The following is a 72,089-nucleotide window of genomic DNA, read 5'->3' on the forward strand; positions in this document are numbered from 1 at the left end:
CCTTATATCTCACTGCACAATGCTTGTGGAGTTAGTCCAAATGCATCTTGAATATCCCAGGTCAACTTCACAAACATATTATTTTGCAAAAAAAGGAAAATATAAAAATAGATTAAAATGTTAAGCCTTAATCAAAATGACGAGAAGCATCTCACATAAATTGCAGACCTAGACACCCCAACTTTACCTAGTGATTGTACATTTCCCATGCACTCTTAGAAAGGATGAACTGTTTATTTAACATTCTCCTTTGAAACTACCATTGTAAAGATATAATATTAAAATGTTAAATAATTTTGTTGTGCATTTAATATTTCATTAATATTTGAGTAATCTTGTATATATATTGTTTTGTTAAGCGTCTTTGTCCGTTTAAGTAATTTATTACAAGTTGTTTGTAAAGAATATGTGAATTGCCTACATCATCACACTACAATGTGATACATGCAAAAAGTAATGCACGAAGTTAGACCTGCATCTTGGACTCCTGGGTCTTCCTTTGAATTAGTTTAAGGTTTTGAAGTTATAGAACATAACAAATTTCATTTAAAAAGGAACCATCAAACAATTCACCTTTAATGAAACATGGCAAATAAGGCATGTTTTATTAAATACAAGTTCGGAAATGAAAGGAAAACCTCAGACAAAGTTAATGTCTCCCCAGTCAGGAGCAGAAATTAGAGTACACTCTACAGTGGCAAGGGCAATACCAAGGGAGAATATTTTGTTGCCATTTTAATGATTTTATCATAGTTCTCAATTGTTATAGTTTTAGGCAATATTATTTTAGATATACAGTTGGCCCTCCTTATCCGCAGATTTTGCATGCACAGATTCAACCAACCATGGATTGGGAAAACCTGAAAGTTCACTCTCCAACACTCATTGTTTGAGCATGTATAGACTACTTTTCTTGTCATTATTCCCTAAACAATACAGTATAACAACTATTTACATAGAATTTACATTGTATCAGGTATTATAAGTAATCTAGAGATGATTTAGAAGTACAGGCAGTCCCCAGGTTATGAACGAGTACCATTCCTGAGTCTATCTTTAAGTCGGATTTGAAGTCAGAACAGGTACATCCGGTATTATTTAGCGTCAGTTAGTCAAACGTTTGTCTTTGTATATAGTATATATTTTACCTTTCTATGCAAATAAAACACTTAAGAAACATATGTATTTCAGTAATTAAACCACTGTGTTGCTTAGTAATAATTGTAGCTTACATCGGGGCAGGGCCTTTCACATGCTCCAATAAAATTGTTCTGATCGTTGATCGACTGTAGCCTAACGCTTTTCCAATGACTGATAGCGTTTCACCTCTTTCTGATCGCTTCATTACTTGCACTTTATTTTTAATCGTGATCATGATTATTTATGTGAACAGAAACACTGCAGATTCAGAGCTGCGCTGGGTCCTAAAATCCACCGGACTGAGACAGGTTAAATAAGGTCCGGGGTTCCGCTGGGTCCTGAAGACCACCGCACTGAGACAGATTAAATAAGGGACTTGAGCATCCGTATTTTTTGGTATCCGCGGAGGGGGGGTCCCGGAACTAATTGCTCGCGGATAAGGAGGGCTGACTGTAATAGTTATGTGATTCTGGTATCACTTTTTTATATTCTCTCGTGGCTCCACATCCTTTCAGCTATTTGGAGACCAGACCATTTCACAATATTCTTGAGTGAACACAAGCTAAGATTCTTTCAATACTCCATTAGGGCCGCACAGTAATGTAGCGGTTAGCGCCGTATTGGAATTCAGAGTTCAATTCCAGCACCGTCTGTATGGAGTTTGGACGTTCTGCCCACAACTGTATGGGTTTCTTCCAGATGCTCCCATTTCTTCCCACAATCCTAAGATGTACTGGTCCTAGTAGATTGTCCTGTGATTAGGTGAGGGTTAAATAAGTGTGTTGATGGGTGGCATAGCTCATTGGCCAGAATGGCCTATTCTGTGCGCAATCTGCAAGTAAGATATATAAAAATAAAGTAAGTTAAAACTATTTCATGCATGCAAATTTAGCCTTAAGTTCCTTTATTAAAGCAATCACAGTATACCTACTTCAGCTCCAATGTGCAATCTCATATTAAGAATAGTTAAAACAAAGGAATTTTATTAATCAGAATTATCCAGGAGTATATATTAAATGCTACATATATTTTGTAATAATTGCTTTCAATTTTAGGCTAGGCATCAATGAAATAATTGCATAATAAACCGGGATCACTACAACTCATTGTAATTTGTCCCATGATTAGACTAGGATTAAATCAGGGGATTGCTGGGCAGTGTTCGGTTTAGGGTTAAGACCGGAAGGGCCTACTCCACACTGTATCTCAATGAATACATATAAAAGTTATTTTATAAGAATTATTTTTAGAGACCTCCTTTGAAGGGGGCCATGGTTTAGATTTCTGAATGATTGGGACCTCTTCTAGGGATGGTATGACCTACAAAACGGATGGGTTACACCCAAACCTGAGGAGGACCAATATCCTTGTCGTCAGGTTTGCTAGAGCTATTGGAGAGGGTTTAAACTAAGTTGGCAGGCATATGGGAACAGGAGTGATAGGACTGAGGATGGGACAGTAGGTATACAAATAAATGCAGTATGTAGTGAGACTGAGAGGATGGACAGGCAGACGATAGGGCAAAATTGCAGTCACAATTATCTTAGGGTAAGGTGAATTGTAACATGGGGCAAAATCAACAAGGGTGATTAATAAAGGACTGAATTGTTATATTTGAATGCACACAATATACAGAATAAGGTAGATGATCTTGTAGCACAGTTAGAAATTAGCAGGTATGGCACTGTGGGCACCACTGAGTCGTGGCTGAAAAAAAGATCATTACTGGGAGCCTAAAATCCAATACAATGCACCTTGTATTGAAAGGACAAGGAAATAGGCAGAGGCAGTGGGGTGGCTCTGCTGGTAAATAATGAAATCAAATCCTTAGAATGAGGTGACATAAGAAAGAAAGATGTAAAATCCTCTGGGTAGAGCTAAGAAAGTACAATGGTAAAATGGCCACGATAAAAGTTATACAGAGTCCCCCAAACAGAAGCAAGAACGTGGAATATAAAGTTCAACAGAAAATAGAAAAGACATGTAATTAGGGCAATGTTATGATAATCATGGGGCAATTCAATATGCAGGTAAATTGGGAAAATCAAGTTAGTGCTGGATCCAAAGAGAAAGAGTTTGTAAAATGTTGTTTAGAGCAGCTTGTGGTTGAGTGCATTAGGGGAAAGACAATTCTGAACTGGGTGTTTTGTAATGAAACAGATTTGATTAGGGATCTTAAGGAAAAGAACCTTTGGGAGGCAGTGAACACAGTATGATAGAATTCATCCTGCAATTTGAGAGGGAGAAGCTGAAGTCAGATGTATCAGTATTTCATTGGAGTAAAGGGAATTACAGAGGCATGAGAGAGAAGGTGTCCAAACTTGATTGAAAGGCGACACTAACAGAGATGACAGCAGAGCATCAGTGGTTGGAGTTTCTGGAGGAAATTCAGAAAGCGCAGGATAGATACATCCCAAATATGAAGATGTATTCTGAAGGGAAGATGAGGCAAACATGGCTGACATGGGAAGTCAATGACAGCATGAAAGGAAAAGAGAGGGCATATACAATAATGTGGCAAAAATTAATGGGAAATTAGAGGATCAGAAAGCTTTTGAAAGCCAACAGTAAGCAACTAAAAAGCCATAAGGAGTGAAAAGATTAAATATGAAGGTAAGCTAGTCAATAATATCAAAGAGAACACCAAAAGTTTTTTTTAACATATATAAGGAGTAAATTAGAGGAGAAAGTGTATTTTAGACCGCTAGAAAACGACACTAGAAAGAATTCTACTTGACAAATTTCAAATCATGGTCAGGAAATTCATCCAGGCTTGGCTGAAGAAATCCCTACCCAATTACCATCAGCATACTGTATAACCTGTAGCACGAGAGGTCCCAACATACTAGACCTCTTGGTATACCAAGGAATGCCTACTGTTCCATGCCCAAACTGCATTTCAATAAATTGGATCATTTGGCTGAACTTCTGCTACCTGCATACAGCCAGAGGTTAAAGAGCAAAGTTCCAGAGATTAGGACAACAAAGAGGTAGTCATGGAGGTCAGAGGAACAATTATGGAATTACTTGGAGATGGTAGACTGGGCCGTGTTCAAGGACTCATCTGTGGATCTGAATGTATACACCATGTTTGTCACACTCTGTATTAAAACAGTTGTAGATGAGTGTGTCCCCACAAATCATTGTCTTCCACAACTAGAAGCGCTGGATGAACCATGAAATCTGAAATCTGCTGAGGGCCAGATCTGAGGTATTCAAGTCAGATGACCAAGAAAGTTACAAGAAGTCCAGGTACAATCTCTGGAAAGCTATTTCATGGGAGAAGTGGCAATTCTGTACTAAATCCAGTGATCCAACACAGCCTTGCCTTACACCTCATTTAACACATACCCATGGTGATAGCTCATTTTCTACCCTGAATCCCAGATCATACTTGTTCAGCACCTCTATTATTTTCTCATGTCTTACATTATCAAAAGTCTTTTCATAGTCAATAAAGCATAAGTAGATGGTCTTTTGTGCCTCAGTGCACCTCTCCATGATGTTTCTCATCGCAAATATTACTTCCCTTGTCTCTGAGCCTTTATGAAAGCCAAACTGTGTATCTCCAATTTCATCGCTGATTGTACCTTTCATTCTGCTGACCATTATTTTCAACAGTAGCTTGATGCAATGAGACATTATACTTATCGTCTTGTGTTTGTTACATTTTATCGTCCTTGGCTTTTTTGGTAAGGTGATAAATACCAATTTGAGAAAGTCCTCCAGAAGATTTCCTGTCATATAACTGTTGTTTAATATCGCTAAAAGGTTTGTTTTTCCCTTTGGACCAAGTGATTTCAGAACTTCAGTGGAAGTCATATCTTTCCCCAATGGCAGACCCAGCAGGAGACTGGTGGGGAAGGAGGATGAGCTACGACCTTGGAAGACAATGGTTGCTTTACAAACAGATGATCTACCAAGAAGAGAGGTGGTGATCTCTTTAAACTCACCCGGCAGAAGGCAAAGGCAAACCACTGATGTAACCTGCCGAGTACATGATTTCCCAATACATCAGTCTTAATAAAGGATCAAAACAATGACGTTAACAGAGCCACGAATAACAGTAGTGGAGTCGTGTCCAGGTATATGCCAACCACGGACTATGACGATGATGAAGTCGATATGGTCTGTGGAGAAGTTGAAAAACTAATGAAAAAGACTAAAAACAACAAAATAACTGTGATTCTTGGTGATTTTAATGCCAAAGTTGGCAGCGCAAGAGAAGTTTTGACTGTAGGACCCTTCGGGCTTGGGGAAAGAAATGAATGTGGAGAAAGACTGGTTGAATTTGCAAAAACAAACTAATGATTGCGAACACCTGGTCCAGTCTGTCAAAACGGAGACTGTTCATGTGGACCAGTCCTGATGGTTCAGTAAAAAACCAAATTGACTATATTTTAGTACCCAATCAGTTCAGGAATGGAGTGAAGCAGGTGAAAACATGCCCTGGTGCTACTGTTATACAGATCACTACCCTGACATGAGTGTGCATTTGAAGAAGATGAGAAAGGCCAAACCCTCAAATAAGATTGAGTTTGAATTACTCATTACAGATGAAGCAAAAAAGATCAAATATTTGCTCAGAACAGGGAATAGATTTTCAGTCTTAGATGACGAGGGTAGAAACATGGCAGTGGAGAACATTTGGGGCAGACATTGCGGAAAAGACTTTGGGTTTTCGGAAAAAGAGCAAAAGACATAACCCTTGGTTCACCGATGAATTGAGAAAGTTAACTGAAGAAAGAAGAAAGGTAAAACATTGGGATAATGAACGATACAAAGCCCTACATTGCTTGATTTAAAGAAAATGCAAGGAAGCGACAGAGAATTGGATGAATGAACAGTGCAAAGAAATTGAGCAGTATGAATGAAGTTATGATTATAGAGGCCTTCACCAAAAGGTAAAGGTGATGATGAAATTAAGAAGGACTGTGCCATCGGTTAGGTGTATTGAAGATGGTAGTGGTAATCCATGCTATGAACATGGACAGATGTGTTGAGTACATCTCGGAATTATTTGAAGATAACAGGATTGAAGATTTACCAGAATTACTCAAATGATTAATCAACCTGAAATATTGATGTCAGAGATGGAAAGTGCGATTTGGAGTCTAAAAGTTAGAAAGGCGGCTGGTGAAGATAAGATTTCCACTGAAATTCTAAGATCACTTGGTCCGAAGGGAAAAACGAACCTTTTAGCAATGGGGTTGAGAGGGACAATAAATAAGTCATGTTGGAATGGCGGCACAGACTCGATGGGCCGGGTGGCCTAATTCTATTTCTAATTGTTTAACATTCTAATGTTATATTATTCTGATCAGAATAATATGACATTAGAATGCTAAACAATTTAACTTTAAAAGAAACATCAAACAACGCACCTTTAATTAAACAAATAAAGCATGTCTTATAAATTTTCCATAGCCTGCAGGAATGTAATCTTGCTCGCCTGTCTTTGCTGCACAGGTATTAATGCAATTTTCAGTTGATTTCAGAAGTAAGTTTATTGAAGGATACAGGTGCCTCATAAAAACACTTATTAATCACTCCATCCCCTTTGCTTCACCATGGATTATAATAATTACAACTCAACTATTGGAGCCACATTAAAACTGGCAGTGAACCCTGAAGAGGTTTTTTAATTATGTAATAAATCCTTATGGAGAAGAACAAGCTTTCTCAAAACCTTTAAAGCATTTAATCTTTAGATTGTTTATGTGCATTATCAATTTCTAAATTATGGCATTATTATTCCCATTTCTGAGTGAGATGCACAGCATTTTCCAAATGTTTGTGGGGCAGATGGTCTGGTAAATATAATATTAAGGCAGTAGGACATTGTTGTAGACATCCTCCGAGAGCAATCCACAAGCATAGTTAAACAAGTAAATCAGAAAACAGAAGAATTGTATTGAGTGAACATAATTGAAATATTATAGTCTCTTGGTTAGGCCACAGAAAAATGGTCTGGCCTCTAAATAATAAAAAAAAGGATATGGAGCCAGGAGGAAATTTTTTTTAAAAAAAGCTACTGGAATTACAATGTTTCAACTATCATGAAAGATATAAACTAGATTGAAGAATGATTTAATGGATATCTTTAAGATAACAAAGTAGTTTGAAAGAGTGTAATTGGAGAAGATAGTTCTGCTTGTAAGATGACCAAAAATATGGGATGGCAACCAATCAATCCAGAAGGAAAATTATAAGAAGCCACTTTATCTGACAAATGGGTAATGTGGAGATGAACAACACAGATACATTTTAAGGGAAACTAAATTAGAAGATGTATTGATAAGGTTAACTGAAGGACAGAAGTAGACTTATCAGAGTATAAATAGTAGCATGGACTGATTGACTTTTTGGGTACTATAATAAATATGTAATACTGTGCAATAGTGGGTAAGGAGACAGCTGCTTAAGATGCTTACCCTGAAAAGGCTGCTGTATTTTCTCATCTTCCATTGCAAAACCACTTTGGAGTTCGCTGAATGAAGACAGCTGTAGCAAATGATTGGCATCATTTATAAACAACCGAGTTTGAGACAAAGACAAGAAAGCTAATGGCATGCTGGCCTTTATAACAAGAGGAATTGAGTATAGGAGTAAAGAGGTCCTTCTGCAGCTGTACAGGGCCCTAGTGAGACCCCACCTGGAGTATTGTGTGCAGTTTTAGTCTCCAAATTTGAGGAAGGACATTCTTGCTATTGAGGGAGTGCAGCGTAGGTTCACAAGGTTAATTCCCGGAATGGCGGGACTGTCATATGTTGAAAGATTGGAGCGACTGGGCTTGTATACACTGGAATTTAGAAGGATGAGAGGGGATCTGATTGAAACATATAAGATTATTAAGGGATTGGACACGCTGGAGGCAGGAAGCATGTTCCCGCTGATGGGTGAGTCCAGAACTAGAGGCCACAGTTTAAGAATAAGGGGTAGGCCATTTAGAACAGAGATGCGGAAAATCTTTTTCACTCAGAGAGTGGTGGATATGTGGAATGCTCTGCCCCAGAAGGCAGTGGAAGCCAAGTCTCTGGATGCATTCAAGAGAGAGTTAGATAGAGCTCTTATAGATAGCGGGGTCAAGCGATATAGGGAGAGGGCAGGAACGGGGTACTGATTGTGTATGATCAGCCATGATCACAGTGAATGGCGGTGCTGGCTAGAAGGGCCGAATGGCCTACTCCTGCACCTACTGTCTATTGTCTATTGTCTATTAAAGATAAAATAAAAAATGGAGAATCTGAAAATGGTAAATGACTACCAGTTGGATGAAAACAGATATAAACAACTCTTGAAGATATTGTCTTGCATGCCATTTTACCATTTTAAAATTATGTGATACAATCCTATCAGAGATTCTGCTACCGCGAGGAGGTAGAAAAACTCGAGGCCTAGTGCCAGACAGATAATCTCTTCCTCAATGTCAACAAGACAAAGGAGATAGTTATCAACTTCAGGAGAACTTGCACCACTCACACTCCTCGTTACCTTGCTGGCTCAGTGGTGGATCCTGAACAACTCCTGGTGGTGCATGAACTCTCATTGTTCCAGAACACATTTTACACAATCAGAAAAGCTCACTAACACCTCTACTTTCTGAAGAGGCTGAAGAGACATAGACTATACACACTTATACTCACATCATTCTGCAGATGTGCAGTAGAGAGCATCCTAACAAACTGAACTGCATCAGTGCAGGTTATGGAAACTGCACTGCAGGGGGCAGGAAGCACTACAAAGGGGGTCAAAACTGCCCAACACATCACCAGCAACAGCCTGTCTGTCATCAAAGACAGATGTACAGAAAGGTGCTGGAAAAAGGCCAGTAACATCATGATGAATCCCGCCCACCCTGTTAACTCATGTGCTGTTTGTCCCACTCTTATCAGGGAGGAGGCTACATAGTTTCCACACCAGGACTGCAAGACTAAAAAATAGTCCCCACTAACCCACCCCTCCACGCTCCCGCAAGCCACTACTTTACATTTCCTGTTAGTCACCTTAAGTATAGACAGTCCTATGCCAAGCATTACTTTATGGATATGCAATGAATCTATGTATCTAAGCTATCTTACTCATTTGTATTTATTGTGTTTTTATTATTACAATTGTGTTCTTATTGTGCTTCTTTTTGCATTCCATTGGATCCAGAGTAACAATCATTTTGTTCTCCTTTACATTTCTGTCCTGAAAACGAAATGAAACAATCTTGAAGAAGAACACACACAAAATGCTGGTGGAACACAGCAGGCCAGGCAGCATCTATAGGGAGAAGCGCTGTCGACATTTCGGGCCGAGACCCTTCGTCAGGACTAACCGAAAGGAAAGATAGTAAGAGATTTGAAAGTAGTGGGGGGAGGGGGAAAAACACCCTGAAACGTCGACAGTGCTTCTCCCTATAGATCTCGGCCCGAAACGTCGACAGCGCTTCTCCCTATAGATCTCGGCCCGAAACGTCGACAGCGCTTCTCCCTATAGATGCTGCCTGGCCTGCTGTGTTCCACCAGCATTTTGTGTGTGTTGTTGTTTGAATTTCCAGCATCTGCAGATTTCTTCGTGAAGAAAAATTGAGTGGAAACTGAAAGAAATGCCTGAGTGATTTAACTTCCCTCAGTGTTGGTACAATAGTTGTGGGGTGCATTGGGAGGAACTAATAAAGCTATTTGGAGATCATTAACAGATGAATCTGTAATGCTATTAAAATCTAACCATTTTGTTATATCAATTTTATGGTAAGAGTTTCTGAGCAATTATTTCAATTATTTCTTGACTGCAGTTGTGTGCTAGCAGCTCTTCCACATTTTGTTATAATATATGATAAGCAACAATTTTGTTGGTAAGATGCTTCAATGAGGTACTTTATGCAGCTTCAATAAATGCAACAGCACTGTTATGGTTTGATTTATTTTCATAATTGCTAAAAGGATTATAAGCTGACACAGGTTTAAAAGTGGATCCATTGGGAATAATAACTATACCAACACTTTATTATAAGACTTTCTTGTAAGGGGGTACTTGGTATAATTATCCATTGAAATTTTTTTTTAAAATGCTGCCATAATTTCTGGATAACTAGAAAGCAACTAAACAATTTAAATCTATTGAATAATAATTTCTGTAAGTATCTTGTCTATGGCAAGATAATGTGTTAATTGTGGTGCTCAAAATGTATTAACAACATATTAAAATGGTTAAATAAAATATCCTAATGATATTGAATATTACCTTCACAGCCCTGTTATTGAAATTTACAGCTGATATGCAGTTGGAAAGGAGGATGCGAAGGGGCTCACTGGGAACTTATTGGCCATTGACACCTTTGGTGGTTACCTGCATGCCTGAATATACCAACATCCCAGATGGTTCCAACATATGGACTCTCTGTCCCTGTGGTCCAGAGGAGCTTGTGTTCATTGAACCAGGTAGAAGAATCACAGACCTGTTGTTTTGCATAGCCCTATGGAATTTCACTGAAGGTAATTAGAGTTTTTTTTTAACCTTTTATTGGATACGTTGCTTACAATGTTGTTAGTACTGTGTACACTGCACCAAGTAACACATCCTAACAGACACCTGTCAAAACTAGACCGCATACGTAAAGAATATTTGAGATCAATCTTTATTCCTATAAAATTAGTATTGGCAATTACTATAAATAAACTCTGTGAGTGATGAAACTAACCAGATTGTACTTCAAAGCAAGAAATAAAAATCAAATTAGCCAACACTTGAGATGATTATTTGGTCTATGTCACTTTGCTGATTGTATGAGCTTGCATTGGACAAAGTGGTTTGCATGCCTGACATTATAATAGTAGCTAAATTTCAAGGGTATTTCATTTCAGCATAAAGGCATTGAGCCATAAGTTTATGAAAGAAACTACCTTAAGACGCTCCTTGATTTCATTATAATTACGTTCTTTTATTATAGAAGTAAATATAATTCTTCATACCAAAAGTTTATTTTATCAGGGTTTGATTCCTTCTATTATCTGGAATGTCCGCTTTATTATAAGAACAGTTTATATTGTTGGAGTTTATCATGACTTCAGAAACTAAACAGTATCGTTGATTGGAAAGATTATGTATTCTTTGCTTAGAATGACTTATTTTACTGAAAGCATCACCAGGACAACAACCCACATCAATCATGGCTTTAAAAATGGAAACACAAGGGACTGCAAATGCTGGAATCTAGAACAACAAGGAATCTTCTGGAAGAACTCAAGGAGTTGAGCAGATTCAGAGAGAGGAAAATAACTGCTGACATTTCAGGTTGAAAGCCTCCATCAGGACTGAGAGTGGATAAGTGAGAGAGCCCATGCAAAGAGGAGGAAGAGAGTAGAGAGAAAGGATTCAGAAGAAGTTGTTGGACTGAGGCAGATAGTGCTAGGTAGACGAGTGGGTGGGAGGAGGGCGTTGGAAGACTGAGGTAGGTGAATGATAAATATAGGCAGACAAAGAAAAAGGGGTTAAGAAAACAGGCAGAGCTTGGTGGGAGTGTGAAGATAGGAGATCAGCAAGAGCACAAAACACTACCAGTGCTGGATTCTAATAAGTAAAGCAGGTGAGAAGGGGCATGGATACCTCTTCTGATCTTTATACTGTTCTTCTCTGTCCTGATGCAAGGTTTCGACCTAAAACATCGACAATTTTTTTCCTCCCACAGATGCTGCTCAGCCTGCTGGGTTTTTCCAGCAGATTCTTTGTAGCTTTAAAAATATTATTTTGGTTGTATAAAACTTCATTCAAATAATATAATCACACATTGTTGCTGAAGTCTCCGTTAACAAACTTTAGTAGCATTGCAATTTAACTGAGGAAAAATTGGCTAGACCGATTGCCAAAACAAGAAATCATTTTTGAAAGCAGATAATAAAAGCATAATCATTGATCAGAGATGTTTTAGAAAGAGGAACAGAGAATAAACATACTTCAATTATCTTTTAAAAAACACTGAGAAAATTCAGAATAATCTAAAGCAAGTGGAAATGCATTTAAGATAGCTTTGTAGATTAACTATTGAAAGTGATAAATAAATAGAGTAAAGGGAATTCTGAACAATGTAGTATGGGTTTGAGGGTGTTTTCATTGCCCAAAGTCAGTGCCCAAGCCTGAATAAAGCAATCTGTTGGAGTAACCAGGATACGTGGTATATGTGGACTAGAACCATAGACTCTTTAAAAAATTAAAGTGATTAACAATCAGAAACAGTGAAATTTCAGCAGCAGTCCTTAAAGCATGTGGAATCATACACTAACCTTTGAAGAACTGAAGCGAGATTTCCTACAATGATGACCAGAATCCCAAGGATATGATATTAGGTACTTAATCAGGAATACCATTTTTCCTGAGGTAACAAGATTACGGTGGTTTGATTGAAGCTTTCAAATTAATGAGGAAGCAATAGGGCACAGAGGTTAGGGAGTCATTGCTTAAAATTCAGAAGCAGATATTTTAGAACTAAGTAGGAAACATAACTACATGCAAATAATTGTGGAAATTTGGAACTCTATACCACAAATAATAATGATTAGTACTGAATTATTAGCAGAATTCATGTTTGTGTTCATCAAAGTGTTTTGAAGGATATTTTAAAAAGTTTTTGTTTCCATAATATCATAATGTATTTTGTATTTAATATTTATAAATATTATAAATATTGAAAAAGAGAAAAGTAAGTAAATGGAGACACAGATCTCATTTTTGATTCCAGTCTGAGGGCTAAACAGCTTATTTCTGATCCCAAGATCTGAATAAATATGAGTTTAGGAAACAAAATTTCATCTGGAAAAGTATGCCCGGGAATATCAAAATTCAATGAAGATTGAACATGAAGCTGTTGAAGAGAATTATATTAGCAATATGTGGAAAGGAAGAAATCAACAAATGTAACAAATATGAGTCATTTACTGCAGAGTAGGGAGAAAAGAGAAAGGAAATGGCAAAAACATTAGAAACAGCTTGCATCTGGCTTCATGGCAGAAGACACAAGAACAATTCGTATATAGTAGGAAACTGGTAATTAATGAAAATGAGTAACTCAAAGAAATTGGAACTGGTTAAAAAAAAAGTGTAGAAATTAATGAAACCAAAGCTGAAAAACTCTGGATCAAAAAAGCTTGCTTCTTAGAGACTTGTAATAAGTGAGAGTGACTTTCCAAAATGACACTATCCTAGGAAGCTTTCACAGACCAGAAAAACATGAGTCATCCCAATATCAGCTAAAAAACAGCGACAAAAAGAAAACGAGGAAATTTAGGCAAGTATGGATAGCATCAGTGGTAGAAAAAGTTGTTGAACCTATTATTAGATAATATCATAAACAAGAGATTCTGCAGATGCAGTAAATGCAGAGCAACATACACAAAATGCTGGAGGAAAAAGCTGCATCTCTGGAGATGAATGAACAGCCTACATTTCAGGCCAACGTCCTTGATCAGGACTGGAAAGGGGGGGAGGGGTGTTGCCAGAATAAGAAGATGGGGAGAGCAGAAGGAAATGATAGATGAAGCCAGCTGGGTGGGAGAGAGGTGATGAAGTAAGAAGCTGGGAGGTGATAGGTGGTAAAGGTATGAGGAATGTCTGGTAGCTCTTGGGTTGTATTCCCTGGAATTCAGGAGAATGAGAGGGGATCTTATAGAAACATTTCAAATGTTAAAAGGCCTGAACAGACTAGACATGGCAAAGTTATTTCCCATAATAGGGGAGTCTAGGGCAAGATGGCATGACTTCAGGATTGAAGGACGTCCATTTAGAACAGAGATGCGGAGAAATTGCTTTAGTCAGAGGGTGGTAAATCTGTGAAATTTGTTGCCACGAGCAGCTATGGATGCCAAGTCACTGGGTGTATTTAAGGCAGAGATAAATAGGTTCTTAATTAGCCAGGGCATCAAAGGGTATGGGAAGAAGGCAGGGAGTGGGGATGACTGAAAGAATTGGATCAGTCCATGATTGAATGGCAGAGCAGACTAGATGGGCCAAATGGCTGACTTCTGCTCCTGCATCTTATGGTAAAGGTAAAGGGCTGAAGAAGAAAGAAAGGAGAGGGGACCATGTGAAAAAGGGAAGGGAGTGCACCAGGAGGACATGATAGGCAGGTGAGGAGCAGAGCTAAGAGAGAAGCCAGAATGAGGGAATAAAACAGAGGGAAGGGGAGGCAGAAAATTTCTGGAATTTGGAGAAACTGATGTTAATGCAAAAAAATTGGAGGCTGCCCAGGTGAAATATAGGATGCTACTCCTCCAACCTGATAGTGATCACATTGTGGAAGAAGGGGAGGCCATGGACTGAAATGCTCGAATCAGAATGGGGATTGGAATTGAAATGGTTGGCCATTGAGAAATCCTGCTTTTTGCAGATGGAGCAAGGGTGCTCAGCAAAGCGGTCCCCAGTCTACATCAGGTTTCAGCGATGTACAGGAGACCACATCGGGGGGCACCGGATACAGTAGACAACCTAAGCAGATTCACAAGTGAAATGTTGCCTTAGCTGGAATAATTGTTTGAAGACCTGGATGGAGATAAGCAAGGAGGTGAATGGGCAGATGTAGCATCTGCTGCTTGCTGGGATACAGTATGTGCCAGGAGGGAGATTAACAGGGAATGACAAATGGACAAGGAAATCGTGGAGGGAGCAAACACTGTGGAAAGCAGGGAGTGGCAGAGTGATAAAGATGTATTTGATGGTAGAGTTCCTTTGAAGATGGTGGAAGTTGTGGAGAATAACGTGTTAGATATGGAAGCTCATAGGGTGGTTGGTGAGGACAAGGGGAACTCTATTCCTGTTAAGGCAGAGGGAAACATGTGAACGCAAATGTCTGGGAGATGGAGGAGATGCGAGTGAAGGCAGAATCAATGGTGATGGAAGGAAAATGCTGTTCTTTGAAGGAGGACATCTCTAATGTCCTAGAAATGAAAGCCTCAACCTGGGAACTGACCCTGTGGAGATGAAGGAAATGAATAAAGGGAACAGCATTTTTTCAAGAGACAGGGTGGGTAAAGGTATATTCAAGATAGCAGTGGGAATTGGTAGGTTTCTAAAAGGTATTGATAAGCAGTTCGTCCCCAGAAATGGAGAAAGCAAGATCAAGAAAGGGGAGAGAAGTATCAGAAACGGACCAAGTGAATTTAAGGGTTGGGTGGAAGGTGGAGGCAAAGTTGATGAAAATGACAAGCTCAGCATGAGTGCATGAAAGGGCACTAATGTAGTTGTTAATGTGTGCAGAACATTACCATTGGAAGACTTTGAACATAACTGTTCCACGTAGCCAATGAAAAGAAATATTGGCTAATATCACTGAGCCAAATCAGCTTGGTGTTGCAAAATGCTGATTTTTACAATGTTGAGCCAATCAACATTTTCAAGAAAATTGTTTTATTACACAATAATTAACCAGGACAAATAGTTTGCAATATTCAAGTAAGCACAGTCCCAGATCGCATTCTGCCGTTCCTGGCAAATGTATAAATATGACTTCTGAATACTTCTTGACTGTAGTCAACTACTATCTACTCAATCAATCCAGGAAACCAAACTATTCTTTCACATCTCTTTTCCTATTTGAAATACCTGCCAACAGTATACTTTCTCAATAATCACAATGTTCTACCAATATGCAATTGAGAGCACCTTTTAACATGCAGCATCAATGTGTGGTACAGAAAATACACTATGGTGGATAGGAGGGCTCTACAATAGTTATTAAAACTGCCCGATGCATTACCAGAATAACTCTAGCCACAATCAAGGACATATAATCAGAAAGATGCCAGAAAAAGGCCAGCAATATCATGAAACATCCCACCCACCCTACACACGGACTGCTTGTCCCACTCCTACCAAGGAAGGGTCAATGAGCATCCATGCCAGGATCTCAAATCTCTAATATTGAATCTCCAATCTAGGATCTTGAATCAATTTGGGGTTTAACTTTAACTCAAAACTGTTCATTCCATCAATGATAAAACTCCATTTTTATTCCCACAACATCCTGCCATATGGCAAGCCCTTCCTGTCACATGAGAAATCACTGCAGCAAGCAAATTTTAAGCTGTTGCTTCCCATGTTGATCATTACTACACACACTGTATTTTCAAAAGAGTTAAAACTTCAACACTGGAAATATTGCAAAATGTTATTAACTCTGTAGAATATATATTATCAGTATTCTAAACTGATCACAAATTCCTTACTGTCTCCTGTAATATGGAACACAGCACAGGAAGAACTCTTTGGCCTTCGATGTCTGTGTTGATCATGATGCCGATTTAAACTGCACACAGTCTATACCCTTCCATTTCCAGCTTGGATTTATGTTTGGCATAACAATTGGATGTTCTTCAAATTGTAAATATCAGAATTGTTATGGAATACCTGATGCACCATCAATAACTCACGCTGAGAGGTAGGAAGCGAGATATCGGCTATTATTGACTGGAAGAATAAACAACACTACATCCTGGGGAAAAGAGGGAGAGCAGCAGCCCACAGTTGCCTTTATACAGGGGTCTGTGGGAGGAGCCAACAGGAGCAGTCAGCAGGGTCTGTGGGAGGAGCCACAGGAGCAGTCAGACAGGTATATCTAGTTCACCACATTCACCCCCCCCCCTTTGTTTTAAAAGAGTCCCCAAGTATATTTACAGGTTAAGTCTATCAGGTGGTCGAATCGTCCGCTGCGATCTACGTAGCTCCGGCTACAATTGCACAGGTGCCGGAGGTGGTGTTTGCACCGGAGGCGGAGAGTGGGTTGGTTCTGTCCCAACTGGAGGTGTCAGGGATCCCTCGCGTGTGTGCGAGGTCCCCGGAATAGACGCATACGAGATGCCCGGTACATGAGCGTCGTGAGGAGTCTGGGTGTGGCACGGTGTGTGTGGTGTCACCTCGGGTACAGGGTTCATAGTTACCGTGGAGTGTACGGGGTAGTGGTCTGCTGCTCCGGCGGGTGCCAGGTCGCGGACAGAGATCGTGTCCTCCCGCCCATCAGGCAAGACCACGTAGGCATACTGGGGATTAGCATGCAGGAGGTGAACCCTCTCGACCAGCGGGGAGTACTTATTACTCCTCGCATGTTTACGTAGCAGCACTGGCCCCGGGGACGTCAGCCAAGCTGGTAGGGTGGTCCCAGTGACAGACTTCCTGGGAAAAGAGAATATGCGTTCGTGAGGGGTGGCATTAGTGGACGTACACAACAGGGAGCGGATAGAGTGGAGTGCCTCAGGGAGGACCTCCTGCCATCGGGAGATCGGCAACCCTTTCGACTTAAGGGCTAAAAGTGTGGCCTTCCACACTGTGGCATTCTCCCTCTCCACCTGGCCATTCCCCCAGGGATTATAACTCGTGGTTCGACTAGTAGCAATGCCCCTAGCTAGCAGGAACCGGCGCAACTCATCACTCATAAAGGCGGACCCTCTATCACTGTGGACATAGCAGGGATATCCGAACAGAGTGAAGAGCTGGCGCAGGGCTTTTATGACCGACGTGGTAGTAGTGTCGGGGCAGGGAACGGCAAAGGGGAATCGCGAGTACTCGTCAATAATACTGAGAAAATAGACATTGCGGTCGGTGGAGGGAAGGGGGCCCTTAAAGTCAACACTCAGTCGCTCAAAAGGGCGGGTGGCCTTGACAAGCTGCGCAGTGTCAGGACGGTAGAAGTGCGGTTTGCACTCAGCGCAGATCTGGCAGTCACAAGTCCGCACGAGTGCCTGTAGAGCTCGGAGAAATTCAGCAGTCAACTCCATAGGCCGCTGTTTTCGGGTTGCCAAGCGGTGCCTGGCGTAGACTGCATTCACTGGCCGCAAGTACTGTCTTTTGAGGGCGTCAAGCGCCCCCTCGTAGGTCGAGAGGTCCCTGATGAATGAATAAACTTTTGGGGCGACCCTCGAGAGGAGAAGTCTGTGCCTAACAGCAGGGTCGGTTGCACGAACCTCCTCCAAGTATGAGTGGAAGCACACAAGCCAGTGTTCAAAGGCAAGAGCTGCGTCAGGGTCCTGGGGGTCCAAATCTAAACGTTCTGGGCGTAAAAAGGTTGCCATGTTTTAACTTCCAGTCAATAAAATTGATGCACCATCAATAACTCACGCTGAGAGGTAGGAAACGAGATATCGGCTATTATTGACTGGAAGAATAAACAACACTACATCCTGGGGAAAAGAGGGAGAGCAGCAGCCCACAGTTGCCTTTATACAGGGGTCTGTGGGAGGAGCCAACAGGAGCAGTCAGCAGGGTCTGTGGGAGGAGCCACAGGAGCAGTCAGACAGGTATATCTAGTTCACCACAATACCGAGAGGGCAGAGCTACAATGGCGCTAGGCAGCGATTTCCTCAAGCTCAATTGCAGAAAAAGTGAAACAGCGATGTCTCTCTGTTTCCTTTTCAAGGTGGGTGGGGTTCTGTCAAAGAACCTGACCTACAGCTACACTCAAACTTTGCTCTTTATGATGTTGGTTCCCGCTCTCAGGGCTCACAGACTGGAGGATGAGCACACCCTAGGGGTACTGAGGCTTTATGGCCCTGGGAATGAGGCACTTTTAAGCCGGTGCTACCAACTGAAGTGCCTTGGGAGATAAACAGAACATCGGAGACAACGGATTGCTTTTGGGGACTCTGAGTTGGATTGCTTTCTCTCCCTCTCTTTCTCTAGTTGGTGAGGGAGAGTTTGTTACCAGTTGAGTTGGAGAACACAGAAAAAAAAGCAACAAGGCAGACTTCAGCTCTGTAAAACAGCAAGTAGTTTTGTTTATGTCTCCGCTCTCACTCAGTGACACCTCTCAGTCCCTTTATTAGGGAAAGAGACAGCCTGTGTTATGCCGAATTGTCAGGTGAATGATTAGTTTTTGTTGTGTTACAGATCATGGTCTTTCTTGGGGGCTTTGCTATTGCTTGCTTGGGGGGGGGGGGGCGGTAGGTGGAGGGTGCCGATGCTTTTTTTTGCTGAAGTATGTGGGGGAGGGGGATGGTCAAGTTTTGCTGCTGCTTGTGTGTGGGAAGGGGAAGTAAGGGTTTTTTGGGGTTCTAAGATTTCTATTGTCACATTCTTTGGGGCACCCTTCGGTTTTGTGGATGTCTGTGAAGAACAAGAGTTTCACATTGTATATTGTATGCATTCATTGATACTAAATGGAACTAATGAACACGAGCTATCGAAGAATGACTGAACAAGATGTATGTGTAGCACCTGTGTAGCACCACTCTTATCATGTGTGACTAGTCGCCACACTCTGAGAAAATCGAATTACGCTAGGTGCTAGTGGGCCATCAGAAGAATGCAGGTATCAGAAGGAGGCAGTGAACAGAAACCACATACTTCTGAAAATAAAGTTTTGTTTATAAGAAAAAAAACAATATGTACAAAATATTTACATGAGCAAGAACAATTCAAAATACAAACATTCAGTTTATGTTCCAAATCTTCGATATCAACAAAAGCCAAATTCCTGTTTAGTAGGATCAGTGATATTCCTTTGTTACTCCAATTTCTCTAACTAATTAGGTCTAGTGTTATTCCTTACTTAAAAGTTTGCAGATTAAACTTTTCTTTTTACATATCCCTAGCTAGTTAGAAAACAAAATATAATTCCTATTCTCAAGTATTATAGTTAACTTCAGTTTCAGTTCCAGGCAATATAATCTACATGTTTAAAATTATATATACACATTTTAACACCTTTCACGGCAATTCTCCAATATCACAACTTACAAACAAAGTAAATTTCATTCAGTAACTTATCAAAGTCTTTGCAAAAATAATCAGTTCTTGCAGAAAATCAAATTTGGATTTTTCGAATGAAAATATACTTATACATCCAAATATATTAAATCCTCTGTGTCATTACACATTTCGTTCCTGCACTGGTTCTTCATCTCTTGGGTGGCTCACCATCTTGTTTCTTGCATCATTGGAATTAAATAGTTTATCATCCACAGAAAGTCAATTCAGAAACTTGTGCAAAAACTTGACCAAATGCCTTGGTATGATTTTGCAGAATTAATTCCCGACTACACAGTAGGGATTTTGGACGATATTGTCTCGTTAAAGTGGCTGCATGTTATAGCTGTAGCTTCAATAAATCTTTTATTGCTATAGCCTCTCCTACAGGGGTTTCACCCTGAGGGTTTCAAGTTAGTAGGGTAAAGATACTCACTACTAATTCCACTCTTAACAGTTTATGTCTTCAGCTTCTAATCGTTGCTGCGTTTCTCTCCTTGCCCATCCTGTGTCCACCGCACCCTGCCCTTGAATAGCTTTTATTTCAAATTCTCCTTTTTAAAAAAAAATCAGAAAACCTCATTTTTATCCCTCCGCAGATAGAACTTTCTAACATTACCACTTTGGGTTTAATTAGCCTAGGTTATATATGTATATAGACTCTCAATATGCACTTAGTGTGGTGCAATGCAAGAAGTCATTGTACAAATTGGAGCTCATGGTAATATATTGCCTTAGATTGAGAATATGATAAATATTTGGTTGTCAAACTTCACTAAGTGCTTGATTCTGGACAAGGTTGCAGTGTACAAAATCTAGATGGATTTATGTAACTGAGATGTACATCCTTTAGTCTTAACCTTTTGTTGCCAAGCTTAGAGAGAGACTTTATTGAATGTAAATATTTGATTATGATGAATTATGCAAAATTGAATATCTGCATTAAGCTGATGCTTCTCATAACTTTACAGCCCCATAAATAACTGAGTGTGCAATATCAAAAATGGAGGAGGTCGGGGGGAAATGAACGAGAAGAGATTAGATCACAAAAGAAGATCCTCACTACAACGGTATCTTAGAGCAGCCATGGCTGAACTTTTACCTCAGTAATTAGTGACAGGACATTTAGAAAGTGATTTTTATTTATTGGTTATTTCTTCAACTGAGCAGGAAACTGATATTTTTTAGAGTTTGTTAATGTTGTAGAAGTATACAGAGGTCCCGTATGAGGTCCTGAAGATGTTTAAAATGACTTGATAATACCAATGTGAATTGAATAAAAGTTACTGTTTAGTATCAATGGCATGATTCTAACTCTAACGTATATGAAGTGCAAAATGCATTTGTCTATTTTTGTCATTTAAAATGGATGATTGTTCTCTGCCTTATAATAGTGAAATTTCCCATCTCTTTATTTTGGCTTTATGAAAAGTGCAATCTTTGGGGTCCTTCTGGAATTTGGAGTTTTGAAACCGAAGGAAAAGCATATAGATTGCTGCAATTCAAACTACTATTTATATTCTTAATATATTAAAATATATTAAGTTTTATTTTTTGATTAAACTTTTCTTTATAGAAGTGCAATGTGAAGACTTTAAATAGAGATTGTAGTAAAAGTATTACCATTGTTTCATCATTTAGTGGTGGAATCAGGGCAAAAGAACTACAAGAATTTTCCCTAAAGACACACATACTTATTCAAGTACAAAGATTATTTGCATCATTGGCATTCAGGGAATATCTGAGCCTTTAAATTAAAATACAATTAGGTGTGTCTTCAGGCTCCTGTACCTCATTGGTAGCAATGAGAAGAGGGCATGTCCTGTGTGATAGGGGTCATAGATATCGCAATTTGATGTCCATGATGCTAGAGAGGCTAGTGTCCATGATGGAGCTGGCTGAGTTTGCAATTTTCTACATTTTCCCATCCTGTGCAGTGGCCCCTCCATACCAGACAATGATGCAACCGGTTAGAATGCTCCCCACAGTACATCTGTAGAAATCTGCAGGAGTCTTTGGAGACATACCAATATATACTTAAATGGCAGTTCTGACATCAATTCAATGCACTTCTAGGATACACACACACACACACACACACACACACACACACACACACACACACACACACACACACACACACACACACACACACACACACACACACACACACACACACACACACACACACACACACACACACACACACACACTGGTTTTCTGCCTGAATCAGCAGCAAGTGCATGCTACTGTGTCAGATGTTTTACCAGAATATCATATTTTTAAAATGTTATACAATTTATAATAAAGATCTTATCCTTCCTTTCCTCCCTTATCAGTTGAGTAGCTCCTGCACATAAAATTGTGCTGTTAAGATTACAACGCAGTCAAAAACATTTGTCTTCTTAAATTAGATCATGGTTGCTGACATTTATGAATCATAACTCAAATTGCTACATTACATGCAGCATGATCATTTGTGTTTGTGAACTTCTTTCGTGCAAGGTCAGTTGTAATTATAATTTTCAACCTGAGAGACCTTCATTTCAAACTCGTTCATCTCCAGCTGATTTGACAATAGTTATATCCAAGGTATGTAAAGTTCACATCAATAAACTTATGGCAGTGTGAATTAGTGTGCCAACAGGATTGAAATTAAAGTTTAGAAGCAGGTTTAATGACATTTCTTAGTAGAGCTAGTGTGATGCTCAGGCATAGGGACTGATACGTATGCTTTGCACTGATATTTCTTATGAATAAAAATATCTCAGTCTTGACCTCCTATGTGTCTGCTTATCATCCTCTGGCAGCAATCTCCAATATCATTCTACCTCCCCTCACCTAGTTCCATCTGCCTGTTTTTTTGTCTGCCTTAATCAATCATCCGTCTAACGCTGTCTCTCAAACCCACTCCTCCTTCTCGCCAGCCTGGTTCAACCTGCCCATCATCCTTCACCACGACCTCTTAGTTCTCCAGACATCCCAGCCTCACCACAACCCCTCTCCTCTTCAAACTGGCTATCTCCCCTCTCCACTCCTGGTCCTGATGCTGGGTTTCACCCTCAAACAAGTCCTCCCACAAACCACAGATGTTGTTCAACTTGCTGAGATCCTACTGATGAAGGGCCTTGACCACAAATATCAACTGCCCATTTCCATCCATAGATATAAATACTGAGTCTGTGCTGCTCCTTTGTGGTTCCTCCAGCAGATCAGAATCAGAATCAGGTTTAATATCACCAGCATATGTTGTGAAATTTGTTAACTTTGTGGCAGCAGTACAATGTACATGATAAATACCGGGAAAAAACTGAATTACAGTAATTATATGTATGTATATTAAATTGCTGAATTTAAGTAAGTAGTGCAGAAACAGAAATTTAAAAAAAGTAGTAAGGTAGTGTTCATGGGTTCAATGTCCATTTAGAAATCGGATGGCAAAGAGGAAGGAGCTGTTCCTTGATTGCTGAGTTCGTGCCTTCAGGTTTCTGTACCTCCTTCCTGATGGTAACAATAAGAAGAGGGCGTGTTCTGTGTGATAGGGGTCCATAATGGTGGACCTTTCTGAGCCACCACTCCTTGAAGATGTCTTAGATACTAGGGAGTCTAGTTCCCATGATAGAGCTGACTAATCTTACCACTCTCTGCAGTTTACTTTGATCCTGTGCAGTAGTCCATCCCCGCCCCCACCGCCATACAGACAGTGATGCAGCCAGTCAGAATGCTCTCCATGGTACATCTGTAGAAGTTTTCAAGTGTTTTAGGTGATAAAACAAATCTCCTCAAACTCATAATGACATATAGCCACAATCTTGTTTTCTTTATAACTGCGTCGATATGTTGGAACTAGATTAGATTCTCAGAGATATTGACACTCAGGAACTTGAAACTGGTCACTCTCTCCACTTCGATTCCTTAATGAGGATTGGTTTGTGTTCCATCGTCTTACCCTTTATACAGTCCACAATCAACTCTTTGGTTTACTGACATTGAATGCAAGGTTGTTGCTATGATGCCACTTATCTAGCTGGTATATCTCACTCCTGTACACCCTCTCATCACCATCTGAGATTTTGCCAACAATGGTTCTGTTATCAGCAAATTTATCAATGCTGTAAGAACTATGCCTACCCACACAGTCATGGGTATAGAAAGCGTAGAGCAGTGGGCTAAGCTCATATCCCTGAGGTGCACTAGTGTTGATCATCGGTGAGGTGGAGATGTTAATACCAGTCCTCACAGATTGTGGTCTTCAAGTTAGGAAGTTGCAGATCCAGTTGCAGAGGGATGAACAGAGGCCCAGGATCTGTAGCTTTTTGCTCAGGACTGTAGGAATGATGAATTTAAATGCTGAGCTATAGTCAATAAACAGCATCCTGATAGGTAATTGTATTGCTCAGTAGATCCAAGGCCATACCTTACCCTTATTTGTTGCTTTTAACTCCATTATCTGCAGTTTCTTGTGCCTCGAAATTCACTTGACTTCATTTTTGGCAAAGCCTCTGCCGAACCCTTTGTTGCATGAGGGGTACGATATACATCAGGAAATAATGGAAAGTGGGCAGCATGGTGGCATAGTGGCTAGTGTAATGCTTTACATTGCCATCCACACGGGCTCAATTCTGCCACTGTCTGTAACAAGCTTGTATGTTCTCCCTGTGGTTGCTTGGGTTTCGTCCACGCGCTCCAGTTTCCTCCCAAATTCCAATGACATACAGGTTAGTGTTAGTAAGTTGTGGGCATGCTATATTGGTGCCAAAATCATTGAGACACTCATGGTTGCTTGCAGCATATCCACAGACTCTGCTGATCATTGATGCAAATGATGTATTTCACTGTGTTTTGAGGTTTTGATGTATGTGTGACAAATAAAGCTAATCTTCTTCTAAAGGAAAATCTTTTTATGAACCACTAGTTAAATCTGGTGTACTGTGTCCAGTGCTGGACTCCACACTTTTAGATGGATGTCAGTACCTAGAAATAATGCAAGATGAACTTATTAGAACAAAATTAGTGATGTAAATATCCTTCTATAGTCAGCTTCAAACAAAATATGCAACTTTAAAGCATCAAATCAAATCCATGACAGCAGCTCTGTATGACATTTGACTCAGTGTCTGGTGAGCACAAGCGAGTTTAACTCCCTTCCATTGTAGCAGTGGTTTCACCATGACTTCTCATGCTATGATAGAAAATTCAGCTGAGGATTTCAATCACCAGCCACTCTCTTTTGTGTGTTACCTGATGTTAATCAAGGTGTAATTCTTAACTCACTGGTTTATCTTTTTTATAATGATCATTCAACCTAAGTACGTTTTGAATAATAGTGACTAAACTTCCTTAAATCCTCCTTTTATTTCTGCTTGCAACAATTTATGTTTCTCAGTAGTGGAAAGTCAAAGATTCTGTTACGTTTACACATTTCATTATCATAAAATGTTTTTGATCTGATACCTAAATTATTAATGTTCATCTATTTCCATTCAAGCTACTTTTAAATTATAAATTTGTGACATCCAAATGATTCTAACTCATTCTTTACACACAAGGAATAACAAACTTTTATAGTAAGTTGTTATTTTTGGCTATGCACCAATTGTGAGAATGGTGGAAGAAGTTTTCCCTATTGCATCCAGAAGATAATTGAACAAAATTTTGCAGTGCTATGAGAAAATGAGTAAGTGAACAGGACTAATCGGATGGCTCTTTGAAGGTGTGCCTAGGATAGAGGTCTTAAGGGAAATCTGTGCTTCCATCATATCTTAAACAGTAGAATGATGGGAGCTAATGTGGAAAAGGCCAACTCTCTCATCTCCCTCATGATTGGGACTGGGTTGCTGATAGTTATCACCCAGTGCTTCACTGATCCCAGAACAGACTCCAAAGGAATAACCTTGATACAGTAAGATGCTAGTCAATGGAATTTACTTCCATTGTTTAGGGCCGAAGCAGAAACCAAGGGCAAATTTAATTTAATCCATCAAATAGAAGAGTAAGCAGTGGATTGTTAATTTAAGTCATCGCAGTTTCATACTCACCGTAGAGCAAATAATAACTTTCTTTTTCAATCTTTTTACTAATTTTCAAATTCATATACATAACAGCAGTAATGGTGCAAAGAGAGCCAATGGTTCCCAATGTTTCACTTTCAGGTGAGCAGCCAGCCAGGACACCTGACTAAATCTGATCAGCCTGCAATAGGATGCTGCTACAACAGCAACACAGGTCATGAGTAGGAAGTCACAGATCATCTTGACAGGTGAAGAGATAGGGAAAGAGGATCAAAAATATGATACTCTGAAAACTTCATTTTTATTGTGGAGATGTTAGCTTAGTTATCCTTATTCTAGTCAACAAAATAACAGGATACAAGCCAATTGCTGGTAAAAGGGATTAGCATGGTTGGGTACATGATGGTTGACATGGACATGGTAGGCCAACAGACCTGTTTCTGTGTTGTCGGCCTCTATATCTTTAAGCCATATTTCCAAACCAATTTGTCTTCTTAAACCCTCCTTTGTATTGTACTCTCTCACCTCAATCAATCTATAAGCAATTTATGTACTTACATTTCTTCAAGATTGAGATCATCCTTCCAGCACTGTCTGACAATTCTTTCATTCCTACAGCCTACCCAACAAGAATTCTAAAATTCTATCTGCACTTAGCCCAGAATACTATTGCCTTTCTCCTCTTGTTCCACCTACTATTCTCTAGAGATGGCAGCTGTGATTAACAAGCATTCGCCACCCTCTTTTAGTTGGATTATGTTTGCGTCATCTGCCCAGTCTTCACCCTGTCACAGACATTTCCCTTTGTTCTCTCTATCTCTTCCACTCAAAGCAACAGTTTTATCAATATTTCAGTTCTAATGAAAAGTTATTGATCTTAAACATTAACTTTGTTTAGATTTCCACAAATGCTCTCCCAAGTCATTTCTAGGGATAGAAAGCTGAAAGCTCTATTGAGTTCTAAGAATACTGGATGATTCTAGCAATGTTTCAGTACCCAAGGTAGTCACAGACAGGTATGTCTTTGCCTCCTGCTGCCAGGTCTCAGGCCAAAATCCCAGTAACAGAGCACCGTGTGTACTGTTGCCTGTTACGAACCGGCAGGCTTCATTTACTGTGGACTGCCGCTTTAAGTGCCTGAGTGAGGCAGGACTATGACATCAGTCACAGGCTGTTGTGAAAGTAAACTCATATATATATACACACACACACACACACACATATATATATATATATAGAGAGAGAGTTAAACATTGGCACATGGTGCACAACAAATGTGTGACTGTCACTTCATACAATCCATAGGAGTGGATTTTGGGATATCTTGTGGGACCACTTTTGTAGCCCTTACCTAGGTATGCTGTGTGGTAACCACTGGAAGATGATATTCCTGTGACAGGTGACTTTTGGTGATAATTCATATGTGGACTTGGAATGACACAACAGACAAGACCTACGGCAAAGATTATCTCGTTTTATCAGCGTGGAACCTGTGGAATACTTCGTACCTACCTTTTCTCTATTTCACCTTGGATTACAAATATCTCTCTCCCACCATTTATTTCATGGATTACTGAACTTTCCTACTTTACCATCTCAAGACTCTAAGCTTTATTCCCCCAAGCTCAGCAGTTCGAGGGTTATATTTCTACACCTATATACACACATAACACTGTTAACTTCTGTTTTTCTTGGTTAAGTTACTGTATTATAAGTAGTTACTAATAAAAATAGTGGTTTTAACATCAAAACCAGACTCCATATGTAATCTATTGCTGCTGGTTCGTTTCTAAAACGTTACAATTGGTAACACGCTATTGACAGGATGTACATGAAGAATTTATGTGCTCAGTGCTGCGAAAGAAACCTTTGTTATTTTAAGCACACAATTTGGACATTGTAAGCTGCTTGAGTAGCCTGCAGTCATTTCTGAGCTGCCTTGTCAGTTCTACCGTTCTACTAATGTCAGTAAAGCTCTCTTAAAATAAACATAAAGCTGGAATGTATCTTAATGCTTCATCTGCAACTCTTCCATGATGGTTACTATCTGAAGTGATGTTGCAAGGTTTGCACCTGCTGTCAGGAAAAGATCAAGTATAATAATGTGTATTGCAATTAAAGGTTATTGGTCTAATTTTGCAGTTGCCATGATTTCACCCAGAAGTAATTAGTCAGCCCATTTACCTCAGGTAAAATTGTTTGTGGAAAGGTAAGTGTCTAAAAAAATCATGATTTCATATTTTCACTTGCTTCTTCAATCTTAGTAAAATATATGACAAAGGACTTATCTCATCTATAATGACATAGCTTTTTCAAGTGTATAACTGGTGTAGACAAATGATTCATAAACTCTCAGTTTCTTAAAATATACCATTTAACAGGTCTGAGCAGGGTGAATAACACTTTGTTGTTCGACCAAATTAAAACACAACTCTTTTTGTCATTTTAATCATTTTGCCTTATTTTTTATACTGGCCTTTTGCCTCTTGCAATTGATTTCTCTTCTCTTTGCTTTTGCATCCTACTGTTCTTTCTTTCAAATCTCTGCTTGGTCTAGTCTGAAATAGCAGAATGGTTGAGAAGATGAGAACATATCACCCTGCTAATGTTCCTATCTACCCTACTATTTGAAACTGAACAATCCCCACTAGCAATATCCCTAAGAGGACCTCAATCACAACTTTGCCTTGGTGTAACTGTCCTGCTTGTGGAAGTCTTACCTTCACTCAAAACAGTTCCATTTCAAGAAATTCAAATTCCTTATGTCCCATTTTTTTCAGACACATGTGGATCTGGTCTATCACTCTGTTCCTAATCCCACAGGCACATGCACTGGAAATAAACCTGCAATTACTGACTTTGAGGTCCTGCTTTTTAATATATCTCCCAACTACTTGAATTCATCTTGCAGGACCTGATTGGTTTTTATATCTGCCTCACTGGCACAAATGTATACTATAACGATGGGCTGTTCAGCCTTACACTGCAGGATATCACCCAATCATTCTTTGTACTACCTCAATGCACTGTTATAATGAATTGGTCTGTATAAACGGGACGCAAGACAAGATTTTCACTGTACTTCAGTACCTGTTGCAATAATAGGCCAATTACATCCTTAATTTTAGCACTAATATTAACGTGAGTCACATCTGCAGGTGCAGAACTGCTTTTCCGGTCCCTTTACAAATATCTCCACCATTCTTTTTCTTCCTCTCCTGTGAAAAAAAACATCCATTGATGGTGCCATGTAAGTTAGTCCAGGGCAGTCCCATGAAAGACCACTGCCCCTAACAGTATACAAAATTGTATGACCATTGGGGCATCCTGCATTCTGCCACATTCTCTTCCTGCCTGCGTAAACTCCACTTTCGGTGTGACCTCCTGACTCTGTGTGTTATCCATGTACAATTCAGCATTGCAAAAGTTCCACAATGAATCCATCCACAGCTTCATTTCCACACCATGGTTAACAAGTGGTACTTGCTGCAAACATTCTCCCCAATGACAATGGAAGTGTCCCTAACTTCCCACATTGCACAGAGGGAGCATTCCATATGTCTATGGTATCTTGTCACAAACTATTCTTAAATTAAGATCCTTTGTTATCACTTTAAAATATTTTAATGATCTCATTCAAATATTACATAAATTATAACATAAAGGCTATTTACTTTATGGCTATTTACATAGTAGAACTACTCACCTAAGCAACATTTACACAAAATGCTGGAGGAACTCAGCAGGCCAGATGGCATGTATAGAAAAGAGCACAGTCGACTGTTTACTTCTTTCCATAGATGCTGCCTGGTCTGCTGAGTTCCTCCAGTATTTTGTCTTGTGTTGCTTGGATTTCCAGCATCTGCAGATTTCCTCTTGTCTGTGATAGAACTACTTACCTAGTTCTATTTAACAATCAGTTACCTCCCCTGTAACATTTTGAATCATGATATTGTTTCCGGACATCTATAATCAGGTATGTAGTGCTGATCTTTTAAACATTTCTGACCATTTAATGGCAACTGTGCATTGTATCCCTTCCTCACTGCATCTAATTCCCTCAATTATTAATTTCCCACATTGTTTTGGCAGCTTAGCTCCTTATTTTACAGAATATTCTAGCTAATAATGTTTCCCTTTGGGATAGGTGGAACATGGGATTATCTTTGATAGGAATTCCTGACAGTTAATCTCCATGCTGGGAGTGAGAATTCAGAACATTCCATGACAAAACTGGACATGTCCACAAATTCATAAAAGGGTTATAAGAAGATGTTATTATAGACATTTGTATTAGGAATACAAAGGTTGATGAGGCATGAGAAACTAAATGAGTCTATTTGTATTATCGTACTCCATGTGATCTGCAGATAACTCAATATAGCATGCCGGCAGAACTAGAGCATAGTTCTTGGGTTTTTTTAGGTTCATAGTATTGGTTTTGGAGCCAGCCCAGGGAGTCTGGGGTCAGGTTAGTATTTATGGACAAAGGCAAAGGAGAATGAAAAGTCAGAGGCAGGAGCATGTGTTTGGGGTCCAGGTTGGAATGCTCTATGGTTGAAGGCTAGCAATACTAGAGGTCTGGTCAACTGGCACAGAGGAGACCAGTAATCCCAAATCAGTGAATCCTGAGTTGGAGGTTCATACAGGTGGGAGTCATGAGGGTCGGTGACAGTCTCTTCCCAGGCCACTGTGATTACTCCTCCATTCAAGTCCTGAAGTCAAGGCCCAAAGTACTTCATGGTGAAAGGTCAGCAATCTTGTCAAGGCCCAAATGTCAATCTCATGATTGGCAAGTCCTGAGGCTGGTGAAACCCAGAAGGCAGAGCAGGAGGTTGAAGTCACGTGCTCGGTGAATCCGGAGGTAAAGTCTTAGCAATCAAAGATGAAAGTTGGCAAGTCTGGAGGTAGAAAGCCTGAAAGATTGAAGACCAAATCTGGCCAGGCTGGAGGTGGAGCCCAAAAGTCAAGTCTGTGAGTTAAGGCCAGGCACTGGAGGTTGGAGGCTCAGTGTCTGTGAGTCTGAAAGACGAGGCCAAGGATCTGCGGTTTGGGCAGACTTCCCTGGAACAAAGTCCTTTTTGTGTGTATTAGAGGGTGGGTGGGTGGGAGGTTGGGAGACGGTCTTGTTTTGTGGTGTTGTCTTCCTTTTACTCTCTTGTTGTAGTTGTTGTGTTTGTGGTGTTCTGCTGAACATTGTGGGCATTCTATGTTGGTGCTGGAGTGTGTGTGGTGGCACTTACAGACTGCCTCCTGCACATCCTTGGGTGTGTCTGTTACGAACACGAATGATAGATTTCACAATATGTTTTGATGTATATTTGATAAGTAAATATGAATCTGAAGTAAATTTGAATCTGACATGAATCAAATGAACTGATAGGAGTGCAATTCCATCTCATTGTCAAAACCAAAATTAAATGATTCAAGAAACTGTCTTTCTTTTCTATTGATAATAGTGGAACGTGACAAAAAAACCAAATGCCATATGAACAAATTTGGCTTCTGAACGGGAGAGAAAAAACATTATTTTATTAGTTCTGGCCTGCATATAGAATAGTGGATTATCACTTTGATGCAAGACATTAAAGAGATTAAACAAAAACAATAAATATTTTATAAACTACAATCATTTCATTCTAATTTAGAATGTAATTATTTATTGTACAATTACTTTTACTTTGTAGTTTGAAGAAAAGCCATATTGCACTCAACACATACTAATCATTAAATATGTTCACCCTATTGAATTATTTTGAAAGCCCAAAAGAATAGGGCCAACTTTTTCTTCTTTGTTCTTCTGATATTAATTATCCAATGTACAGAGGGCATGTACAGGAGAGAGAGACTATATTTACCAAGTTACATATACACAGAGGTTTCACCCTTCTTGGACATAAGTTCAAATACATCTCAAAATGATGGCAAAAGTTTTACTCTGAAATTTGATTTTAGAAAAAAGTAAAAAAAATTAGATATGCTGCAAGACTGAACTAGAAGTATTGATTAGAAATGTTAACTCTTTTCTCTCAATAAACTCTGCTTCCTTTATTACTTTATGATTACTTTATCATTGTTGATATGCTTTTTTAGATTGTTTTTCTTTTGCCAGTTAGAAGCCGTTCCCACCTACTGCACTTCAGATTAATTTTTCAGAAGGAGAGTAATGGATAGTGGGTTCATCTATTATTTGGCCTCGAGGGCAGATGTAGTATTGTAGTTATCTTCAAATCAAATAGCACATAAGGCTTATTAGCTTTCGACATGAGGCAGACAAAATCATTTTACTGTCCCTAGTCCCTGTTTTAGAGAATAATCCCAAATTCCAATGCTGCAAATAAAATCCAATAAAACACACACATTTTATTTAACAGCATCAATAGAAATTTGTTGCAAATAACATAAAGCATTCATTCATATTGCCGCTACTAAAGAAAAAGTAAATTCAACCTCATTGCAAGATGGCGGCGCAACGCAGCATGCAGTGGCCACTCCAGAAATGAATATCTGTTATCTGTAAGTAGGGGCCGTGTACAATCCTGATTTGATGGAGACGGACGTGTGAAACACGGAGGAACATCTGGTGAAACTTTTGAAATGCCTGTTTCACTGCCGCTGCTACTGTGTGATCGGAAGAATCTCCGGGAGGAAGGCCCCGAATCCTCGGCTTTGCCTGTTGCTTGGCGGCTGGTGCTGGGGTCGAAGCGCTCGGCAGAGATGGTGCTCGGTGTTGGAGGGCTGGTCGGAGGCTTGAAGTTTTCGGACGGACTCGGAATTGGCTGTGGTCAGAGCTCCCGAAGTGCTGTATCGGCAAGCTGCGGCGCTGGAGGTTCATGGCAGGAAGAGTTTTTCTTCCTTCTACCGTCTGCGTGAGATGATGGGCTGTCGGGACTTTGAGACTTTTTTACCGTGCCCATGGTCTGCTCTTTATCAGATTACAGTATTGCTTAGCACTGTTGAAACTATGTGTTATAATTATGTGGTCTCTGTCAGTTAGTCTTTTATCAATTATGGTATTGTCTGCACTGTTGAAACTATATGTTGTGGCGACCCACTTTCTGCGCAGGCAAACCGGCTCACAAATAGCCAGCGTGCGGGGGGAGACTTTGGTAATGCACCTCTGACGTAACTTCTGCCCGGAGAGGGCGGGCGCTAGGGATAAAATGCCAGCGCCGCGAAGTTTGAATAAACTAGTCTCGAAACAACTTACCAACTGCGTGTCGTTATTTCAGCGCTGTGTGTAGCACATCACTACATTGGTGACCCCGACGGTCCAAATGGGATTTGGACCAAAGATGACCGACTCTTCATCTGTTCATGCAGTTTCGCCAAAACTGCCGACTTTCTGGACGCTGCGACCACGCGTGTGGTTTAGCCAAGCAGAAGCCCAGTTCCAGATTCGGCAGATATCTTCTGACTCCACGCGTTACTACCACGTGGTGAGGGCCCTTGACCAGGAGACGGCCGCCCAGGTTGCGGATTTCATACAGTCGCCCCTGGAAGAAGGCAAATATGAAGCATTCAAAGCCCTGCTCATTGGGACCTTTGGCCTCTCACGGCGTGAGCGGGGTGCCCGCCTGCTTCACCTGGACGGTTTGGGAGACAGACTGCCGTCAGCATTGATGAATGAGATGCTGGCCCTGGCTGACGGACACAAGCCCTGCCTCATGTTCGAGCTAGCGTTCCTAGAGCAACTGCCCGAGGACATACATCTGCTGCTGGCTGACGCAGATTTCAGTGACCCCCGGAAGGTGGCGGCCCGGGCAGACGTGCTGTGGAAAGCCGAGGGAGAACGTGGCGTCCGTCGGTCAGATTACCAGGCTACGCGACCAACAGCAGACCAGACCAGGCCCGGCAGGGGAGCACACACAACACAGAGGCAGGAGTGAGGAGGGCAGTGAACAGTGGTGTTTCTACCACCAGCGGTGGGGCACAGAAGCCCGCCATTGTCGCCCGCCCTGCAAGGGCCAGGGCCAGCTGCCGCTAATGACTATGGCGGCTGACCACCAGGACAGCCTCTTGTACGTCTGGGACAAACAGTTGGGACGCCGCTTCTTGGTCGACACCGGAGCGGAAATCAGCGTCTTGCCCCTGACGGGGTATGACACCCGCAACAGGAAGCCAGGACCCACCCTGAGGGCCACAAACGGCAGCACGATACGGACCTACGGCACCCGCACAGTGCAGCTGCAGTTCGGCACCAGCCGGTTCACGTGGGACTTCACACTGGCCGTGGTGGCCCAACCACTCCTGGGGGCAGACTTCTTGTGAGCTCACAGCCTGCTGGTCGACTTGCAAGGGAAAAGACTGGTACACGCCAAGACTTTCCAGACGTTCTCCCTGGGTGAAGCCAAGTTGCCGGCCCCACACCTGGACTCCATCACGCAGTCGGACAACAAATTCACCAGAATCCTGGTGGACTTTCCATCGATTCTGGCACCGCGGTTCACGGCAGCCATGCCCAGACATGGGGTTCAGCACCACATCCCGACCCAGGGACTACCCCTCCATGGCCGCGCAAGAAGGCTCCCCCTGGAAAAGCTCCGCCTGGCGAAGGAGGAGTTTAAGAGGATGGAGGAATTGGGGATCGTACGGAGGTCCGAAAGCCCATGGGCCTCCCCACTGCACATGGTGCCCAAAGCGACAGGGGGCTGGAGACCATGCGGCGACTACCGCAGACTGAACAAGGCTACAATTCCAGACCGCTATCCCGTGCCACACATACAGGACTTTGCAGCAAACCTGCACGGGGCAAGAATCTTTTCCAAAGTAGACCTCGTCCGGGGTTACCATCAACTGTTCGAGTTCCTCCGAATGCCGTTTGGCCTGAAGAATGCCACATAGACGTTCCAGCGGCAGTCGGTCAAATGCCAGTTCGGTCTCGATACCATCGACCATCGACTTCCTGGGCCACAGACGATGAGATGCCCAGCTACAGGACCGCAGTCTCGGGATTGCACCTGCAGGACTTTCTCGTAGGCCCAGTTGAGAGGACCCTCCTGTGCGACGTGGCTACCGGCCAACCTCGCCCCATTGTCCCGGCAGCCTGGAGGTGGTGAGTTTTCGACTCCATACACGGTTTGGTGCAACCATCTATCAGGACAACCGTCCGGCTGGTCTGCAGCAAGTTCGCATGGCATGGACTTCGCAAGCAGGTCAGTGAATGGGCCAGAACGTGCTGTTACGCCTGTGCCCCCCCCCTCCTTTTTGAGAATCACAAGATCGCTATTTCAGGTCAGGAGACCCAGGAAATGAGAGAGAGACGTTTGGAATGTCCTGGCCCTCAGCGATACAAAGCCACGGAACAGGTCATTGTCTCTTGGAGACGGAATTGTGTATTGATTACTGTGCTTCGTGGAAGCCCTCAAGCAATGTGGGCTGGTTGGGGGGATAGCATCATTCCACCCTGATTGACAGCTGAGACCCTGTGAGTGGGGATAAAAGAGGGTCTGGGGAATGGCCCCTAGAGACGCACCCGGAGAAACGCTAGAAATCTCGTGACAGCGTTTAATAGCGACAGCCGGTGGGGCTCGCGTGCGTCCTTTTCCTTGGCCTAGGAATTGGCGGGCGTCCATGGAACGGCTTAGCTAAAAGGACCGACTACAAAAAACGGAACTCTCGAAGGATCGACATCATAAAAAGGAAAAGCTGGCAAGTTTAAACATCTGTCTCTCTTGACTCCAACCAAAGGCTGCAACCTGAATGAGCTAATGACTTTTATATTTCCATCGGACAATACATTATCCCCTAGACAACGATAGAGCTTATTTCTTATTGATTATTATTATACCCGCACTTTTAGATTTAGTATTGACAACGTATATTATCTGTGTGTTTGCATTGATATTATTTTTGTGTATTTTTACCAATAAATACTGTTAAAAATAGTACCATCAGACTTCAACGGACCTCTCTATCTTTGCTGGTAAGTGACCCAGTTACGGGGTACGTAACAGTGCGCACAGTGCCAAACAGCCAAGGTGCAGCGGCACACTAAAGCCCCACCGCAGCAGTTTGAACCCACCCACTGGAGGTTCGAACACATTCATGTGGATATCGTGGGCCCCCTACCAGTGTCCCAAGGAGCATGGTACCTCCTAACTATGGTAGACCGGTTCACGAGGTAGCCAGAGGCGGTCCCGCTCACTGACACATCTGCCGATTTCTGTGCCCGAGCACTGATCGCAACCTGGGTAGCACGCTTCAGGGTACCGGCCCACATTACCTCCGACAGAGGCTCCCTGTTCACCTCCAGCCTGTGGTCGGCTGTGGCCAGCCTGTTGGGAACGCAGCTACACCACACTACTGCCTACCACCCACAGTCGAATGGACTAGTGGAATGCTTCCACCGTCACTTGAAGTCGGCTCTCATGGCCCGCCTGAGAGGACCTAACTGGGTGAACGAGCTTCTCTAGGTCCTGCTTGGAATTCGCACAGTGCCCAAAGAGGATCTGCACGCCTCGTCAGCCCAGTTGGTGTACGGCGCAACCCTGGCCGTCCCGGGAGAGTTCATACCAACCCCAAGGGGGCAAGAGGAAGAACCCGCAGTAGTCCTGGACAGACTAGGTGAAAGGCTTGGCAATCTGGCCCCCGTACCGACTTCACAGCACGGACGGACCCTGACCCATGTACCCAAAGACCTGCAGAACTGTAAGTTTGTGTTTGTACGAAGGACGGACATCGGGCACCGCTACAGCAGCTGTACGAGGGGCCGTTCAAGGTGATCAACAACAACGGGTCCACGTACGTTCTGGACATTGGGGGGAGAGAGGAGGTTTTCACGGTGGACCGACTCAAACCAGCCCATGTGGACTTGGCGCAGCCGGTCGAGGTTCAGGCACCACGGCGCAGAGGCAGACCTCCCAAACAGAGGCTGATCCAAACTGTGGATATTGGGGGGTGTATCGCTGGTTCTGGGGGGGGGGGGGTTTATGTGGCGACCCACTTTCTGAGCAGGCGAACCGGCTCACAAATAGCCAGCGCGCGGGGATAGACTTTGATAATGCACCTCTGATGTCATTTCCGCCCGGAGAGGGCGGGTGCTAGGGATTAAATGCTAGCGCCGCGAAGTTTGAATAAACTAGTCTTGGAACGACTTACCGACTGCGTGTTGTTATTTCAGCGTTGTATGTAGCACATCGCTACAATGTTAACTATAACTATATATAACTATGTGGTTTTGTGTAGGTCTTGTAGCTTTAGGTTTGTCTGTTGGGTTTGTAGTTCCTTTCTGGGGAACATGCTAAGACGGTAGCGTGATGTTGATACGCAGCAGCCTCTCTGGACTCTGGATTGGGGATTACCAAACGTTATGTGGTTTTTCTTGTGCTTTTTCGTGATATCATTCCGGAGAACATTGTCTCATTTTTTAACTGAATTGTATTTGTGGTTTATAAATGACAATAAACTGAATCTGAATCTGAATTTGGGATAAAAGTAGAGATTAATTATTTTTGGGTTATTAGTGGGTTAACTATTTTGCATCTTTCGTTTTCGTTTTAAAGGCCAGTTTTAATTTACACATTATAGCGTGAGGCATAGTCATGTTGTAGGAGTATTAAGGTAGATTGAATATTAAACTCTAGAAATTTTCTGTAGATGTATAGTGAGGAGCATTCTGACTGGTTGCATCATCACTTGGTGTGGAGGATCCAATGTGCAGGATTGAAAGAAGCTGCAGATGGTTGTAGATTCAGCCATCTCTGTCAGGGGTGCAAACCTCCTTACCAGTGTGGTCATCTTTAAAAGGCAGTACCTCAGAGTGGTGGCATTCTCCATTAAGGACTCTCACTATTTGGGCCATGCCCTCTTCTCATCATGACCATTGGCGGGGGGGAGTGTTGGAGGGGAGATGAAGACATACACTCAATGATTCAGATACGGCTTCTCTCCCTCTGCCATCAGATTTCTGAACGGTTCATGAACTAGCTTGTTATTTTGCACTATTTATTTATTTTGTAACATAGTAATTTTATATCTTTGCTCTGTAATACTGCTGAAAAAAACAACAAATTTTATGTCATGTAGTAATTTCATTACTGGCAGTATTTGTGGTTGGAGATAAACAGGTAGGAACTTGGACTTTAGATGCCAGAGGAATTGCAACTGTTTCTGGGGGACTCATCTCCTTCACAGAGGGTTTGCATCTATAAGAATCAGATAGGAGAATTGCTGAGCTGATTTTAAAAGGTAGGTGTTCAGGTGAGGGAGTATTTAGAAAACTGGTGTAGTACGAAGTAACTACAGGGATAATAATTGAGTGGATTGGGAAGTGGCAGTTCTTACAAGAGTGCAAGAAAAATTGTATAATAAAATTAAAGGCTCTTTAAATGAATACATGGAGCATTCGTAACAAAATAGTCAAATTGATGGTGAAATAGAATGATTGGACGGCCAGCCACCAAAGAGATGTAGCTGCACCGCGACCACAACTAGAACTGAATTTTCAGCAGGATAGACAAGAAGAAAGAGAAAAAGTAAGAGAGTAGTTCTGTTAAAGAGGATGAGATCATTTCAGTGGTGAGAAAAGATATCAGCTCAGAAACACAAGAAATATAATCATTTTGGCTGAAGATAAGATATAGGGTATAAGGGTAACAAGTCACTGGTGGGGGTAAAATAAGGGCCCCCCAGCAGCAGTTATAATAAAGAACAAAGTATTAATCAATAATAAAAAGCATCGATGGATGAGACGTGAATATAGGTCAGTTAGCATAATATCTGTCATTGAAAAAAATGCTAGAATTGATATAAGAACATAAGAGATAGGAGCAGGAGTAGGCCAATCGGCCCCTCAAGCCTGCTCCGCCATTCAACAAGATCATGGCTGATCCAATCTTAACTCTAGTTTTCACCGAATCCCACAAGGCAACAGTGCCAACCAACAGGGCACCATGCCACCCATTTTATTTTATTATTCATCCCGCCCAAACCCATGTGATCACCCGGGGGAAAAAAACCGAGTTGCCAATTGAGGAGAAAAAATCTGGAAAATTCCTCTCCGACCCATCCAGGCTATCGAAAACTGGTCCAGGAGATCACATAGCTGATCTAAACCTAGCCTCATGTCCACTTACCTGCTCGCTCACCGTATCCCCTAATGCCATTTTTATCCAGGAAAATGTCTATCTCCGTTTTGAATTTATTGAGTGTAGTAGCTTCCACAGCTCTCTGGGGCAGTAAATTCCACAGCCCCACTACCCTCTGAGTGAAGAAATTTCTCCGCATCTCAGTCCTGGAACGGCATCCCCTTATTTTAAGACTATGGAGGTATCAGCAGAACATTTACAAAATTGTTTAACAGTTACACAAAGTCAACATGGTCTTATGAAAAGGAAACTGCATTTGATAAATCTGCTAAGATTTTTTGAGGTCATGACAAAGTTGGCGCAATATTGGAAATTAATTGATGCAATCTGTGTGAATTTCCAGAAAACCTTTGATTAGAGACCACATAAAAAGTTACACTCAATTGTTGTTATCCACTGTTTTACAATAAATGTGTCTACATGCTCATTGAATTGGTTCTTGCCCTCAGGCTGAGAAGCTTTGAGTAGCATCAAAAATAATCTGAAGTGCCTCTTTTTATGCTTATCAATTAAGACTGTGGTGGAGTTCCAGATGGCTTGTGTCAAGTGGCTCTCTGTTATGTAAAATAGTTGCTGCATTCCTAATAGAGCACTGATTTCATTTTCAAAGCTGCACCTTGTGATTTCAAACACAACCACTGCTTGTAAATATCAATGTATTCAATGCATGAATGCTTGTTTGGGAAGTAAACTGGGCACATCAGATAGTATGTTAATGGTATTCACCTTCTGCTGTATGTGGACGTCCATGACCCTATCCTTTTCTGATAATGAGGACTAACTTCACTGAACAAGGAAAGAGTGCACATGGGTATACTGTTTTAGTTTAGGGAGAAATGGTCCGCTAACTGAAAATGAAGGAGTGCGAGAAATGGGACATTTTCAGATTTTCAGTCTGCAGCTGGTGGGATACACAAAGATCAGTGCTGAAGCTTCAACAATTAGTGGCTAGATGAAAGGACTGAGCTTTTGTTGTTGGAAGTGGATAAGCAAGCTTTGCGCAGGGCACAAAGAGTCTGGTGCACCTTGTGCGAGCGGAATGTGTTCGGGGGTTTGATTGTTTGTGTGGGTGGGGTGTTGTTCATTGGAGGTCAATGTTCCTGTTTTGTGTGGGGAGAGGGATTCTGGGGGGGGGGGTTTGATAATCGGTGTCAGAAACGAGCCACGCTCCCGAATAATGGCTTCAAGACAAATTCAAGGAAACAAAGTTTATTAACAGTTCTGCAGAGCTGGGCCCCCTCAGAGAAGGGAACCCTGAACCTTACAGGGCAGCAGGTTTTATCCTTCTTCCTTACCCCTCCCCTCCCTGACTCGGGAGGTACACAGTGTTTTCCCATTCCATATTTGGAGTTGTTTTTTTACACATTTCTGTAAAACAATAGTCCATATCTCAGGACTTCAATGATTCCACAAACAGTTAATCTTGTCAGGGCTTCTGCATTCATAATTAAATCACATTTGTTTACAGACTTAAACCCAGACATAATTAAATCACATTTGTCCTTTGACTTTAACCCAGACCTCTTTCAGAAATGCACATCTTAATTTTGAATCTTACAATTCCACCCTTTTTCTTTTTAAGATGTGCGTTTCAGCTAGCATTTCTCTTACTCCCAGGGGGCCCACCATTCTTCCTCCGCCCCCCGTGGAGGGTCAACTTTCTTCTTTAATAGCATAAGTTTTAGCTCGTTTGTCCCATGTTGGGATATTGCTACTGCCTGGAGCTGGAATATACTGCGCCTGATCAGTGTTCGTATACAAGGAATCAAACACGGCAAAAGTAAGAGAATCATTAGACCCCCGCCTGCTTCTAGGAGAGCGGTGCACCACCAACTACCTCCCAGTAGCCCGTCTAGCCAACTCATGTTCCCCAGGGATCTCCAGTTTTGTACTGGCACGTGGGCCAGTTTCCGAATTTTGTCGGATATTTTTAACACGGCCTTTCCACTGTCGTCTATCTTAAGGCAACAGTTTGTAAGATTGAACTTCCCACATACCCCGCCTTCAGAGGCCAATAGGTAATCCACAGCCAGCCTGTTCTGGTATATTGCTGTTTGCATCTGGCTCTGCTGTTTTGCCAACAGCTCCAATGCCAGTGCCGTGCTGAGGTATTGTTATTGCCTGAAGTTGTGACACACTTCGTCTTATTAGTGCTAGTACACAGGGAATGAGGCAGGGTAAAAGCATCAGACTCATTAATCCACCTCCCACCATCCAGAGTACTGTTCGCCACCAACCGCCTTTATTATAGACCTGATAGTACGGCTTACCATTTTCCCAACACCCTTCTGCTTTTATCATAACAACGGTCATTTACATGCAAGTGGGATACGAAGGATCCTGGGAACACCCTCTGCCCCACTCGTACCACGGTTCTGCACTTGTCACATTTCCCTTCAATTTCCCCGACATATAGAATCAAATATATTACAGTCAATAATGTTACAGTCCACATAGAGTTAATTTTTGCTGCCTTTTTAGCTTCACCACCAACGGTTCTTCACCGGGAACACAGGTCCACTCAGTGCGGCTTTCGGGCTTCACCGGTCCTTTTACCCTGGATGCGTGTGTCCACCCTTTTTCTTTTTTCCGTACAGCCGCCTCTGTTGTTAGCAGGACCTGGAAAGGGCCTTCCCACTGTGGCTGTAACTTCTCCGGCTTCCAGGTCCTTACCAGAACCCAATCTCCAGGCACGATCTGATGTAAAGCAAAGTCGAGCGGTGGAGTCTGGGCCAAGAGACCCTTTTTCCGCAGTTCTGCAAAGGAACGGGACAAGGCCAGTAAATTGTTCTTTACAAATAAATCACCCCCCTGTAGTGTGGGATACCCCTCTATTTTATTCCAATATGGCAGTCCAAAGAGCATCTCACAAGGAGATATTCCTATATCCTTGCGGGGCGCTGTACGTATTCTCAGGAGAGCGATCGGCAAACACTTGGTCCATGGTAGCTTGGTTTCCAACATCAACTTGGTTAGCTGTGCCTTCAGGGTGCTGTTCATTCGTTCTACTCTTCCCGAACTCTGGGGATGCCACGGGGTATGGTACTTCCATTCGATATCAAGTGCATCGCAAATTAACTGGTGCGTCTTGGAGGCGAAGTGTGTCCCCCGGTCAGAGTCTATGGACCCCACGATTCCATATCTGGGGATTATGTTCTCAAGTAGTATTCGAGCTACTGTGGGTGCATCTGCCTTAGTAGTTGGGTATGCTTCCACCCAGCGTGTAAAGTGATCCACGATTACCAATAAGTATTTCCATCTCTGCACTTGGGGCAGCTCGGTGAAGTCGATTTGGATCCTATGGAAGGGTCTCATGGCCAGGGGCTGGCCGCCTCTTGGGATGGATCGCATCACTTTCTTGTTTATTCGCTGGCACGTCGGACATCCAGTTACCTCTTGCTGGGCCAAAGTGTAGATTCCCTTGCATGCATATTCCCTAAGTACCGTGTCACACATTGCCTGCGCTCCCCGGTGGGTCTGTTGGTGCAGTTGTTGGAGTATGTTGCGGGTCACTTCCTTATTTAGCACCTGTCTTCCATCGGGGATTCTCCATTTACCATCAGCATCTTTCCGGGCTCCTAGTTGGTTCATGTTGTCAATCTCCATTTGAGTAAACACAGGCAGTTTAGTAAGTCCTTCTCTCACTGGTATCAAAGTCAGAAGTTGCACCGGTTCTTCAACTGCTGCCCGTTTGGCCTCCTCGTCCGCCAGACGGTTCCCCACAGCATCAGGTGTCGATCCTTTTTGGTGTCCGGATACATGCACTACTGCAATTTCAGTCGGTAAGGCCAGGGCTTCCAATGTCATACTTATCATTTGTTCATGTGCCAGTCCTTTTCCCCTGGCCGTTATCAGTCCTCTTTCTTTCCATATCTTCCCAAATGTATGTACTATCCCATAGGCGTATTTGGAGTCAGTGTATACAGTTCCGACTCTCTTTTCCAATATTATCAGAGCCCTTTGGAGCGCGTATAACTCACAGGACTGAGCCAACCATGAAGGTTGTGTCACACCCTTGGGGACCTAATTTCAAGTTTACCAGGGGTTCCTGCCGATGATTTTTCTTCCCCAAGGGTTGGAACCCCCGACCCCCCTAGTACTCTTCTTCCATCATGGCGTACGAGCGCACTTCCCGTCGGTATCTGGGGCACTCGCGCCTGAAGTGTCCCTCTCCATTGCAATGAAAACATCTTAAAGCCTTCCTTAGCCCTCCTCCTTGCTCCTGGCTACTACCTCGATCCAACCATGGTCCCTGTCTCTCTCTCTACTATCTGCGGTTACTTGTCGCACTGTCTGGACCATTATCCTTGCTGTCTTCTGCTTCTCTTCATCCCTTCTTACAAACACTTTCTGTGCCTCCCTAAGTAGTTCACTTAAGGGTTTAGTATTCCAATCTTCTAGTTTTTCCAGTTTTTTTTTATATCTGGCCATGCTTTCGATACAAATTCAACATGAATCAGCTGTTGGCCAACCTCCGTCTCAGGGTCTTCGATTTGCAGAGCGGTAGGGGTAACATATGGGGCGGCAGGTGGTCGAGCACCTCCCATGTATTCTTTTTCTGTCCCCCTTCATTTATCGTTTTCAATTTATAACTATTTGTCGTTGGTAACCAGCATAGGGCATAATCACTTTCTTCGGGTTTAACGTTAGGTTTTGAATTCACGTACTGATTAAGGGCTTGTTGTACCCAATCCTCACTAGACCCGAACTTAGGCCAAAACACAGCCGACCCTTGGATCGGCTGGCGGGACCAGAATTCACAGTACTGTATCATTTTTCTCTTTGACTTCCCTTTTCGCCTCCCGTAATCCCAATTTTCTAACATCCGTCCCAACGGACTATCAGGGGGTACCCCGGGGTATTTTTCATCATTGGCACCTGGATTTCCTTTACCCTTTTCTCTCTTAGACCCCTTATTTCCCATCTCGAGGACTTGCCCGGTTCCAATCCACCCGCAGGCACCCCGTAATTCCACAATTCTCGTGCACTACGTCTCTGCAGGAATTTAATTTGAATGTGACCCACCTAGCTCGGTCACTCCTGTCCAATTCCGGAACCTGTATTCCCGCGATCGCCCAGGAATTCACCTGCAGGCACCACGCAGTTCCACAATTCTCATGTACTACGTCTCTACAGGAGGAATCACCTGCAGGAACCCCGCAGTTCCACAATTCTCATGTACTACGTCTCTACAGGAGGATCCACCCGCAGGAACCCCGCAGCTCCACGATTCTTGTGTACTACGTCTCTACAGGAATTTAATTTCTTACCTGGGTCCTGTGCACAGAAATTACTCGATCGCTCACTGTCTCAACTGCAACGACAACCCCTCTTTGTTTCCTTGAGTCCGCTGGATATCACTCGCTCAAGCCGCGTGGGACGACAAGCAAGGAATCAGGGACTGCCGAACTCGGCAGGGTGCACCTTCTCCGATGTCCTTCCTTGCCCCCCTCACGGCCGGAGTGTGGATCCCGGACGAGCCCCCAAGTTGTCAGAAATGAGCCACGCTCCCGAATAATGGCTTCAAGACAAATTCAAGGAAACAAAGTTTATTAACAGTTCTGCAGAGCTGGGCTCCCTCAGAGAAGGGAACCCTGAACCTTACAGGGCAGCAGGTTTTATCCTTCTTCCTTACCACCCCCCTCCCTGACTCGGGAGGTACACAGTGTTTTCCCATTCCATATTTGGAGTTGTTTTTTTACACATTTCTGTAAAACAATAGTCCATATCTCAGGACTTCAATGATTCCACAAACAGTTAATCTTGTCAGGGCTTCTGCATTCATAATTAAATCACATTTGTTTACAGACTTTAACCCAGACATAATTAAATCACATTTGTCCCCGGACATAATTAAATCACATTTGTCCTTTGACTTTAACCCAGACCTCTTTCAGAAACGCACATCTTAATTTTGAATCTTACAATTGGGATGCTGCTCATTTTTGTAGGGGGGGTAGTTTGATGCTTCTTTCTGAATGACTTTTATAATCTTTCTTGTTTTCATGGCTGTCTGGAGAAGACAAATTTCAAGTTGTATATAGATACATGCTTTGTTAATAAATGAACCTTCGAAAAGAGAGGTAAATAGGTAAGTGAGTGGGCAGATAAATAGCAGGTAGAATGGATGGAGGAAAAAGTGAAGTTATTCACTTTGGAAGGAAGAATGAAGAAGCAAATAGATTTTTTCATGAAGTAAGACTACAAAGTAGAACATAGTACATTAAAACACAGTACAGGTTCTTTAGCCCACAGTGTTGTGCCAACCTTTTAACCTACTCGAAGATCAATTTTACCCTTCCCTTCTACATAACCTTCCATTTTTTTTCTAAAATCCATGTACCTTCCTAATTTTTTTTTAAATGCCACTAATGCATCTGCCTCTACCACCGAACCTGGCGGGGCATTCCACGCACCCACCATTCTCTCTGTAAAGAACTTATATCTGACATTCCCCCTATACTTCCTTCCAATCACCTTAAAATTATGTCCCCTTGTGTGAGCCATTTCCACCCTGGGAAAGGTCTGTGGCTATTGTTACAGACATGCAACCCTGTAAAGGTATCAGCAGCAATGGAACACACCTAGAGTCTGATTTTGCTCTTAACAATCACTATTTTATTAGTAACTACGTCATATAGTAACTTAAGCCAGGTAAATCAAGAGTTAAATATGCATATATAGGTGTAAATAATAAATCCCCATCAACTTCTTCAAGCTCAGGTGGTAAGTGATACAGTCTTACGATGGTATGTAAGAAAATTCAGATCAAATGCACAGGTTAATTAATGCGAGATGTTTGTAATCCAAAGGCGAATGTTGTGAGAAGGCAATTACGTCGATATTCCACAGATTCCATGACAGCAACACAAAATAACAATAGCAGTAGGTTTTATCTCCGAAGTTGTTCCACTCCACACGCGAAGTATCACTGACAGTGATCTTCAACGAATATACTTTCAACACAGGTGGTACCACACCCAAATTCAGCTACGGGACATCTCAAAGTGGTGGCCAGAGGATACTCAAACAGAATCCACGTATGGATTATCACCAACAGTAGCTTATCACAAAGGGGACCATCTTCAAGGCAACCACCACCCAGGCAAGGGTCGACACACCAGTAGATTCCACAAGGTTACCCCAATCACAAACAACCTGATAGCCACTTATCCAGTTCCACGACACACAAAATAACTCCAACAGTGATTTGCCACAGGGGTGTCTTTCTTCAGTGAATTACCACACCCAGACAAAGGGTAAACACACACGTGGTATTCACAAAGGTGTACCCCTCACCAGAGAACCCACTCCTGTGGATTCACTATGTGACAATCACACTTTCATATCTGAATGGAAACAAAGTCCCCCTCACAGGCTTCTTGGAGAGAGAGTCCAAACAGTGATCTCTTTGTCACTAGGTTTCTTCTGTTTCAAACCTTCCTCTCCTCTCCTCTCTTCCCTGCAAACTTTTTCTAGTTGCAGCACTTGTGAGAGTCATTTATCAATACTCTGGATTGATCTCAACTCTCCCCTTTTGGGCCACTGAAAGTTTAAACCAGCGACCGACTCATTGGTGTCTTCCATTGACCAAATCCATCTTGACTCTAACTGTGTGTCTGTGTGTCCTTGTATATTCAAAACAAGCCGCGAGAAACCATAAATATTCATTGTCCATCATATAACTCCACCTCTCTCGCCATAGTAACCAAGCAACTTTGTAATCAGTAGAAATCCAACAGTGTCTAAAAGTCAGTCTCATTCTTTTGGCGTTTTAAAGTGACAGTCCACAGAAAAATGAACCCTAGGGGTATATAACACTATCTACTCATTCTATTCCACTTATTATAACATGCATCACATCTCTATTAAGTCACCACTTAGCCTCCTTCACTCCAAAAAGAAAAGCCCTTGCTGGCTCGACCTATCTTCATAAGACAGGCCCTCTAGTCCAGACAGCATCTTGGTAAATCTCTTTTCCATCCTCCCTTAAGCTTCCACACTCTTCCTTTAATGAGGTGACCAGAGCTGAACACAATACTCCAAGTGTGGTCTGACTAGGGTTTAATAGAGCTGTAAAATTACTTTGTAGCTCTTAAAATCAATCCCCCAACTAATGAAGGCCAGCACAATATATTTCAGATCTATGGATGTGGCAGTTTTCTCTCTAATTTGTAATGACCAGCGTGCCTAAAAATCTTGTGCTGTATTCATTTTAACAGCTAGTAAAACACTGAAAATAAGAACTTTGATTTCCTCTGGGTTTGATCGTTTTCGCTCTCGTTCATCTGCATTCTCACAAAACACATATAGCAGGCCTGTAGCGGGCTAGAAAGGATTTTCTCGCCAGAGCTTTTGCACACTGTCCATACGTGATTTGTTTGCTAAATGACACTTTCAAAAGTCAGTTTTCCAAATATCACTCCACTCCTTCCCACTTGCAAATTGTCCAGCAAATTTTGCATCACAACACATGCAGCTAACATCAGTTTCTGTATTGTACATAAATATTTCTGATCTCATGAACTCTTGGTGTAGCAGACTCTACTGCTTCATTAATCCCTTCCACTTTTCCACTTCACACCCTTTGCTTCCTTGGAATTCAACACCGTGAATCAACAAGGTCTTCAATAAAAACAGTATAAATAAGCCAGTTCTAAAGTCTGCAGACAAATCATCTCAAGTTTCATGTCGTCAAAAATGTCCACATTAGAAAACAGAAAAGGACATGTGATTGTGTACAATCTTGAAGTATGCTTAACGTGCCAACAAGGTAGAGGGTGACAACCTTTAGTGCACAGTTTTAGTTCCTCTGTGCGGTAGTTGCTAAAGATGTGGAACATTTGATGTGGACCCAAAATCCTCAGTTCCTCCACACTAGCAAGAATTCTGACATTAACTCTGTATTCTGTCTTCAAATTTCCCTCCAAATAGCATCAGTTCAGACTTTTCCAGGTTGAATTCCATTTGCCACTTCTCAGCCCGCCTCTGCATCCTGTCAATGTCCTGTTGAACCTAGAGGGGTCCCACAGTAGCATGGATATTAGTGGAACAGTATAACAGCTGGAGGTATCGGAGTTCAGAATTCATCCTCCTTGTGGAATGTGTGTTTTTCCCAGGTGTTCCGGATTCCTCTCACAGACCAAAAACATACTGGTTAGTAGGTTCATCTGTCATTGTAAATTGACCCATGATTAGGCTACGGCTAAATTTGGGGTTCGATACACCAGAAGGGAGTAAGCTGGCAAGTTTTGAGGCATCTTTAGAGGGCATGGATGATTGGCATATGAAGCACTGCATTCCTGTTTTAATCCCAATTGTTAAGGAAAGATATACTTGCATTAGAGGAGTGCTGAGAAATATTACTAGGGATGTTTGCTGGGTTGAAGTGGTTGACATATGAAGAAAAGTTTAGCAGATTGGGATTCAACTCACTGGAGTGTAAAAGTGGTGATCTGAGGAATATCGAGGAGGATGTTTCCTCTACTGGTGCTATTTGGAGCATTGTTTAAGAATATGGTAAGATTTAAGATTTAATGAGGAGCAGTGTAGGTAGTCTTTAAAATATAAAAGTTTTCTTCAGTGTCATCCCTTATAAACATAGCACACATATAATATCAATTTAATTTTTGCAATGTTACTTATGAAATCATGTTACTTTGGCTTTCAGCCTTTGCAAAAGTTGCCTGAGGTCTTTATGATGTAGAAAATAATGTGGACTGGTGCTTTGAATAAAGTAATAAAGTAAATAATCTTTACATGAAGCTCTGCTTCTTATGACAAATGACTGCTGGAGGTTACCAATAAATGTTAGAGCCACAATTTTCTGAACAACATGAAATAAAGTAGATGCAAATTCCTTCTCAATGTCTTTTAAATTGATAACAATGATGTGTTTTTGCTTCAAGTCATGGTATAACTAACAGACAAAATATTAAAAAATATTGATCCAACAGTAGAGCTAGACAAGGAATACATTAAAAAACTAAAAATAAATCTAAAATTACACCAGAAGATGTCATGAATCTGAATTAAAAATAAATTTTCTCAGTATGCTTCATAAAGTATGGGAGGAATACTATTCTTTGAATAAATTACAACCTGTAGAGTTTAGATTTAAATTGGATGAACAACATCAACACCAAATATCAGAAATTTAACAAAAACATTAGCCTAAAGCCTCCAATTTAACAATTTAATTTTAGGTGAGCAATGTTGAAAATTCAGAGAATTATAGTACATCATAATGTTTTGAATTGAATTGAATTGTTTACTTGGTACAAGCCGAATAGTTTTAGGGATAGCTGCTGAGTTGCATTGTTTGTGAACTCAAGTTTTACAGTAAATGGCTCGTTATTAACTATTACCTTACAAAATAAGGAAAATTTCTGTAATTCTGTTATTACTCTTACTTGTATTCTAAGTGCAATGGCTTTCACTTCACGAGCACTTTTAAATATTTTCTCTAGCTGTCCATGGTATATTTAAATGAAGTAAAATTGAGGATATATTCCAAGAAACACTCAGTTGCATAATCAATAAAAATCATGTTAAAGCAAAATGGGCTTCTGATGCTCTTGAGCAGTCCCTAATAATGTAAACTATAAAAACCTTGTATATTTGCCTGTAAATAAAAGTTTAACCATGAAACAATATTAGAATATGTAATATGACAAGGACTTCTAAATATTAGGTTAATAAAACATATTCCTCTGATCTTTGTAACTTCTATAATATCATGCCAATGTTTTAATTGTTTTAATTAAACAGTTGCACAATAGAGTACAAGGCTGTGCATTTTATTTATCATTTTATTTATCATTACTTATTTATCATATTTTATTGCTCTCTCTCCTCACATTAAAATTTTACTGACCTTTTTCTTCAACAACAGTAAAGGCACATTTACATTGCATTTTTAATGGGGGGGGGTCAGATATATGGATCTATAACTAGAGCAGAAGGGTGAGAACTTGGCTTTAAAGAGTTCCTTGCAGCAGTAAGGAGGGAGAGATAATTAAGAAGGTAACATAAAAGTTTAAGACATTTAGAGCTAAAAGCATGCTAACAAATGCTGGAGCAAATAAATTCAAGGAACATCAGGAGACCAGCAATAGAGAGAACTCATGGGAAAGAAGAAAGATTTCAGAGAGAAGAGTGACACCAATGGAAGTTTTGTAAACAAGGAGGAAAAATTGAAAAAGTTGATATGCAATGATTGTATATTTAATATTTCAGTAATATTTTAAATAAATTAAGTGTTCTTTTTTGATTAAATAATTCATTACGGATCAGTTTATGTAAAAGTACAAGTATGACATATGTCATCATGGCATTATGTTAAATGCTCACACCTTGTTAGACATGTTATTCCCCAGTTTTTAGTTTTTATTTCAATTAGTTTCATATTTTGGGGTTACAAAACATAAAAGTGACAATGGGAAAGTTTCAAACAAACTCAAGACAGCCATATACCTGTTGAAGCACAGTAAGATACTCAAGTTAAAAAAAAGTGCGGTGTGAAACAGTTGTGTAGAAAAAGCAGCACAGCACATGGTTCTTCAGAAAGGGAAAGAAGCAGAAGATGGATAAATTCAGGGTTTGATAATACAGTGAGTACTAGGTAATAATAATCACAAAATTTAAAAAAGCAGAAATGGCTGCCAGAATGACAGATGTATTCAATTGCACAATAGGCATCTGGAATATGCATGCTGAACAAAGTGAGCAGTATTTTAAAGCAAATGGAATAGCCAATGAGAGACAACTATCAATTTTACTGTGTGTAAATAGGTGGGAAAGCATACAGTTTGCTTAGAAATTTGACTACTCCATCTGAATTAGCTTTGCTGATAGCGTGAAAGTGACACAGGAACATTTAGAAACAAAACCATTGTTGATTGCAGAACACTTTATATTCCTTACAGATAAGCAGAATCAAAAGGACAGAGACTCCTTTTCAGCGTACTTGGCTGAGGCTATGTTCACACTAGACTGGATAAATCTGTAACCGAAGCTTTTTCTCTTCATTTTGACCATCCGTCCACACTGAAATGGCATTTTCCTCCCCCGAAAACGGAGCTTTTCTAAAACGCTCTCCAGAGTGTTTATATCTGAAAACGCCGATTGGCTGGTGTATTGTGTACGGGGTAACTACCACCTGGGTGGCAAAAATGTGGGAATGTAAAGACTGTAATGGAAACATTTGTAAAGGACTGAGAGTCATTGAATGGTTTATTGTACATAATTTTATTTTTTAATAAAGATATTTTGTTTAATAAAAAAATGGTGTACAGGGTAACCAAAGCTTTTTAAAAACACTGTCATGACGTGCAGGAACAGATGGTAGCGGCAGCACGGCATTTCATTGTCTTCTTGAACGCAACATCCAACATCACAACAACAATGGCGGACAGCTTCAGGAGACCGTCCCTGAGCAGAATGTTACTGCAGCTTTGCAGTATGACAGAGAATTTCAACCCCCCACACAACCTAACAATTTCAGAACAGACGGCAACGAGACTGAAGCCAGAAGGGTTAGAAATGTACTCACCAAATACTTTGACCCATAACTTACTGAATAAATAAGTATACTGTACTCACTTTGCCCTGTTTTCTCTCCTTGCTCGTATGAAGGTGGTTTACATATTTATGCAAGTACTTCTCTGACAATAGATGTGTAACAGCCTAATGTAACATTGTATGGAAACACAAGATAACACTGATGCAGACATGTTTTATACATTTAACAAGGTGCTTTATTAATGTATTGCTTGTGCAAACATTCAATAGATGCAATTGTCACTACTTCCAAAATGTCATTTTTAAGTAGTAGCTTATGTTTGGCATAGATGTGAAAATGTTAAGGCGAAAAAAGGAAAATAGTAAATTTCATTTTTACTCAGGTAAAAATAAAATCACTTTTACCAAGTAACTCGTTTTATTGCACATGTTAAATGCAGCAAAATAATACAGAAAGACATGGCAAAAGTAAAGGCAAACAAATGAGGTAACAGCAAATTTCACTTTTGCCCAGTAACAAGCCTTAAAGCATTTAGTTGTAGCTGTTGTCCCTTTCATCGGTGAAGAGACTATGGCTGTAGAAACTGTTTCCAATACTGTCCGTGAATTTGCTGTTGGTTGCCTCCATACGCTCTATATTTTTTTTAGTTTTAAGTCCTCCTGCGTGAGAACCACAGCTGTCCATCGTTCTGCAATTTCCTTTTAAGTTTTTCTGGTCTGTAACTAGACAACCGTGCACCAAGTCTTGCATATCAAGATTCAACACCAAACATGTCGCTTTGTTTTCTGTGGATGTGTACTGCGGAGAGGAGAATGAGGAGATTTGCCCAAATACCCGTTTTAATGTGGACGGAGGTATTTTCAAAAACACCTGGTGTGGAGGTTTCGTGGTTTTTACACGAAACCGACATTTTCAAAATTATCCAGTCTAGTGTGGACGTAGCCTGAATTGAAGAGATTGTCAAAGCATTGTCCATTCAGTAATGGGCTTAATGATTCATTTAAAGATTGTTTAATTTGTGGTATCTTACAAGAAAATATTCGCAACAGCTCCTAACTGAAGCACAACTCACATTTAAAAGGGCAGCAGAAATTGCTGTATCACTGCAAACAACAGACAGAATTGAACGAAAGAGAGCTTGAGCAAAATTGGAAAGTCTAAACAGAAACCAGCCTGGCCAAATAAAATGTGTTACCATCATAATGGTGAAACTTGCAGAAAATACAACAAAGTAGGACAGATACAAATAGTATGCCAGGCAGACAAAACTAAATGGACTGTGCCGGAAGAGGAAAAGATAAAAAAGTCAAATTGCAGTTTCAAAAAGAGCACTAAGCTGCACGCTGTTGATAAAAAAATCTGATAATGCTAAGAGTGACATAGGACCAGGTAGCCTTAAGATTTATAATGTGTCATTCCACAAAATGAGTTTGAATAGCATTTCAAAGATACCAAACTGAAACCTGCAGATTTCTAACTTACAGTCGAGAAAAGATATCTCTTGTGGTAATGACGTTTGTAACAGTGAGGTACAACAACTAGCAAGCCACATTTGGCTTGTATGTGGCAAAAACAGGAGGACCAGCTTTGTGGGGTTGTGAGTGGCTGAGAAAACTACAACTTGATTGGAGATCCATCCACCATTTTCATGCCACATCCCCTGCAATAGAGTCAACTGGAGGCGAATTAAGAAAAGTACTGGATGATGCCACAGCAGTGTTTAAAGGTGGCATTGGAAAACTCATGCATATCAAGTGTAAAATAGCATTAAATAATAATGCCACATCCAAGTTTTGCAAAGCCTGTCCGGTTCTTTACACCATCCATGATAAAATACCCAGTGGTACTCACACATTATGATTCACATCATTCAGTGAAGCTTGCCATACACTGTTCAGAATGCCAACACGTCCAGAAGAAAGGTGTCCAGGGATGTCAGAACCACTTCCTGCAGTCCCAGCATCAACTCCTACAACCACCACGGAGGAGACCCCAAAACCTGAGATTGTTTCACAGCCACAAGTCTCTCCTGCCAAGCAGAGTTAACTCCCACCCCCACCACCACACTTCCCATCAGTAGTTGTCTACCTGCACTGCGTTTCTATAACTGTAACTCTATATTCTGTTTTATGGTTAAGCATATAATTAGAAATAGGGTGATTTACTCTTTTGCCTTTACCATATATGAATACTGCAGGAACTGCAGTCTCTTTTTCTATGAATCCATTATCTACAGACAAAGGTCAAATTATTCAACCAGTTCATCAATATGCAAGTAACTGTTTGATTGCTAGAGGTCAATTACTGAAAGAAACATTGAGCTTTTGGAGATCACTATTTTAAGACAAACTCAATGAAAAATTTATGACCACTTTGTTTGGTTTATGCCTAAATGCCAAGACTCACTTTTTTAAAAGTCAGGTGTTTTCTATCGGTCTGATTTGAAGTTCAACTTGATAAAAAGTTTTTGAGAGCAAACATCTTTAAAAATGCAATCATTCCTGTTGAAACATTGATTAGAGCAGTATCATCTTTTCAATGACATGTCTGTCTTTTTGTGAGTTAATCTATCTACAAGGATAAAAAAACAATTTCAGTGAAATAATGATTTTTAATACTGTGATCGCCATTTCCATCAAGAACCCTGTTTAGATAATAAGAGCTGGATGTATGGATTAAATCAAAATTGAAGATGTGGGGGATTGATAAAGTGCACAATGCATTGGAATAACTTACTTGAGTTCTGGCAGAGATCAGAAGGGTGAGTTACGAGAACTCTGTGGAATGGCTAATGTGCCTTTATTTAAGAAGAGTTCCAAGGACAAGCCTAGAAACTGCAGGCTGATAAGCCTAACAACTGTAATAGGTAGGTGAGTGATGTTAGAACACCAGTGATAGAGTGATTTTGAGGAACAGGCTCTATTTGGGTTTAGGAAGGCAAAGGCTGATTAGTCCTAAATCAATATGGCTTCATGCATAGGAAATAAAGTCACACATATCTGAATGAGTTTTGAAAAGAGGTTATGAGGTCAGCGTAGTAAACATTGTCTACATGGACTTTAGGAAGGAGTGATAAGTTCTCACATGACAGAAAAGTCTGCATGGTATCCAGGTTGAGCTAAGCAATGATCACAGAACTAGATTTGTGACAGGAGTCAGCCAGTAGTAGTGCAGAGTGTTTTTTCACATTCAAGGCCTATAACCAGTGATATGCCACAGGTTTCAGTGCTGTGTCTCCTGTTTGTCATGTATATTAAAGATTTTATAACCGGTAGGTCATCTGTGTTCTTAGTAATTATTTGTTTCTCTTTCTTCTTGTTTCTTCAAACAAAACAGCAATGTTATTCAGACCATCTAGCCAGAGTATCTGCTTTTTCCATGAGTATCGATCCATCTTTCGCCTTGAAACACCCACTAGATGTACAAAAATCAGCACTCATGAGCATCCTCACTTTCTTGTGCATATCACCAGAATTTTTCAGTTTCTCTTCCTCTTTGTATTTTCCATTTATCCATTGTTCTTTCACTTCCCTACAGTTTCGTTCGATTTCTTTGTTTGAAGTTTTATATTCGTTGCTGTTCTTTGGTGTGATTTTATGTCTTTCTTTCATTAGATCCAGAATTTCATCTGTCATCCATTTATCTTCTTCTCTTTTCTCTTTTTCAGTATCACTTCATTAGATATATCCACCACTGCCTTTTAAAACTTCAACAACCTTGGTGTGTTCTCCACTTTGTTCTTCACTGCTACTGTGTATTTTATCTTCATGTCTGGATCTTTCAAGCAAGCCGTGTCGAATTTGGTATTACCCAATGACATTTTTCACCATCTCAACTTAACCTTCTGCTTGGATGTCACTGGAACATGGTCACTCTCACAGTCTGTTCTGGATGTGCCTAGGACTGTTGAACAGCTTTCCTGAGACACTTGCTGATAGTGATGTAAACAGAAACATAGAAAAGCTACAGCACAATACAGGCCCTTCGGCCCACAAAGTTGTGCCGAACATGTCCCTACCTTAGAAATTACTAGGCTTACCTGTAGTCCTCTATTTTACTAAGCTCTATGTACTTATCTAAAAGCCTCTTAAAAGACCCTATCGTATCCACCTCCACCACGGTTGCCAGCAGCCCATTCCACACACTCACCACTCTCTGAGTAAAAAACTTAGCCCTGACATCTCCTCTGTACCTATTTCCCAGCACCTTAATCCTGTGTCCTCTTTGGCAACCATTTCAGCCCTGGGAAAAAGCCTCTGACTATCCAGTCTATTTGATTGAGGTACTGATTGTTTGGACTTCTCTAAATATAAAACCTTCCTCTGTGATGATTGAACCATGTGTTGTTATTATCTGATCAGTCTCACGATACCTGTCTATGAATCTCTCACCTCTGTCATTCCTGGCTCCCAATCCAAATGTACTGACAATATCACTGTCTTGTTATTGTCCAACTTTAGTATTCACATCCCCTATCACCATTACAATATCTTGTGATTTGCAGTAGTCCTTTACTTCTTGTAAGGTTTCAGAAAAGCTTTCTATATCTTCTTCACCACCATTGGCTGTTGGAGCATATACTACTATTATTGAAATGTTAACAGGTTTCACCAGCAGTACTCTGCCTGATAATGCCCAATATCCAATTGTGCTGTAATGTTCTATGGTTCTACTGCAGGTCAGTGGGATTAGGCAGAAAGATGGTTCGGCACAGCCAAGAAGGGCCAAAAGGGCTGTTTCTGTGCTGTAATGTTCTATAGTTCTATCCCATAAGGCTTTTGCTTCTTTCAGCATCTGGTATCATTCCCACACTTCAGTCATGTTTATCACTACCTGAATGGATCAGTTTGTCTTCATCAGAATCAAAACATCCAATCCCATTCCACTATGTCTCACACAGTCCCATGATGTTGACTTCCAAATATTCAAGTTCTTGCTTTCCAGCTTGATAAAGAGTTCTCAAAATACATGCTGCCATTTTAATGGTATTTTTGTTGCGGACAGTAGCCTGATGATGGTCAAGCCTCAGCTTTTATGGATGGGTGTCTCAACGAATGAGGGATCGTTGTCTTTAGGGAAGACCCCCTTCACGCTGTTGTTCTTATTCTTTTCTCTATCCATGACCATGATAGTCCTTGGCTAATTTCTACAAAGCTGGATGCCATTGCCTTCTTCTAGATAGTGACTTTACTGGACAGGTGGCTCCAACCATTATCAATACTCTTCAGAGTATTCCTGGTGTCTGCCTGGTGTCAGTGGTTGCATAAGCAAGACTTGTGATATGCACCAGCTGCTCATATGACCAACCAGCACCTGTTCCCATGACTTCACGTGACCCTGATTGGGGGGGGGGGGGGTACACAGATTCTATATCTTGCCCAAGGGTGACCTACAGGCTAGCAAAGAGAAGGAGTGCCTCAAACCTCCTTTGGTAGAGATGTATCTCCACCCCTCCACCCTCAAAGCAGCAGTGGGGATATAAAAAAGAGTAAGGCATTAGGACTGGATGGCATTGCTATAGAAATGATTCAAGCACTGAAAGATTTCATGATTGAAAGGTTGACAGATTAGCTGAGTGAAATACATGAGAGTATATATATGAGAGTAAATATATGAAGCACCCGAGGAAACGAGCAAGTCAGTATTTATTGCACTACTGATAAAACCTGGAGAAAATGAATGCGAGTCCTGCCAAAGGGTTTTGGCCTGAAACGTTGACTGTACTCTTATCCTAGATGCTGCCCAGCCTGCTGAGCTCTTCCAGCATTTTTTGTGTGCTGCTCTTCTTTGTGATAGGATTACCCCCACACAATTAGTTTGATGAGTCATGTTGTAAACGTCCCGCTATAAATCATCATGATGAGAGCAAGATGAGAGAAGTGTGGCTTCATTGAAGATAATGGAACATGAAATGCAATCTTCAGCCTTACAATGATTTCTGACGGCACCATAGAGGTCCAGAGTGACCTACACCTATGTTTCATCAATTAAACCAAAGCATTTGATAAGGTGAAACATGAAGACCTTATATAAATCATTCAGCACCTGGACATTAATGGGAAAGATTACAACATCATCAGAAATTTGTATTGGGAACAAAGAGTAGGAATGAGAGTTGTGGGTAGTCAGAAGCTTTTTCCCAGGGCTGAAATGGCTAGCACGAGAGGGCATATTTTTGAGGTGCTTGGAAGTAGGTACTGAGGAGATGTCAGGGGTAAGTTTTTTTATGCAGAGAGTGGTGAGTGCGTGGAATGGGCAGCCAGTGGCAGTGGTGGAGGCGGAAACGATAGGGTCTTTTAAGACCCTGGATGGATACATGGAGCTTAGAAAAATAAAGGTCTATGGGTAGCCCTAGGTAGTTCTAACGTAATGATATGCTCGGCACAGCTTTATGGGCCAAAGGGCCTGTATTGTGTTGTAGGTTTTCTATGTTTCCATGTAAAATAAGAAAAGTGACTTTGTTCAGATAAAGAGGGAAGTCAGACGGGGTGTGTTCTCTTGCCCGACCTATTTAACCTCTATAGCGAGAAAATTCTAAGAGAAATTAGCAGTATTCCAGACATGATAATTGGTGAATACAATTTGAAGATCCTACAATACACAGACAACACTGTGCTGGTAGCTACCTCTAAAGAGATTCTCCAAGAAATACTAAATAAAGTGTCGAAGAAAGTGAAAAGAGAGGATTGACCATCAACTGCAAGAAGGCCAAATGTACAGTTGTCACAAAGAAGAAAGAAATACAGAAATGCAAACTGGCAACAAAACATTAAACAAACATGGAAGTTCAATTACTTCAGGAGCATGATAATATCTGGCAGCAGGGCTGATGTTGAAATTAGGTGTAGGACTGGTTTTGCTAAATGTATATTTGAGCATTTGAGCAAGGTACTAAAAAAAAACATAATTTCTATGGGAATGAAACTCAGAGTGTTGCAGTCCTACATTCATTCCACACTAATATATGGAAGCCAATGTTGGACAATATCAAAGCAAAATGAGGAAAGACCCGAAGCTGCAGAAATGTGGTTTTTGAGAAGAATGGTAAAGATATCATGGAAGGATAGAGGAATAAATGAGGACGTGTTGCGAAAAACCGGAAGAGAGCTGATATCATCAATCAGGAAATGGCAGTGGGAATTTCTGGAACATACTGAGGAAAGAGAAGCTCAAACATCTTGCTGTGATGGGAAAATTAATGGAAGAAAAAGTCGCTTCGACAGCAAATAATCTTCATGAGTTATATAAAGGGATGGACAGACAAAATTTTGAAATTCTCAGATTAAAAACAGATGGAAGACCATGATCACCCATGTCATTCAATACAGCACATCATGAAGATGATGATGATGATGATTAAAGATTTGGATGAGAACACAGTTGGCATGATTAGTAATTTTGCAGATGACACCAAAACTGTTGATGTGATGCACAGTGAAGAAGCGATTCCCTTGGGCTACAGCAGGATCTAGGTCATTTGAGGAAGATAGAATTGGCAGATAGAATTTAACGCAGGCAAGTGTGAAAACTTGATTTTGTGAAGTCAAACTGAGGCAGTGACTTTACTATGCAGTGAATAACGAGGCCCGGGAGAGTGCTATAGAACATAGAGACGAAGGAGTACAAGCACATAGATCCCTGAAAGTGTCAACACGTGTAGGCCAAGTGAAGAGGAAGGCATATATCATAGTCACCTTACTATAGGAGGGATGTGATTAAACTACAGGGAGAGCAAAAAGTTTCACAGGGATACTGATAGGACTGAAGGACTTGAATTCTTACATAGGTTGGGACAGTTTTCTCTGAGCAAAGGATGTTATAGAGATTTATAAAATAAGGAGGGTCATAGATAAGACAGGGTTTTTCACAGGAAAGACTAAAACCAGAAGGCATAAGTTTAATGTGAGACTGGAGGACTTAAATGGAGAACAGATTGGATGGTGAGTATAGGAATAAATTGCCAGAGGAAGTGACAGAGGTGAGTACGTTTAACAGGCATTTAGACAGGCTCATAATAGGAAAGGTTTAGAGGGATATAGACCAAATATAAGCAATTGTACTAGTTCCATAAGGCCCCTCATTTCCAAATTATTGAATTCACTGTCACGTCTAGAAAACTACCATATGGCTAGTCAGAAAATTTACATTGAATTTGAATGTATTGCCTGAAACTAATGTCTTGTATGTAAACAAAAAAGTTGGCACAAAATCATTGCTATATGCAACACAGCTCCAGCATCCCAGGTTTTATCCTGACTTCAAGTTTGGCTATGTAGAATTTACACATTTTTCCTATTACCATGAGGATTTCCTCCCAGCTCCCAAACGCATGAAGGTTGGTATGTCAATCGGTCGGTGTAAATTATTCTTTGCGTAGATGAGCAGTGCATTCTGGGGAGAGTAAATGTGAATGTGAAGAGTTTCAGATGGGATTGTTGTTGAATGAATGTAAACAAGTGCATGAACTTAATGGGCTGAAGTCCCTTTTTCCACATTGTACACCTCTATGACTCTATGAAGTTGGATCCATTGCTTTGAAGAGCAAATCTAATAACATTTTTAATTGGAAATAAGTAAGTGGAGGATTAGACAGCCTATAAATATAATTGTAAATTGGCAAAATCTCCTTTTATACTTTTGTTACCATCACAAAGGGATGACTGTAATCAATAAATGCAGTCAAACTTTGGCTGTTATATTTGAATAGAAAACAGAAAGAAAATCTGATAATCAAAACAATTTAACATTTCTACTGCATTTCTGTGATGTTTCTGATCAATCACTCTAATACTGAAACATTACAGATTTCTATCATTTCTATCATATTTCTATCATGAAAATATAATTAATCCATGCCTTCTCTAAGTTCCCTCTATTGCCATATCAAGCAATTTGTTTTAGCAATATTTTTTGATTTTATGTTGCTTACAGTATACTCTGACCCTGCTCGAATCTATCATTGCTAAGCTTGGATTCCCAATGAACTTTGGCAAGAGTGTCATTGTGTAAAAAGGTTAATGCATTCATAATAGTAACAAGTAGAAGGCAATTCTCTGGTGAACCATTTACAGCTTTTACACTTTTATATATAGAAACTTCAATTAAACAAATTAATCAAAGCTGTCAAGATTTTTTTCAAGACGTCACCGAGCAGCCTTCTCTGTTGAGGTCATGGCACAAACTCAATTATTCTTTTAGTTTTTTTCTTAGGTTCATGGTTCATAGGGATAGTTTTAGGATCAAAGAGGGGTGTTAGGGGTTAGGTTAGTTTTTAGGGGCATGAATATGGAGGAATCAAAGGATAGGTCAGAAATTAAGGCTCCACTCTGTGTTCATAGGCCAATGGCAAAGGCGTAGTCAGATGACGGGGCCCATAAACCAGTGAGGACCCCAAATGTCATCATCGAGACCAGAGTTCGAGGCCTAATTTTCAGTGTCCTGTCATCAGTGACTCTGTCATTTGAGTCCTGGAGTTCAGGCCCTTATCAAGAGTCTTCAATCATTGTCATCTATGAGTTCTGCATCAACGTCAAAGTTCAAAGCCCGCAGGTCAGTCAGAAGTCTGATTGAACCCAAAGGTTGACCAATAGTCCAGAAGGTAAGGCCTGCTATCTGGAGACTGAACCTACGAATCTCTGTGTGTCCACTGGGAAAGTTGGGGCCTAGTGTCTGCAAATCCATGAGTCCATTGTTGGTCAAAGTTTACAGTCTATCCTGGGATTAGAGATCTGTGTATGTATGTGTGTGGGTGGGTGAATGGGAGGGAGGTAGGAATGGGGTTTGTATCACTATTGTTGCTTTGTTGTTTGATATTGTGGGCATGATATGTTGGTGCCAGAATGTGCGGCAGCACTTAGCACACAACCTTAGATGTGTTGGTTAATGCAAATCACATTTTGCACTGTATGTTTCGATGTACGTGTGATAAATAAATTGAAATCTAAATCTGCATGTAATCTAAAGCTACAGAAGGTCAATATATTCCAATTGGAAAACATCAATATAAGAATGGTTGTAAGGCTTTTAGCTCATCAACCTGTTTCATAATTCATTGAAATCATATCTGATCTGCGATGTGAGTCTACATGTTTATCTCTTCCTCATATCTCTTATACCTCTGGTTATGAAGATCTGTCTTTATAAACGGAAAAAAATACTTCACCTAGAATCAGTTGCAAGGGGATAGGAGTGTTCTGGTTAAGTTGCTGGTCTAAAGTTTAGAGCTGTAACTATTGATCAGGAATCATTTCAAATTCCACCATAGCTGCTTGGCAATATATGCGCAAAAGATCTGGAACTGAAGGTCTAAAATGAGAAACAGTGACCATGAAGCTATTTTTTATGTTAAAAACCTGGTTTATTGATACTTTTTTAAAAAGCAAGTCTTCTGTCTTTACCAGGTATGATCTAAGAGTGATTTTATTTAGAGATACAGCACAGAGTAGGCCTTCCCATCTCTTCGAGCCACACTGCCCAGCAACCCCAGTATAACTGTAGCCTAATCACGGGACAATTTACAATGACCAAATTAACCTACCCAGTACATCTCCGGAATATGGGAGGAAACCAGAGCACTTGGAGAAAACCCACACAGTCCATGGGGAGAATGTACAGACTTCTTACTGATGACATTGAAATTGAACTCCGAACTCTGAAGTCTTAATCTGTAATAGTCTTCAACTAACTGCTACACTACTGTGACACTCATACAGGCCCTTTCTCTCACCATGTCTGTGTCAACCATAATGCCAATCCAAATTAATTCCAGTTACCTGCAATATGGTCCATACCACTCAATTCCACAGCCTTCAATATTACTGTATAAATGCTTCTCAAGTGCTATTATATCTGCTACTACCACCTTCCCTGGCACCTACCACTCTCTATGCAAGAAAAAGCTTCCCTAGGAAATATCTTTTAAAATGTTCCCCTCTCTGCTTAAAATTAAGCCCTTTAGTTTTTTTTGTTACATTTCCACCCTGATAAAGGACTCTAATGATCCACTCTGACTATTCATGTTCTCATAATGTTATAAATGTTTATCAGATTGCTTCTCTGCCTCCACAGCTTCAGAAAAAAAAACAAGCCAAGTATATCCAACCTATCTTTTCAGCAAATACTCTCACATCCTGGCAATAGACTGTTCCACACCTTTTCTAAGTCTCCACATCATTCCTGCTATGGGTATTCACAATGGTTTAACAACTAATCCTCTCAATGAGTAATCCACAGGTGAAAGTTATGAGTTAATTTGGTATCACCATGAACAAGTCTCCATATATATCTGGTGGTTTTCCGGATATCATAAATATAAGTCATTTAGTCTGTTCAGTCCCTGTAGTCATTATAGCAAAAAGGAACAAACAAGAAAATTATACATTTTTGTAAAGCAGTGAAACAAAAATAAATGCCAGTTCACAAAAGGGGGGACTAGTATAGATGACCAAAAGTTCAACCAAAGAGAGGTCTTAAAGTGTGGCTTAAAACATAAAATAAAGGTATAAAGGTAGAGAGATTTAGGAGCAGAATTTTTCATCTTAGAGCATGGCTGCTGAAGGCATGAAAATGACATTAATGAAGGCATGACATACGAAAGGCCAGAGTTCAGCCACAAGAGATTTCAGATGCTCAAAATCTTGAGTAACACACAAAAGAGCTAAGGGAACTCAGCAGCTCAGGCAGCATCTATGGAAGGAAATTAGCAGTCGATGTTTTAGGTCAAGACCTTTCACCAAGACTGGGGAAAAAAGGAAGGATGCTGGTATTAAAATGTCAAGGAAAGGGATGAGTAAAAGCTGTCAGGTGAAAAGTAGGTGAGCGAGGGAGGACAGTGGGAATGATGTAAGAAGCTGAGTGGTGGTTGGGTTTCCTGTTGAATTGAGGCTGGACAAGGATTAGAGGAACAGCTCCTCATATTCTGTAATGGTCATCTCCAACTTGATGGCATGAACATCAGATTGTCTAACTTTGATTAACTCCCTTCTGTCTCTTCCCCTTCTTTTCCCTGATGTGACTGGCCCCCAACAATCTACATCTTTTCCATCCTTCCATCTGCCCATTACCCAATTATTCCTCCTACTGGTTCCCCACCCATTATTCCGTGGTCCACTGTCCTCTCCTATCAGATTCCATCTTTTTCAGCTATCCCCTCCCAACTTCTTACATCTTTCTCACTCTCCCCCCTCTACCTATCACTCCACACATCTGGTTGCACCTTACACTCACCAGTTTTTGCTTCATCCCTTCCTCCCAACTTTTTATACTAGCTATGTCCCCTCTTTTTATCCAGTTCTGATATGGGTCTCACCTCAAAACATTGACTATCCAGTTCCCTCCATAAATGTTGCCTGGCCTGCTGAGTTCCTCCAGGTCTTTTGTGTGTTACTCCCGAATTTTGGTAGCGTGGAATTTATAGATGTAGAGCAGTCACAGATTGCAATAATAATGAGGAAGTTCACAGAAAGTGTAAACACCAAGGTTAACAAATGTAAATCTGGACCTTGCCAGACAGGGACACAGTACAAGCCATGAAGGATGAAAAATGCAGTGTGAGACGGTTGACAGGACTTGGCCTTGCAAGGTTACTCAGAGCTGGATGGAATCAGTAACGAGAGACCACATCCAAGGACAAAGATCATGATAAACTAAAGAAAAGGATGATGATGATGGTAAGGAACTCTCTGGTCGTACATCCTGCCAACTACCTGAGCTGTAGACAGCAAATTACTGAGGTAAAATTACCCGTTGAAAACTATCATCTGGCAAGCAAAGCATATATTATCTGATGCACTGCTAATTTTCCTTCAGCACTGCTACTTCCCGACTCACCTTCTTCCTTATTTGGAGAGAATAGATCACACATTTTCGATCACTTTGAAATTGAAGCCGTCTTGTGAAACAACGTCTTTGTGTTTTAAGATCTGAAGTAGTGGTCCCTTGATGAATTTCTTCTGCAACAGGGATTCTACTGATCATTGAATACAGCTAAAATATATTTGACCTCTGAATCTACACTCTGTTGGGGCTGGATGTTGATTTTAAAAGTTTATGTCAATTGGTTTCAGGGCACCAATAAAGACAATATGTCAGGGGAGGGAGCAAGGAAGTGGGAAGTCCATGTGTCATAAGCCTAACAGTGGACAGTATAAAGACACAAGATAATGCATGTAATGGTATCTGGAGAAATGAAGAGTCTGTTAGAGGAACTAGGCAGGTCAAGCATCATCTCTTGACACAGCCCTGAGTTTCTCTAGCAGATTGTTCACTGCTGTAAGCAGTATAAGCCTTACACACACACACACACACACACACACACACACGCACACACACACACACACACACACACAAACACACATACACACACACACACACACACACACACACACACACACACACACACACACACACACACACACACACACACACACACACACACACACACTCTCTTTCTTTGTATATGAATAGACTGAAGGAGCATTAATTTGCTCTGGCAGGCCCTGGTGTGCTCCCTGCACTCAGTCCCATGCATTCTTAAGAAGTTTGAGGAGGTAGTAAAGTCACAATGGGAGTAGATTAGCTTTACTCACTGCCAGCCATGACTTTCACCATTGACGGAATATTTTCTTGCAAGTGTGTCTAAACAAGATGTCTATTAATTCCCTAGCCTGCTCCAGTAATGCTGCCAGAAAGGTCATATACAAACCTCCAGAAAGAAAGACTCCTTCAATGATACTAATAATATGAGCTGTGTTATCTTTCCCAGTTTTCCATCCATACCTTCCACCACTCCCTTGATTTACCTGACTACCTCTTCTGGTTTCTGTAAGCACAAAGTCACTGGGCTGTCTCTGGGCACCCATTCTAATGTACACTCCCAGCCATTTCACTGTAGCCTCACAGTGGGCACTCAAATGCTTTCTAACAATGTTAATCCTGATTTTCTTGAAAACTACAGGTGAGAGATTGTTTCCTGAAGAAAATATTGGAAAGAGATACTTAAGATTATTAAATTGCATTATGAATTCCTGTTATGTAGCAAAACAGATTTTTGTTTATGAAAGAACATCTGCAGGAAGTGCACCCAACTTCAGCACCTGATCGACAAGGTTAGGGAACTGCGGGTGGAGCTCGATGAACTCAGGACCACCCGGGAGGCCAAAAACCTCATAGAAGAGACTTTTACTGAGGTGATCACACCCAGAGTGCAGGTTTCAGATGGTAGATCTGGGGTTTGGGGGGTGGGGTTGATGCTGTTGGTGCTGTTTGCATGATTTGTTTTTTGTGTGGGGGGGGGGGTTTGATATTTTTCTTTCAATGCCTTCCATGGTTTTCTTTGACTGGGGAAGACAAATCTCAGAGTTGTATACTGCATACATACTTAATAAGGAATATAAGTTGAACACTGAACCTTGTTGGGTAACCACCAGGGGGAGAAAAATGAGGAAGCAGTCACTGCAGTGTTCCAGTGTGGCCATTCTGCTTAGCAACAAGTATATCCTTTTGGATACTACTGGGGGAGATGACCTATCAGGGCACAGGAGCAGCAGCCAGGCCAGAGGCAAGGTGGCTCAGCAGAAAGGAGTAAACTCAATAACAATAGGAGACTCAGTAGTTAGGGGGATGGTCAGTAGTTTCTGTGGTGGCAAAAGAGACGCCAGGATGGAGTATTACCTCCGAGGTTCCTGAGCGGCTAGAGAAAATCCTCGAGGGAGGTTGTGCAGCCAGAGGACATGGTGCACATTGGTACCAATGACATGGGGGAAAACAGTGAAGAGATTCAGTTCAGTTAATATAGGGAGTTAAGGAAATGAGCAGGCCCTCCAATATAATAATCTCTGGATTACTCCCACTACCACATGGAAGTCAGGGCAGGGATAGGATGACAGTACAAAGAATGAGTGGTTGAGGAAGTGGTGCTGGGGACAGCGTTTCAGATTTCTGGATAATTGGGATCTATTCTGGGGAAGGTACAGTATAACCTGTACAAAAACGTTAGGTTACACCTGCACCACATGTTTTCTAGAGCTGTCGGAGGGGGTTTAAACTAATTTGGCTGGAGAATGGAAACCGGAGTGACAGGGCTGAGAGTGGGGCAGTTGGTATGCAAGTCATTGCAGTGTGTAATCAGATTGATAAATGACAGGCAGATGAGAAGGCAAAATTGCAGCCAGTGAGATGAGTTGAGAACTGAAGAGGGACTGAAGGTGTTAAATTTGTATGCATGCTGTCAACAGAATGAGGTAGGTGATCTTGTTGTCCTGTAAGGGAATGGCGAGGGATCACTGAGTCGTGGCTGAAAGATCATAGATGGGAGCTTGTATCAAAAGGACAAGCAAGTAGGCAGAGCGTCTGGGGCGACCGATGGAAAGAATTGAAATCAAATCCTCAGAGAAACGTGTCAGACGATCGGAAGATTTAGAAAGCTTGTAGGTAGAATTAAGAAACTACAAGGGTAAAAAGACCCCGATGAGAGTTATATACAGACCTCCGAACAGTAACCAGGATGTGGGATATGAATTTCAACAGAAAATGGAAAAGGCATTAAATAATGACAATATTACCATAATCTTGGGGGTTTCAATATGCCGGTAGATTTGGAGAATGGCAGAGCAGAACTGATGGGCCAAATGACCTAATTCTGTTCTACATCTTATGCTCTAAAACATAAACTGGCAGATCAATACATGGGAGAGATTTTAAGAATACACGGACCTGATCAATGCATGGGAAAGTTTTTAAGGGCATTATCTTTTGGAGCATGAGGGACCTTGCACAACGTTGTACAAATTTACCCACCAGGCAATAGAATTTTGACAGAAGAATATTTCATTTCCTGCATGATTGACCAGATCCTCTTTGCCAGCCAGTGTCTATTGAAGTGTGCAAGGACACGATGTGCTCTGTGGGCTGCCCAACAAATTAAGGTTATTTGGTGCTTAATCTTAGAGTTATCTGAACAGAAGTGCCTGCCTACATCTTGTTTCTGTGCACACTGTACATTCCCCTCATGGTATTGATTCATTGGTTAATGTCACAGTATTTCCAATATTGACTGTATTTCTGCTTGCTTGCACTCTACAATTAACAACACATAAAAAGAAAGAAAAGTAACTGTGTTCAAAAGTTGTTTTTAGTGGTTTGCTTGTGATTCTCTTATACAGCAGCTGGTTTGTCTTTCATGTTAAAATTTACCTAGAAATATCATTAGCACTTAATAAGTTGCGTAAAAAAAGGTTCTTAATGATTGCCCATTGGTCAGTGCACATTTTAAATATCGAATTCTGGAAAGTATGAAGGTCTGTTTTGAATGATGGATCTTTAATGACAGTAGTTAAAAGCACATGGGAACTAAGTCTTTTGTATTTCACAGACTCGTAATTATGATGTTTATGAAATAATTACTCACATCATATTTTTATTTCTCCCATATGATATTACAATTCAAGGGCAGATGTTTAATTGTTAAGTACCTGCAATTTAAATACTGGACTAAGTAGTATATGATTACATTTGTCAAGTTTGAATGGTTTTCACAGTGACTAATGATTGTGATAATTCATTATTATTATTATTAATAATGAAAACTACTTTAGTTGCTTTTGTAGTTTTCAAATTTGGGGTTTGACTTTCTTCTATTTTTTCTCATTTATCTTCACAATATTAAATTATAAAGACAATGTCTCAGTGTGAAATGTAAGAATTATGAGAACAGAGTGTTAGAACATTAAAATGGTTAGGATGGATTTACGACAGTACAATTATACTGGAGGCAATGAAGGATGTAAAGCTGAAGATAGTGGAATAGCCTGCTTTCTCTTCTCCTAAAGGCAATGCACCAAAAACTAAATTGCATTTTTCAAGTAGTAGCCAGTCTAACAGCACCACTTTTACATCTGCTGAGATTGAAAATCACTCTCATTAACAATTTAATGGGTGTCATTTTTAATTTTGCCCAAATTTAGACATTGTGGTAGTATAATAAATCATTCAGTTGGAGGCTGATACTTTTTTTCAAAAGTGTCATTTGAATGAATTGTAATACAAGATCCAACTTGGATGAATCAATGGGAAATCAATTCATTTCCATATCTTTCTGGTGTGGACGATTCTAAAGATTCATGATCTTTTGAGACAATAAATTGCTCCTCGTCACACGTTCAGTGGGTGACCCCTTACCACAAAAGGGATGTGGTTGTCCCTCCTGTGGTCACAAAACTCCTGGATTTACATTGCCAGAGCAGAGGAAACATCCTCTTAGACTTAGTCTGTCAAGTTTCCCTCCAGATTTCATTCATTGAGATCAACTCTCATTCTTGCTGAGATTATAGGCACAATCTGCTCAATCTTTCCTCATAAAATAATCTCTATACATTTGGAATCAATCTGGCGAATCTTTTCTGGACTGCTTCCAATCCAGTTATAACCTTTCTTAAATAACCTTTCTTAAATAATCTTTTGCTTAATCTTTTGAGATTGAAACTCTGACTCCATATTTAGGCATAAGGCAACAAAAACTGGGTTGATTCTTACTTTGAGGAAAAAGGATGGGCCTAATTGGTGGGTTGTGAACATTTTAAACATTTCAGGTATTATCCTAATTTGCTTCCAGTGCTGATTCAAACAAAAGTAGGACAATGGGAAGGAAACCAGTCTGATCTCAGGAGGTAGTGAAGCTTCTGTTGGTTAGGGTCAACCATGAACGTTGTGTCCTAGCTATCTAGATACACAAGCCAGGGTAGCACAATATGGAGACCAAGCTGTTGCTCATGTAGCAAGCTGCCTTTCTTCATACTTCTGATAAACCCAAAGGAACGGCAGAGACTGATACAGTTTGGCACCTGCAGCATCTCAGGAGTTGGTAGTCAATGTTGAACTCAACGTAAGACTGCCTTAGGGACTTCAGCTCAGGATTGTTCCCTCAGAGCTTACTCCCGAAACTATCCACATGAATGCGTATAGCCTTAAGGCAGCCGAAGTTTGAGATCAGAGTTTTCCTTTCCCTAGATGAGCTGCCAACCATGGCTAATAAGACAATAGGCACAGCAGAGGGCAGTAGGTTGGTAGTCCGATGGCTTGGGGGAAAATCTGTTACATAAATAGACAGCTGAATGGTGGCGTCCGGGATTCCGTCCATTTCTGTACTCCCGCTGAGTATTTCATTGCCACAGATGTAGTCCAATTTAAAGTCCATTGGAGAGCAGAATGGACAGGACAGTCGGCCGGCTAGGGCTTGCTTTTTTCCGGCACGGACTCCTGCCTGCTTGCCTCGTTTCGGCTTCCTCGCACACCACTTACGACATCCCCACCTCCGGCCACCGGCAACAGGCGACTCCGAGGACCGCAGGCCTGATTCCCTCAGCAAGCCGAGGTCGCGCAATCTAACCAGCAGATTTGCATGAAGGTTTGTTTTTGGGCGATTTCTGAATTGTAGCCGTATCTGGCGGTGGTAGATAGTTGTTCTGTCATCCATTGCCCCAAACCCTAATTGTGCATTAAAATTAAATTAAAAAACTAAATTAAATTAAAGTAAACTAAAGTAAAGTAGCACCAGTTCCGAAAGGCCACTGCTGCCGTGTGCCGTGCCGCCTACTGGAAATAAAATAAAATAAAAAAAGATTCTGTCTGTCCTTCATTCTTCAGGACTGTTTGTTAATTTCTCTGATTTGCCTGATTTTCCAAGTCACTTCATTTGTCAGGTACATGGCACAAACAAATCATCATTTCAGAAATATATATATTTTATATATACAATATATAAAAAATATATATAAAATAAATACGAATGCTATATGTCATTTCCAATAGACTAGTGATCTGTTTATTGTTGCCTATTATACACTCTAAAGCAGGAGTTCCCAACCTGGGGTTCCATGGACCACTGGGTTAATGGTAAGACTCCATGGCATTAAAAAGGTTGGGAACCTCTGCTCTAAAGAAACTTGCAGTTGTACCATTCCTCATCTGTGCAAGCTTATACTCCAGCTGCAGCTTACAGTGCAGAATTAGAAGTACCTTCACTTTCATATGTAAGTGTTTTGCACCACAATTTAAATGCAGGTTGATGAAGGAAAGAAATAGGGTCCTTATCTTTCATTTTTGCAGAGATCTAGTTGTTGTTCCTCTCTATGCCTTTGGCGCATCGGGTGGCAAACTTGCTGCTTCTTTAGCACTTGTCTGTTTTTTACGAGGCCGAGATGCTAGCTCAATACTCAACCCAGCACGGATGGAAAGTGTGCAAGGACCCGGCTGGATTCGAACCCGGGACCATTCGCCACAAAGTCCAGTATGCATGCCACTACACCACCAGCTGGCTGGAGATCTAATACCTCCTGTCAAAAACCAGCTGATTCATTGCAGATGGATTAATTTAGATGATCTATTATCAATTCTGCTACTATTGGGTTTCTTGCCCTACTTGAGTGAATAGGGTATTGCTGCTTTCACTGATAATGGAATGTTAGTAATGATAGTACTGTTAGAAGTGAAACAAAATTTAAAATGCTTATATCTATCATGCTGCTATTAATTATTCAGAGAGTGATTACACTGCTGTAAGTGGCAATTTAATAGTTACATACCCTCTTGCATTCAACCATAATCTTAGATACCAGAAACTCTCATGTTCAAATGGTTAGCACTATTCCTGCAGAAGTATGATAGTCCATGCCTGTTAAGCCATTCACTATCATTATAAGAGTCAGAAACACATTTCAGAAGAAGTATTATATGCATAATATCACTCCTAATAGAAAATCCTGAAAATGGAGATGAGGAGCAAGTGAATGGCTCTTTGATTTTCTGCTCAAGTTTACACCAGTTTGCCATCAGAATGTATCCTCATTTTCTTTCCTGCATGCCATTATTGCACCACCTGCAGAAGGAAAGATTTAACATTTCAGCTCAATGACTTCTATCCGAAATAAGAAGAGAAAATGCTGGAAACATTCAGCAGACCGGGCAGCATCTCCCTCCACAAATGAGCTGCTTATTCCTCCACAAGAGGATTGCAGTTATTAAAATACAGAAAAATTATTTCCTGTGTAGTAAGTAGAACACAGCTGCAGAGTAAACAGATTTTCCACACATGCAAAATCATACAACAATGCCTTATTCCATTGTGTAGGTCAGATTGATCCATCGTGTAGGTATCAGTAATAGCATTAATCTGCTCGTAATTCATCAGCCAACTATTAAACGCCATGGTGCTGCAATATAATACCGTTTCAACAGTTAGTATCAATCAAGATATAAGTATACATTGCCTGTAAAGTGGCATATTGGCAAATGGCCAAGTTACCTCACTTATTGCTGTGATGGCTTATTAGTACTTTGTTAATCCCGATGATGTCTGTAACACATAGTGCTGTTCATAATGACTGGAGTCTTTTCTGCATTAGGATTAATTTTAAACAGCTTTATATTTTTGTAATCACTAGCCTACCATGTTACAATTGCTACTACGTTGTAGGATTTCAATGACTCATGATCTGATTAATAACACATTCCACATCATTCAACTTTGCAGACTTGTTTTCCAAGAATTTTTTGTTTTGCGGTGAAGATGCATCCAGATTGAGGTAAATTGCAGAGGATTTGGAAGCAGTAGGCATTATAATT

Source organism: Hemitrygon akajei, chromosome 13 (genome assembly GCF_048418815.1).
Source record: "Hemitrygon akajei chromosome 13, sHemAka1.3, whole genome shotgun sequence".
In the NCBI taxonomy this organism is placed as follows: Eukaryota; Metazoa; Chordata; class Chondrichthyes; order Myliobatiformes; family Dasyatidae; genus Hemitrygon; species Hemitrygon akajei.